Source organism: Patiria miniata, unplaced genomic scaffold (genome assembly GCF_015706575.1).
Source record: "Patiria miniata isolate m_02_andy unplaced genomic scaffold, ASM1570657v1 HiC_scaffold_19, whole genome shotgun sequence".
NCBI lineage: Eukaryota > Metazoa > Echinodermata > Asteroidea > Valvatida > Asterinidae > Patiria > Patiria miniata.
Window position 1 is genome coordinate 15,550,739 of NW_024037057.1, and position 72,089 is coordinate 15,622,827.

Consider the following 72,089-nt stretch of genomic DNA (forward strand, 5'->3'; position numbering starts at 1 on the left):
TTACGCGTGGAATCCGTAAGAGATTTAAGATTATGGATTTCTTCGACAGTGTTATCAACTGCGTCTGCTTGAACTACATTATCTTTAACATAAATCTTAGTACTAAATCTACATTCCAGTTGGTGGAGGGTAGGCATGTATCTATCTAGGAGTGCGCAGTCTTTGCTAACTCGGTCGACGTATCTGCTGAAGGGGGTGGAGCCGGATTTCTTGTAGACCATTTTCCACGCGTTCAGGCTTTTACAAGCAGTGATCTTGTTTATAGTCTTCGATGCGCTAGTGAAAGGCATCTGAGGAAATTAAATTTGTATGGAGAAAAGGGAACCATGAAAAGTGAAGGAAATAATGTACGTTAGGCCGTAAAAACGCAGCGCGGGAAATACAAGGATTGTATGGAACGGATCACTAAAACATATACCGTAACGTGAAGTAGTTCAAAGGTTAGTAAAAGTAGTAAAGATGCCGGCATGTAAAAGCTCTTACCAGTCTTATTTTGGTAATTTGGACAAGGAACCAGAAAAATGTCTAACAAGCGAGACTCGTCAGGTACAGTTCGCTAGACCTTGGGTAGGTTTCGTCTCGAGACTGTACGACCTACCCCGTAAGAACTTTTACGTGTTGTTAAAGAAAGAGGAAAAGGTACAAGTATAAACGTACAAATTACCTTAAAATTGGTCGTGTGGTATATGGAAGAAGAAGAGAGGTCACAAGTCTGGCTCGGGTTTTTTACAGCGTCTTGCACCGTGACACCGTTTGTTTAGCGTAGCGTGTCGTGGCGTGCTAGGCTATATCGGAAGAAGGGGTTGATAAGCGACCGATAATCTAGGTGCAATATGTATTTTTTATCCTAAATTATATCAGTTTATTATAACATGACGTTATAGGTTTATATAAGTTTACAAGTTGGAGGGGGGGGGTAAATAACAATGGCTTTTATTTTATTTTATTATTTTTTATTAGTCAGTTTTTGATGTTATATCATAATTTATTCATGATTCAAGGAAACGGCGTATTTAATTAGGTTGTAAGAGTATAATTTCCATTAGAGATCAACTCACCTAACACGATAAGACGTCTGCGCATTAAGGTCGGGTAGATGGCGTTAAGACGTCACGTACAAAGGTACATGTACAAGTAGAGGAAATGCGTCTGAAGAATACGTCTTGTTCTTATAGCAGCTGGGAGCAAAGTGTGACGCGACGCGATGCGCGTTTTTTTTGAAAACGACTAAAAAACGCGCGTTTCATACGCTCGCGCAAAGAGGAATCGTTGTGCGTATCAAATGAAAGGAGTGGCATATTATCAGTGCGGGGTTGACGTAAGTAAAACGCAGCTCAGAGATTTTTATGGGTTAATAATGAATTTTTATATAGTTAAGGATCTCGCTCATAGAATTTGTACGGCCTAACGATTCATTATTACGCGCGCGTATGATACGCGTGTATCTTAGACGTTTTCAAAAAACCGTGCGTCGCGCCGGCGTCACGTCACACTTTGCTCCCAGCTACCATAAGAACAACACGTATTCTTCTGACGTTGATCGTCTGACGTATCGTGAGGTACGCCTAGGGACAGCTATAGACCTTATGTTTGTAGCAATACGAAAACAATTGAAAGACAAGTCGACAGATTTGCACTGGCGTTCTTACGTAATTCTCGAGAGTCTGCGGGGCCGTTCCCTGTAATCCTTTTCCTCTTCTCCCTGCATCTTCCATTCTTATTTAACTCTTTCTTCTTTCTTTTCACGAACGTTATCTTATTTTGTGAACATCTTATTTCTTACACGTAAATAAGATTTTAAAAATTATTAAATTATCAAATAAATTTTATGAACGAGATGCTTAACTAAAAAAAATTGTATTTAACCTATAACAATCTCTGAGCTGCGTTTTTTACTTACGTCGACCCCGCACTGATATTGTGCCACTCATTTCATTGATACGCACAACGATTCATTATTACGCGCGCGTATGATACGCGTGTATCTTAGACGTTTTCAAAAAACCGTGCGTCGCGCCGGCGTCACGTCACACTTTGCTCCCAGCTACCATAAGAACAACACGTATTCTTCTGACGTTGAAACGCAATTCCTTTACTACATGTACTTGTACCTTTGAACGTGACCTCTTAACACCATATCCTCGGCTTTAATGAGCGGACGTCTTATCGTTTTAGGTGAGTTGATCTCTAATGAAAATTATACTCTTACAACCCAATTAAATACCCCCTTCCTTGAAATTTAAATTATGATATAACATCAACACGTAAAAGTTCTTACGGGGTAGGTCGTACAGTCTCGAGACGAAACCTACCCAAGGTCTAGCGAACTGTACCTGATGAGTCTCGCTTTTTAGACAAATTTCTGGTTTCTTGTCAAATTTGCCAAAACAGACTGGTAAGAGCTTTTACATGCCGGCATTCCTTACTACTTATACTAACCTATAAACTACTTCACTTTCCGGTGTATGTTTTAATGATCCGTTCCTTACAATCCTTGAAATTTCCACGCTGCGTTTGTACGGCCTAACGTAAACTTCCTTTAGTATTCATGCTAGGCTACTAGCTGTGCCAATTTTCCTTCTAAAAAGTACCCTCCGAGCCATGCTGGTTAGTCTTCCCAACTTTGTTTTTTAACAATATCCTCCTAGCCATACTGGTTTTTTCCCCAATTTTCCTTCTAAAAAAATATCCTCCTAGCCATGCTGGTTAGTCTCCCCCAATTTTCCTTCTAAAAAATATCCTCCTAGCCATGCTGGTTAGTCTTCCCCAATTTTCCTTCTAAAAAATATCCTCCTAGCCATGCTGGTTAGTCTTCCCCAATTTTCCTTCTAAAAAATATCCTCCTAGCCATGCTGGTTAGTCTTCCCCAATTTTCCTTCAAAAAAAAATATCCTCCTAGCCATGCTGGTTAGTCTTCCCCATTTTTCTTTTTAAAAAATATCCTCCTAGCCATGCTGGTTAGTTTTCCCCAATGTTCCTTATAAAAAATATCCTCCTAGCCATGCTGATTAGTCTTCCCCAATTTCCTTTTAAAAAATTAAAACAAAATAATAAATTAAAAAAAAAAAAAAAAAAAAAAAAAAAAAAAAAAAAAATCCTTCTAATGGAAGTTATACTTATAGCTCTGATAATCATATAATACCTTCAACTAAAATAAAGAATTCAATTCCAGGCAAAAAAGATTTTCGTTCGTTCTGTCGTTTTACTTGTTGCCATCTTTGTGTCTGTAAACATTTGTATCCCCTCGTGCCGAGCTTGGCAATGATTGGATCTTTATAACTGGTCGTCAAGCTCATTTAAAGGCACTTTCCGAACGGTTTAAACCCCCTTTCTCCACGAGGATCGTCTGATCGTCTGACGTATCGTGAGGTACGCCTAGGGACAGCTATAGACCTTATGTTTGTAGCAATACGAAAACAATTGAAAGACAAGTCGACAGATTTGCACTGGCGTTCTTACGTAATTCTCGAGAGTCTGCGGGGCCGTTCCCTGTAATCCTTTTCCTCTTCTCCCTGCATCTTCCATTCTTATTTAACTCTTTCTTCTTTCTTTTCACGAACGTTATCTTATTTTGTGAACATCTTATTTCTTACACGTAAATAAGATTTTAAAAATTATTAAATTATCAAATAAATTTTATGAACGAGATGCTTAACTAAAAAAAATTGTATTTAACCTATAACAATCTCTGAGCTGCGTTTTTTACTTACGTCGACCCCGCACTGATATTGTGCCACTCATTTCATTGATACGCACAACGATTCATTATTACGCGCGCGTATGATACGCGTGTATCTTAGACGTTTTCAAAAAACCGTGCGTCGCGCCGGCGTCACGTCACACTTTGCTCCCAGCTACCATAAGAACAACACGTATTCTTCTGACGTTGAAACGCAATTCCTTTACTACATGTACTTGTACCTTTGAACGTGACCTCTTAACACCATATCCTCGGCTTTAATGAGCGGACGTCTTATCGTTTTAGGTGAGTTGATCTCTAATGAAAATTATACTCTTACAACCCAATTAAATACCCCCTTCCTTGAAATTTAAATTATGATATAACATCAACACGTAAAAGTTCTTACGGGGTAGGTCGTACAGTCTCGAGACGAAACCTACCCAAGGTCTAGCGAACTGTACCTGATGAGTCTCGCTTTTTAGACAAATTTCTGGTTTCTTGTCAAATTTGCCAAAACAGACTGGTAAGAGCTTTTACATGCCGGCATTCCTTACTACTTATACTAACCTATAAACTACTTCACTTTCCGGTGTATGTTTTAATGATCCGTTCCTTACAATCCTTGAAATTTCCACGCTGCGTTTGTACGGCCTAACGTAAACTTCCTTTAGTATTCATGCTAGGCTACTAGCTGTGCCAATTTTCCTTCTAAAAAGTACCCTCCGAGCCATGCTGGTTAGTCTTCCCAACTTTGTTTTTTAACAATATCCTCCTAGCCATACTGGTTTTTTCCCCAATTTTCCTTCTAAAAAAATATCCTCCTAGCCATGCTGGTTAGTCTCCCCCAATTTTCCTTCTAAAAAATATCCTCCTAGCCATGCTGGTTAGTCTTCCCCAATTTTCCTTCTAAAAAATATCCTCCTAGCCATGCTGGTTAGTCTTCCCCAATTTTCCTTCTAAAAAATATCCTCCTAGCCATGCTGGTTAGTCTTCCCCAATTTTCCTTCAAAAAAAAAAAATATCCTCCTAGCCATGCTGGTTAGTCTTCCCCATTTTTCTTTTTAAAAAATATCCTCCTAGCCATGCTGGTTAGTTTTCCCCAATGTTCCTTATAAAAAATATCCTCCTAGCCATGCTGATTAGTCTTCCCCAATTTCCTTTTAAAAAATTAAAACAAAATAATAAATTAAAAAAAAAAAAAAAAAAAAAAAAAAAAAATCCTTCTAATGGAAGTTATACTTATAGCTCTGATAATCATATAATACCTTCAACTAAAATAAAGAATTCAATTCCAGGCAAAAAAGATTTTCGTTCGTTCTGTCGTTTTACTTGTTGCCATCTTTGTGTCTGTAAACATTTGTATCCCCTCGTGCCGAGCTTGGCAATGATTGGATCTTTATAACTGGTCGTCAAGCTCATTTAAAGGCACTTTCCGAACGGTTTAAACCCCCTTTCTCCACGAGGATCGTCTGATCGTCTGACGTATCGTGAGGTACGCCTAGGGACAGCTATAGACCTTATGTTTGTAGCAATACGAAAACAATTGAAAGACAAGTCGACAGATTTGCACTGGCGTTCTTACGTAATTCTCGAGAGTCTGCGGGGCCGTTCCCTGTAATCCTTTTCCTCTTCTCCCTGCATCTTCCATTCTTATTTAACTCTTTCTTCTTTCTTTTCACGAACGTTATCTTATTTTGTGAACATCTTATTTCTTACACGTAAATAAGATTTTAAAAATTATTAAATTATCAAATAAATTTTATGAACGAGATGCTTAACTAAAAAAAATTGTATTTAACCTATAACAATCTCTGAGCTGCGTTTTTTACTTACGTCGACCCCGCACTGATATTGTGCCACTCATTTCATTGATACGCACAACGATTCATTATTACGCGCGCGTATGATACGCGTGTATCTTAGACGTTTTCAAAAAACCGTGCGTCGCGCCGGCGTCACGTCACACTTTGCTCCCAGCTACCATAAGAACAACACGTATTCTTCTGACGTTGAAACGCAATTCCTTTACTACATGTACTTGTACCTTTGAACGTGACCTCTTAACACCATATCCTCGGCTTTAATGAGCGGACGTCTTATCGTTTTAGGTGAGTTGATCTCTAATGAAAATTATACTCTTACAACCCAATTAAATACCCCCTTCCTTGAAATTTAAATTATGATATAACATCAACACGTAAAAGTTCTTACGGGGTAGGTCGTACAGTCTCGAGACGAAACCTACCCAAGGTCTAGCGAACTGTACCTGATGAGTCTCGCTTTTTAGACAAATTTCTGGTTTCTTGTCAAATTTGCCAAAACAGACTGGTAAGAGCTTTTACATGCCGGCATTCCTTACTACTTATACTAACCTATAAACTACTTCACTTTCCGGTGTATGTTTTAATGATCCGTTCCTTACAATCCTTGAAATTTCCACGCTGCGTTTGTACGGCCTAACGTAAACTTCCTTTAGTATTCATGCTAGGCTACTAGCTGTGCCAATTTTCCTTCTAAAAAGTACCCTCCGAGCCATGCTGGTTAGTCTTCCCAACTTTGTTTTTTAACAATATCCTCCTAGCCATACTGGTTTTTTCCCCAATTTTCCTTCTAAAAAAATATCCTCCTAGCCATGCTGGTTAGTCTCCCCCAATTTTCCTTCTAAAAAATATCCTCCTAGCCATGCTGGTTAGTCTTCCCCAATTTTCCTTCTAAAAAATATCCTCCTAGCCATGCTGGTTAGTCTTCCCCAATTTTCCTTCTAAAAAATATCCTCCTAGCCATGCTGGTTAGTCTTCCCCAATTTTCCTTCAAAAAAAAATATCCTCCTAGCCATGCTGGTTAGTCTTCCCCATTTTTCTTTTTAAAAAATATCCTCCTAGCCATGCTGGTTAGTTTTCCCCAATGTTCCTTATAAAAAATATCCTCCTAGCCATGCTGATTAGTCTTCCCCAATTTCCTTTTAAAAAATTAAAACAAAATAATAAATTAAAAAAAAAAAAAAAAAAAAAAAAAAAAAATCCTTCTAATGGAAGTTATACTTATAGCTCTGATAATCATATAATACCTTCAACTAAAATAAAGAATTCAATTCCAGGCAAAAAAGATTTTCGTTCGTTCTGTCGTTTTACTTGTTGCCATCTTTGTGTCTGTAAACATTTGTATCCCCTCGTGCCGAGCTTGGCAATGATTGGATCTTTATAACTGGTCGTCAAGCTCATTTAAAGGCACTTTCCGAACGGTTTAAACCCCCTTTCTCCACGAGGATCGTCTGATCGTCTGACGTATCGTGAGGTACGCCTAGGGACAGCTATAGACCTTATGTTTGTAGCAATACGAAAACAATTGAAAGACAAGTCGACAGATTTGCACTGGCGTTCTTACGTAATTCTCGAGAGTCTGCGGGGCCGTTCCCTGTAATCCTTTTCCTCTTCTCCCTGCATCTTCCATTCTTATTTAACTCTTTCTTCTTTCTTTTCACGAACGTTATCTTATTTTGTGAACATCTTATTTCTTACACGTAAATAAGATTTTAAAAATTATTAAATTATCAAATAAATTTTATGAACGAGATGCTTAACTAAAAAAAATTGTATTTAACCTATAACAATCTCTGAGCTGCGTTTTTTACTTACGTCGACCCCGCACTGATATTGTGCCACTCATTTCATTGATACGCACAACGATTCATTATTACGCGCGCGTATGATACGCGTGTATCTTAGACGTTTTCAAAAAACCGTGCGTCGCGCCGGCGTCACGTCACACTTTGCTCCCAGCTACCATAAGAACAACACGTATTCTTCTGACGTTGAAACGCAATTCCTTTACTACATGTACTTGTACCTTTGAACGTGACCTCTTAACACCATATCCTCGGCTTTAATGAGCGGACGTCTTATCGTTTTAGGTGAGTTGATCTCTAATGAAAATTATACTCTTACAACCCAATTAAATACCCCCTTCCTTGAAATTTAAATTATGATATAACATCAACACGTAAAAGTTCTTACGGGGTAGGTCGTACAGTCTCGAGACGAAACCTACCCAAGGTCTAGCGAACTGTACCTGATGAGTCTCGCTTTTTAGACAAATTTCTGGTTTCTTGTCAAATTTGCCAAAACAGACTGGTAAGAGCTTTTACATGCCGGCATTCCTTACTACTTATACTAACCTATAAACTACTTCACTTTCCGGTGTATGTTTTAATGATCCGTTCCTTACAATCCTTGAAATTTCCACGCTGCGTTTGTACGGCCTAACGTAAACTTCCTTTAGTATTCATGCTAGGCTACTAGCTGTGCCAATTTTCCTTCTAAAAAGTACCCTCCGAGCCATGCTGGTTAGTCTTCCCAACTTTGTTTTTTAACAATATCCTCCTAGCCATACTGGTTTTTTCCCCAATTTTCCTTCTAAAAAAATATCCTCCTAGCCATGCTGGTTAGTCTCCCCCAATTTTCCTTCTAAAAAATATCCTCCTAGCCATGCTGGTTAGTCTTCCCCAATTTTCCTTCTAAAAAATATCCTCCTAGCCATGCTGGTTAGTCTTCCCCAATTTTCCTTCTAAAAAATATCCTCCTAGCCATGCTGGTTAGTCTTCCCCAATTTTCCTTCAAAAAAAATATCCTCCTAGCCATGCTGGTTAGTCTTCCCCATTTTTCTTTTTAAAAAATATCCTCCTAGCCATGCTGGTTAGTTTTCCCCAATGTTCCTTATAAAAAATATCCTCCTAGCCATGCCCATATTGGATATTATTTTCCTTGAGCAGGATGGGGATGGGCTTAACGTGTCAGTGCACCGTGTTGTAGCCAGTGTTCGCGAAGAAAACGAACTCCGAATGACTCCGTAGATAGCAATTTGCCTTGCAATGAGCATGAGTTAAAAGAGGATGCACTGACAGATAGCCAAAATAGGGAAACCTTTGTTTTTCCAGACGGCACCAATTTTGTCATGCCTCCTGGTCTTACCCTTGTGACAAGTGTAAAATATAGCCCCCTCTATTTATTTCTTTATTTCTAGTCCTTTTTATGCATGAGTAACTGTTAATTTACATTGTAATAGAATCACTCCTGCGTTACCTTTATTATTTAAATTAAGTACGGCGCACCCAAACCTTCAGTTTCGCGCCACGGTTCACATTACACTCTGACGAAGACAACTCAACATGTCTTTTTGATGTCTTCGTCATTTTACAGGTAAATCTTTGATTTATTTATTGCCAATATTCCTAAATTGTTTAAATATATTCTATCTAGAGTGATATTCTTGTATATGCATTCATTTAACTATTCTGTATAATTTTGATTTACTTTGGTTCGTGTTTTATGACTTTGACTCACGATGTTGTTTCTCAGGAAGTGAGACGAAACACCAATATATTTCATTTGTTTAAATAGTGTTATACTGTCTAAGATTTATTTGAATAGTATAGTGCTCTCCAAGATTCCAATACTTTGAAGCTGTAGCTTGTAAATATTAATATATATGAATCACTGCTTTTTGACACATTAATGGTACAGTTATAAGTGAGATTTTCAAGATGGCGGAAACCGTCCAGACTTTTGGGCGCGAAGTCCATTTGACCATTATTCCAATATCTTATTTTGTTCTTCATTTTCAATTATTGATTCCTCATTTTCTGTAAATAATTATGTGAGATTAGCCAGGATGGCTGATAATTGTTTAAAATTAATCGTGATTTTGTCCAGTGAACTTCATTTAAGAATTGTGTAGTTATTGTTAATTAGCTTTAATCATTAGACATTACACTCTGACGAAGACAACTCAACATGTCTTATTGATGTCTTCGTCATTTTACAGAATAAACAGAAAAGGATCCAAGCCAGAGGGACCAGCCTGTGTCGTATCTACACTTTATTTAAAACCCCGGTCACACCCCTAAACACTTGGCACCAGAAGACGCTATTAAGGCAGCGGAATTAATTAAAAAGTATATCGATGTTTTCCCAGCCGGGCCCTTTGATTTGGGTTATTGTGACACCATCCCTCACAAAATACGGCTGAGCGATAATACTCCAGTGAACCTCCCTTATCGGAGAATATTACCTTCTAAGGTTGGCGAAGTGAAGACCCTGCTTCAGGATCTTCTCGATAGGGGAATATACGTCGATCATCTAGTCCTTACGCGAGTCCCATCGTTCTTGTGCGTAAGAAAAGTGGCCAACTCAGATTATGTATTGACTACAGGTGCTTAAACGCGAAGACAGCCAAAGATTAATTTCCATTGTCGAAGATAGACGAAACCCTAGAGGCTCTTGGTGGCGCTAAAGTATTTTCTTCTTTAGATATGACCCATGGCTACTTCCTAGTAGCCATGGAAGAAGATTCTATTGATGAGGCCAAAAAAAACAAATATTCGGTCTCTGGTCAGACCAAAGTTCCGAAATTGACGCGGCCACGCGGCTTTCTTTTTTTTTGTCTTCAAGCTTGGACTGTACAGACAAGGTGGGTACTATTTTGCTTTTTTGGTGTCCTCATGTACATTGGTGTCCTCCATAATTTGTCTTGGTGCTTTCGATCATTTGCCTTGGTGCAATTTCCCATTCCTTGGTGCTCTTTGGTAAAAAAAAAAATGAGGAGGTGCGGAAATAGAGAGCGCTGTTGGAGATACCGCGGAACATTTTGGAAAAAAAAAAGATCGACGCGCATGATTAAAATCGACGCGCGCGCTGACCAGAGACCGACTTTTTTCTCTCTTTTTTTTGGCCTAATACCGCGTTTAGGGTACCTTGGGGACTCTATGAATGTTTACGTCTTCCCCAGGGTCTCATCAACAGCCCAAGTACGTTTCAGAGAATAATGGACCACATTTTCGGAGATCTGAACCTGTCGGAGCTGATTCTCTATCTAGATGGCCTGTTAGTCTTCTTTGCCACATTTGTCAGCCACATTGAGAGACTTGACAAAGTTTTCAGTCGTTTAAAACAATACGATCTCAAACTAAACGGGTCAAAGTGTCAGTTATTCAGAGATTCCGTGGTTCATTTGCGTCATGTCGTAGACTCTAACGGAGTCAAGGGCGGATCCAGGGGGGGGGGGACCAAAGGGGGCCATGGCCCCCCCCCCCAAAAAAAAACGAAACCAATTTTTTTTTTTTATGTGACGTCGCAATAAAGGCAGGCAATGAGTACACCACCATCTTTTCCTCAAAAAAACATTGGTAAAAGTGGTCAGAAATTGCCTCAGATCGCACCACAGAGCATCTAGAATCCAAAAAAATTTTCGGGGCCCTTAAGCGGGCCCCGAACCCCACGCTGTAATTTTTTGACCCACTTTTTTGGGGGACCAAATATTTTTTTGGCCCCCCAAAAAAAATTGTCTTCTGGATCCGCCCTTGAACGGAGTGTCAGTAGATCCTGATAAAACCGAACGAGTGAGGTCTTGGCCTACCCCATCAACTGCAAATCTGCTGCGTTCCTTCCTTGGGTTAGCCTCGTACTGCAGGTGTTTCGTGCGCGACTTCGCCAAAATTGCAGACACGCGCTCACCGGTAAAGCACAATCAAAAGCAGGGAAGGCCACAGCCCCATTCGTTTGGACAGAAGAGGCCGACGTAGCTTTCAATGTTTTGAAAGACGTACTGTGCACGGCCCGCGTCTTGGCATATCCATGCTGTGATCGCGACTTTGTACTTGACGGACGCTTCTGCTAAGGGTTTAGGCGCGTGTCTCTGTCAGGCTGATGACAGTGGGAAACTTCACCCAGTCGCGTACGCGAGTCGAAGTCTACGCGGAGCAGAGACAAATTATGCCGATTTATCCAGTTTCAAGCTGGAATTACTCGCCTTGAAATGGGCAGTGTCAGAAAAATTCCGCGACTACCTGCTTGGTCACCACACAATCGTATGGACTGACCATAACCCTCTGTCTCACCTACAAACGGCAAAACTTGGTGCTACTGAGCAGAGATGGATAGCCCAATTAGCACCTTTCGATCTTGAGATAAAATATAGATCCGGGAAGACAAATAAGTGTGCTGACGCCCTGAGCCGCTATCCTCATATCGCCTCAGTAACCTGCGTTGAACTACAAAATAATGGACTCACCTGCGAGGGTTCACAAGTACCCATTGATGTGTCAGCTCAGAATGCGTCCGAAACGCATACCCAAAAGACAGAAGGCACATCACAGGAGACCGCCGGTTCTGCCCCTGCGGTGCTCCCCTCGTTCTCACATGAGCTTGCCTCCCTTCAGAAAGAAGATGAGTCTTTACGAGTTGTGTGGGACAGTTGGTATAAAAAATGCAAGCCTTGCCAAAATATGGGTGATGTTAAACTCACTTCCAGCTGTGAGCTGTGCTGTTTTGTGTATCCTTAAATAACCGAAGCCAAAGGCACTGGGGTAGGTTTATCTGTATAATTTATTATTTAATAATATTTATAAATCAGACCGATTACTTTGTTAGAAACTTAATTGGCACCTCACTTATTGTAATTTTTCAGGGTTTTTACTTCTACTGAAAGAAGTCTTGTCTTCTTCGGGATTGTCATTTGTCATGTCATCTGTTGAATAAAACAACGGCGAGGCCTGTCGACGAGGCGACCCTTGATATGTGGCTGACCAGCTACTACACCTACATAACATGCAGGAATTTCTACATTATTACGCTTTTCAACGAGAAAAAAACATCTCTATACTGGAATAAAAGAGTAATGAATCAGTCTTAACGGCCGTTTCAAACCTTGCAGAGTCATGACCTTGATGACGCGCAGGTCACTGGTCACGCAAAATCCAACCAATCAGAGCGTGAATTCATCAGAGTATCCCAGCGTCCTGTTTGCAGGGCGGGGGGTACGAGCGCGCGAAGTGAAAACTCAGTTTTAGTAAGTCACATGGTGGCGCTATTTTCAAGATGGCTGCAGAATGCGAAGCTTGAGAAACTCTCAAACGAGGAGAAAAAGCGGATATTTCACGAAAGAATACATCGTGTAAGTGTGCATATTAATTATTAGTTGTTGAGGGTAGTCAGTAGTACGCCGTTGTTGCTTAAGTAGGTCTACCTCTAAGCCGATTCGGCATTTCACGCTCATAAAAACTCACTCTCAAAACTAAAAACGAAGTGGCTATCGTTACGGCACTCGTTGTTTAGCGCCCTCTACGATATTTTTTTGGTACGCACGCAGGTATATAATTATTTGTTTCCACACGTTTTATCGAGCAGTGCGCCAGCTCAGCCGATAGAGGGTAGGATTTTGCACCGCGAGGTTGCGGGTTCGGATCTCAGTTTTGCACTCGAATTTTTTTCCTTTTCTAACCTGAGGCTTTGGAGGATTTTTTTTAAAAGGGAAATAAAGTCCGAATTTCATAAAGTTCAAATTCACTTTTTTCCTTCTAATTTTATATTTTATTGTCATGTTTTTTTATAAAAGTTGCCAGGTTGCAGTCTACCGTAACGATAGAAAATGGGAAATGCGTTACGGCTGCCGTAACAATAGCCACTGCGAACTAAAAAAGGTTTCGTGAAAACCTACTGACTATGACTATGAGCTCCACGTAGTGTAGCCCCATAATAATGTGGCCAGTTTACTGGACTGCCTCCGTAAACATAGGCCACACGTCCACCATCTTGGAATCTGACTCGCCGAAATTTTGAAAGTGATTTCCACATTGCGACTTCAAACCCAGTTCATTTATGCTTTAATAATACACTCACCCTCTTAATAACAAAATTAGAACCTGCTGCCAGTGTCAGTTGCCCAGCTGCTGCGTAATTTACGACATTTTCTGGATCCTTCTTGGCAACTTGGTCCAACCATGGAGCTATCTCCATGGTCCAACTGAACAATGCCCTCGCGCAGATCGTTCACCTGTCAATCACGCGTGCAGGACGCACGCCGCAGGCCCAGTGGTAGTCCGGTTCCCAGACCAAAAGATTCTGACTATTCCTAGGATCAGGAATTATGGGGCTACACGTAGTGGAGCCTCATAGGTTCAGAACCCCGCAAAATTGTTGTCGGCACAAAACACTAATTAAGTACAAAAACGTCCATCCCAACCAAGCTTTTTCCCACAGAACCGCTGCACAGTTTGCCCCTAAACTCCGAACAATACCTCATGACATGCTCACGTTATGTGCACCCAAAAAACATCGGTGGATTCTGTCTGTTTTTCGGCAAAAACGATGAAAAATATGCCCTTTCCGCACTGAGCCAACCTGACACTTAACGTGCACGCGCGCAGAATGATCGCAGTCATTTTCGGTTCGATCGCTCGGAGCGCGCCGCGGGGGGTACGTACTTGCACTTGTACGCATGCGCATACTATCGTTCCGCTCACTGATCTCTATATAAAGACTGGATAGCTAATAAAGAGCCGCACAATGTACGAATTTGACGCCATATTGGTGAGACCGGCTGGTGATCTACAAAGGACAAGTTGCCGTCTTTATAGACAGCTTGATTTATTTTGTAACGTCGCGGCTCACTTGACTTATATTTTGGCCACCACCACCTGACCACTGACCAACTGACCAAGGTTTACTACAATTTTTCTAACGTAGTGGTTACTTTTATAATGCCGCAAATCACTTTTTCGGCGTTTTTGAAATAATAATCACTACGGAAATGTGTTCCTTTTAGAAAATCATAATATGTGTACGTGACCAAAATGCGCGTCAACTGTTGATACAACGCGCGCGTATTTACGCGTAGAACGTTCGTATTATACGCGGCCATCTTCGTGAGACCGGGGGCGAATTGGTCAATATGCAAAGTCTACTGTGTGAATGTTGTATGCATATCCGCTATCCAGTCTTTATATAGAGATCAGTGGTTCCGCTCCTACACCATACCCCCCGCGGCGCGCTCCGAGCGATCGAACCGAAAATGACTGCGATCATTCTGCGCGCGTGCTCGTTTCAAGTGTTAGGTTGGCTCAGTGCGGAAAGGGCATATTTTTCATCATTTTTGCCGAAAACAGACAGAATCCACCGATGTTTGTTGGGTGCACATAACGTGAGTATGTCATGAGGTATTGTACGGAGTTTAGGGGCAAACTGTGCAGCGGTTCTGTGGGAAAAAGCTTGGTTGGGATGGACGTTTTTGTACTTAATTAGTGTTTTGTGCCGACAACAATTTTGCGGGGTTCTGAACCTATGAGGCTCCACGTTCTAGGAGTAGTGAAAACCTAGCCCGACTGCATCTGGCCTAGCCCCACTAGTGTGGCCGCGGTATGCTGCGCTGAACCTCTGGCCACACACCGTGGTCCGCGCACTACTGAGGACGTTTTCATAAAAATTGCAGGGAATTTCTTACATATGGTTGTATTCCAAGATGTCTCATCTATCACTTCTGCGATGCTTAGGTGTAATGATGTTCAATTTTCCGAGATATTCTTGAATCTTTCTGGAGCCCATATGCACTCGTGAAACGTCTGGTGATGGCAGCCATTTTGAATGTGAAGAGAGATGACCTCAAGCAGCTGTGACGTCGCGTTTATGCAAATTGCTTGTCGAGCGAGGGTGCGAGTTGCAAATGCGACGGCTGTTTCCTGTACTATGCATTTATCGTCTGGCAGTCTGGGGGCCACGTGCACTGATCTCTATTCAGGATCTACGGCACAGGAAACAGCCATCGCATTTGCAACTCGCGCCCTCGCTCGACAAGCAATTTGCGACGTCACAGCTTGAGGTCATCTCGTCACATTCAAAATGGCTGCCATCACCAGACGTTTCACGAGTGCATATGGGCTCCAGAAAGATTCAAGAATATCTCAGAAAATTGAACATCATTACACCTAAGCATCCCAGAAGTGATAGATGGGACATCGTATATATGTAAGAAATTCCCTGCAATTTTTATGAAAACGTCCTCAGTAGTGCGCGGACCACGGTGTGTGGCCAGAGGTTCAGCGCAGCATACCGCGGCCACACTAGTGGGGCTACATCTGGCCGTACAGTAGGCTACTATCGCAAGCTCTGTAGTACGGCCAGACCGCCGATGCTCCCCTACACGCTGAACTCTGATGTAGCGATTTTGCTACCGATTTTGAACAAGATTATCTTTTCATCTAGTCCGAGTAACTTGGACCAAACTTATCGCCTTTATAACATTCGGACATGGTCTGGCGATAGTAAGGTCCGCGCGCTCGGTAACAGAATCGCACTCGGGATACGGGGACCATCGAATGTACGCTGGGCATGAAGAAGAAATCGCGTCGTTCAAACATTAACACGAGTCGGAAATTTAACGTGTTCAAGATCGCGAGGGGAGCTCTCAGCATGCTCGGAATTGAACGGGAAATTTCACTTTTCTTCCGGATCATAAGTAAACTTCAGTACAACCATCTTAATCATCGATGTCTATTTGTACCTCAGGTGGCATATCTAGTAATTTGGAGGCCGTTTTGAGGGTGAAATCTGATGTTTTTTGTTGGAAAATGTTGGTTTTTGGGACAGTGACAGGATGATGTTGTCCAGCTCACACTATTAGCTTGGACTTTACTATCGCCAGACCATGTCCGAATGTTAAAAAGGCGATAAGTTTGGTCCAAGTTACATGTACTTGGACTACTTTTCATCCAGGACAGAAATTTCCAAAGTTAAGGTTCCTAGTCGTAGAGAAACTCATACCTTTTCGAAAAAACATTCTTTTATCATGTTTATCCCAAAATCTTCATCCATCCATCAGGAACCTTAACTTTGGAAATTTCTGTCCTGGATGAAAAGATAATCTCGATCAAAATCGGTAGCAAAATCGCTACATCAGAGTTCAGCGTGTAGAGGAGCATTGGCGGTCTGGCCGTACTACAGAGCTTGCGATAGGACTGTACGGCCAGATGCAGTCGGGCTAGTGAAAACCCACCTTCCAAATGGGGGCGCTCTTCAAAACTGCCCATTTTTAAACATATTGCAAATTCTATACCCATTTTCACGGCGCCTTTGTTATGTTTTTTGGGCGGGTTGGCTTTTTGGGGATTGATGTCTGAACAAAAATTCTAACCTTTTGATTTATTGACAAAATTGCTACACAAAAAATGTGCAAAAATCAGCCGGGGGGCATAGCCGAGAACCATTGGGTGGATGGTCTGGTTCGTGACGTTAAGTACTATTTAGGTCAGGGAACCAGACAGTTCCCTGAATAACGATTGCAGTTGAAAGTTATGTTACGGCTGCCGTAGCGATAGCCACTACAATGGCCTCCCACACTGAATACTACACATCATCTGGTTTTCTGACCCCACAACTCCCACTGGCACTGTCGTGACTGTCATGACTGTACATGTGGGCCTACCGGTACGGTACATGTTATGTACATGTATGATGTACTGTGGCCTGGATATGGAGTACCGAAGTAAATACGTCACGCGCACAAAATGTGTGTGAAAGATATTAGCGCGCGTGATTCAGCCGAACCAACACGTGTGCGTACGCTATTCGTTTGCACTACACTTTTGGGGTTCTAAATGAATGTGACACACCCCCCAACCCCCCAACCCCCAGTCCAGCACTACATGTAGCAAGATGCTACATACATGTTCATTATGTATAAAAATGAGACATGCATGTTACACATTACAGCTGTTGAGGGCAATGTACTTGTATAGTTTAACCAGTACACCTACATGTACAATGTACATGTACATTGTTCATTGAAACATGTACATGTATGTACATGTACATTATACACATGTATTTGGGTCATTCTATAAATTTGGGGTCCACTTTTTTCCTGTCCCTGTTACATCTGACATCTATGATTTTATAATTCTGATGCACTCCTTAATGCAGTCATCCTCCAAGAGTGATTATGAATAGCAAACTACCTACCCAACAAATAAACAATCATTTGAAGTCATTCTTAATGATGCTTGAATGGCAAATTACAAAGTACCAAGGTAACAGGGACGGGAAAAATGTCACACTTTGGACCCCAAATTTATAGAATGACCCATAAGTAAAGTGTGTTTTTTCTGAGATTATTAGAATCATCATAACCATCACAGAATCTTCCTAGATTGTTGCTGATACATGTAGTTATCACAAACTAACACTTAAAAACAAATTGCGAAATTTGAAGCGTGTACATGTACTTACAATGTGCGTTCGTAATTAAAGGTCCAACGTCATTTTGTTAAGTTGTTTTGCTTCATGTGCAATTTTGGTTTTATTTTATAAAATTTTATAAAATGGAGGCCATTTTTTTTTTTTTTTTCCCATGCACAGAAATACATTTACACTGTGAAGAAGTAACAATGGCTGCCAAACCAGAAGGATTTATTTCCGAGAGAATGTCTTCATCCCCGCCTTCCACCTTCCAGCTACAGACCAGTACCATCAGAAACAGCGCCCCTTTCAAGACAAAGAGCGCAGATGTATTCGGCTCACTGGATACCATGGAGAGGGATTACAACTCCACAGTCGGCAAGAGAGAGATAGATGTGGGCGGAGCCAAGGCTGATGATGAGAAGGAGGCTGAGGAGGGATGTATCAAGAGAGGGTGCATCTTTAAAAAACCTCAGGGCTCCTTAGTTCACAAAGCTTTAGCAGACGCTGTAACTCAAACAGCTGATTCTTCATCTTCTGAAGTACATGGAGTTGACAAAGCATCAAGTCCTTATCTGAGATCTCCCGGCAAACATGCATCTGTAAAACATGGTGCAACAACATCAGGGCAGCTGGGCTCTACAGCTGACAGAAGGGACAACACATCCTTTCGCAGACCAGACCGCGGAGCCTGGAGAAATGTTGGACGGAGAGGGAGGGGTACTTCTAATCCAAGGGGGAGGCATCATCCAGCAGACCATGTGCTGAACCCCAATAAGTACACTAAATATTCACTGGAAGAGACCAACATGTGCGGCAACTCTGCTAACAGAAGCGTTGCCCTTGGGTTCCTGAGTGAACTCAGGAAGAGAAAGCAGCAAGGTGACAACCAAACAGTCCAAGAGTCTGGTACCACAGAGCAGCTTGTCTTCCAAAAGCCCAGGGAAACCAGGACCCTTGACCAGGCTGAACAGCCATCCAAGAAGTCATACGGAAGTGTCTACAAAATGCCCAAGTATGAAGTGGGAAAAGCCTCAGCGCCAAAAAACAAAAAACCAAAGATTTCTTCGTTTTGGGAGACAGCGGGCATGAACATGGAAGATGAACTTGGAAATCCACGTGCGCGTCCCGTAATCAATTTGGATCATTTTGAAAACGAACAATCAATGGACAAAGAGGATGATAGGGCACAAAGTGTTAGCCAATCTGATTTACGTACATCATGTAGTAATCCACCTGGTCCTGTGGATACTGACAAACCAGAGCAGAGTGAAGCCGCTCAACATGAAGGGGGGACTTTTAAGAGCAAAAAAGGCAAAGGGAAGCGGCATTTCCGAGGTAGACAAGAAGACACTTAGACACGGTCCAATTTCTTCAAGTGTATTTTAATTGGAATTTTCATCGACGAAGAAAACTGTAGTGCATTTGTACAGTGTTGTACTCGGTACTCATACTCATCTCAAGAACAACTTGAGTCCTTTTTTTGGTGTAGTGTACTCATACTCGTACTTGAACTCGGATTTCAAAGTACTCGTTCTCGAAATGACGGTACTCATACTCGGTCAGCAAAGTACTCGTACTCAACAGGTCAGAATTGTACTCGATCATCAAAGTACTCGTACTCGAATAGCAGTACTTGAATTGAACAAAAATATTATAGCTTGACTAACCACGGTCTTATTGATTCTTTCAGTATTAATTGGTTGATTGACTTGCGGAGAAATCAAAGTTTCCTAATTTTCTTCTATGCACGTCCGTACAAACACATTTACCAGCTGCAATGTACATGTACATGTAGCCGTGAGTGGGTCTGTATATCGGTCTGACTGGGCCTGGGCCAATTACGCACAATGAACCATTTGCCGTATGACCGTATTCAGAAATAAAAGCACAAGTACCTGTAGTCGGAATAAAAAAACTTGTACTTGTACTTGGAAGTACCAGTACTTGTACTCTTAGACCTGTACTTGTTCTCGTAAGTACTCGAACTCGGTAACCTAAGTGCTCGGCAGTACTCGGTACTCTGGGGAAAAAAGTACTCGACTACAACACTGTTTGTACACAGTAATAAATTTAAAATAGAAATTGGCTTCAGTGGGATTTGAACAAAGGTATAAACCTAGTTCAAGTTTATTTCTTTGTTTTAAGTTTATCACTTTTAACGTCAAGTGCTTTGGTTAAACTATAGACCTATCTGCAGTATCTCAGCTGTGTGATTGAAATTGATGCCTACATGTACACACATACATGTACTGTACATGTTTATTTGATTAAAGAGGTTGTGGAATGCTGAAAATCATTTTGTTTTTTATATTTTTTTATTGTAGAGTAGACCCATATGTATATCGAAATGACAAAGTCCCATTCTTTTGTAATGTGCGTTTATAGGTTTATAAAACCGAAATTCATCGAGTAATTTGTTGGTCGGCGAGCGCATAATTGAAATCAACAGTAGTTGGGTTCTTTGTAAACTGAGAAAAATCGTGACGTAATAAACAGGACTCATTTATACTACGCTGCATCGGGAGTCCTGTTTATTACGTCGCGATTTACTATGTTTTGTTTGCTGCCCCCAACGACGACTTTTACACAAATTGCACGTCAAATCAATTACTCCCGTTTGGAAGACCGTATCTTCATGCAACTTTCAGGGTTTACTTTCCTCATAATGATCCAAGTATGTGCTAAAAATCATCGTGATTTGTTCATTACTTTCATTGAAATTGAAAAAATAGGCCTGGCTACGTGCATCATTGAAAGTTGTAACACTGACGTTTGCAATAGCAGTCAATCTTTTCAAGCCTCACGAATATTAAAAAAGTTTCCTATCCATTATGGTGTGCAGTAAACATTTTGAGAAAAGCCGCTTTCATGAGTTATTAATTGATAATATCAACCCATTTGCCGGCTTCCATTGGTCGATACCGAGACCCACACCAAAACACGCTGAGTGATGCTATGAATATGCTAATCTACAGTACCGATCAGAGTAAACAATTCCTGGTATACGGTAAATACGTTCTTCGTCAAAGTGTTTCAGCTCTGCCCACTACGGAAGACAGATTAGCGGGGATTAAAAAACCACAAACGATCCTGCAGTCAAGCGGCAAGTCGATATCGTTTTATTGCTGCAGTACACGTTGTTGTGTTTACCATTGAACCACAGGCAGATCTCGTGGCGGTAGTTCGTTTTTATGAGGTCGGCGAACGCTTCTTATCTGCGCTTAATCCTTAGCAAACACTGCGAGATAATAACATTGTTACCTGGAGTAATTCTGCACTCATACATGTACCAACAGGCCGCTACACTACAGTATGAGTATGATGAGTGGATACCGGTTTTCAGAACATTTCACGAAAACGTTCTACAGTATAGACTGTATAGTACGTACGTATCCAAAGAGCGGTCTAAAAAACGACCTATATAGTATCATGCCCGGGGGGGGGGGGGAATCAGGCTTCTTTCTTTGAGAGGCCGCCTGGGTATTTTGGGGGGGGGGAATACGAAAATGTTAGGAAAAAAACATTTCCAGAGGCGAAATACAAATAAAGAAGAACTCAATCTTCTGCTAGTGTTGTCAAATATAGTGTCACTGTCACTTCAAAAATGTCACTTCAAGAAAGACATTTTCCAGGCCTGAGGAAGATCGTTTATTTGTATTTTGTACGTAACGTTCAAGCTCAGATTATCTTTAAAAAAATTATTAAACGAAATAGAAGCCGCATCTTAGGCCAAAAGAAAGTTCTGCTTCCGGTTCCCTACCTGCCCTATTTTTATATGGGAAAATGAGAACAAAACACCCGATACCATCAATGTCTACCTTGTGCCGCATACGTCTCCATAATGATCCTACCAAAAAAAATGTCAAAAAAAATTAAAAATACATTCCCTACCTACCATACCTACCATATTTTTGAACGCCATGAAAAAATAATCGGAAGCAGAACTTTTTTGTTTGTTGCCTTCACAAATGTCCCCAAAGCGTCAGCATTCGAGAAAATAGTCACACCCTCTCTCACATGCAAGATTTTCTGGCTACGCAACCGGCAGTCTGGGACATCACAGGGGAGCCTCCCTAGCAACAGTATCTCTAGGCAACCAGGTTGGAATGTGACAGTTTTGCTGCACCTGCGGCTCAGCCTAGCAAGGAATTCCAGCCATTGGCCATCAATATCCATTTGAGTGTGGAAGGCGTGTCATATTCATGAAAGCATAAATGGTCCGTGAAGAAAGCAACCAATGGCGTATTTATTTGCCGGGACCGGCTCATTTAATTGGCTGAGACTGTTCATCAGACACCGTCCTCAAAGTTCGGCGGCGCCTTTTAAATGATGCCAAATAGATCTTTGTAACAACAACGAATATGTGTTGTATCAATTTGAACAATGCGGCTATCAATCATTCTGCGGGGAAGGGTTTTTTTGGTTATATTTTATCTGGGCATTTTTTCAAAGGCCATGAAAACTTTGGAAAAAAAAATGAGGGAAACTGAAATTTCACCCAGGCCGGTTTTGTGAATATGCACATGGCAAAATAACGAGTCGGATAGGGATATTCCAAGTCCCAAAATGAGTCATTAAATGCAGAGAGACCTCCATGTCTTTTTTGATATTATTCTTCGTATAAAAAAACCCATAACATTGCCTACATTATTTTGTGTAGATGTTACTCTTGAATATATTTTTCACGTTCAGTATTAATAAAAGTTCAAGGGCTGTTCAGTGTTGATAATCTTGATTTTATTCCTTTAAAAATAATAAAAACTAAGCATAATTCGTATAAAATTTTCCCCAGGAATTCACAGGAGATTGAACTGACAGTTCAGAATTTAATGGGCTAAGATGTGGTGAAATCGTTTCATTTAAAAAAAAAAAAGAGAATCAGACAAATTGTATTAAATTAACTCCTTAAATGTATTCGGCGTCTCTCTCTCTGAGGTCGGGTGAATAAATGGGCATGGCCTATTATTTTTGGGTCCGCTCATAAGTCCGACGCCTCATAAGTCCGACAACGGAATAACGAGGCGTTTAATTTGTCGGACTTATGAGGCGTCGGACTTATGAGGCGTCGGACCTATGAAGCGGAATAAATACATTTTAGGCCTCATAAGTCCGACGCCTCAAAAGTCCGAAATTTCGGACTTATGAGGCGTCGGACCTATGAGGCGTCGGACTTATGATACGGCCCCATTATTTTGTGGTCTTTTTATTTGACGAAATAGAAGCCACATCTTAGGCCCAAAACAGAGTTCTGCTTCCGGTTTCTCGACTTACCCTATTTTGACGGCCCCTACCTACCCTATTTTTTTATGGGAAAAAAATGAAGGAAAAAACACCCTAGAACCATTAATTCCTACCTTTTACCCTTGATTACGCGCAGACGCCTCCAAAGGCCCTCCATAATAAAAATGGCAAAAAAAAATAAATTCCCTACCGATCAACCTTATTTTTGAATGGCATATAAATCGGAAGCAGGACTTTTTTGGGGTTGTTGCCTTTACAAATGTCCCCAAAGCGTCAGCATTCGAGAAAATAGTCACACCCGCTCTCTCCCATGCAAGATTTTCTGGCTACGCAACCGGCAGTCTGGGACATCACAGGGGAGCCTCCCTAGCAACAGTATCTCTAGGCAACCAGGTTGGCGCGTGACATGACAGTGGGCATGCTGCACCTGCGGCTCAGCCTAGCAAGGAATTCCAGCCATTGGCCATCAATATCCGTTTGAGTGCGGAAGGCGCGTCATATTCATGAAAGCATAAATAGTCCGTGGAGAAAGCAACCAATGGCGTATTTATTTGCCGGGACCAGCTCATTTAATTGGCTGAGACTGTTCATGGGACACCGTCCTCAAAGTTCGGCGGCGCCTTTAGCTGATGCCAAACTGATCCTTTGTATATAACGAGCAACAGATGTGTTGTATCAATTTGATCAATGCGGCCATCAATCATTCTGCTGGGAAGGTTTTTTAAAGATTTTATTTGGGCATTTTTTTCAAAGACCATAAAAACTTCAAACAGAAAATGAGGTAAACTGAAATTTCACACGGGCCCCTTTTGTGAATATGCACATGAAAAAATAACGAGTCGGGTAGGGATATTCCAAGTCCCAAAAATAATTCATTAAATGCAGGGCCCTCCATGTGTTTATTTCGGGGCAAGACTTTCTTCTTCATTTAAACCCCCCATCGCCTCCCCCCCCCCCCCCCCAATGCGATATTGTGTGGCTTGGCCGAAATCGGTCAACCGTAGCGCCTAAGGCGCTTCGCTAAACAATGCATGTGACTTGGGTAGGCAGAAATCATCGTTGAAATTTTCCATGGAGATCGTTCAAATTGTAGCACTAGCGTTTGCAACAACATATTAAGCTGAAATTCGGAATATACTTAGATGGTATAAGTGTTCAACTGCTCGCGAGATAACAATTTTGAGAAATTCCTAGAAAAGATATAAATACAGAAATTTGGGGAAGTTTTCGAACGATTTCTTCCTGACTTGAAGGACAGCTCAGCTATACCAGTAACCAGTATTGACGTTTCGGCATCGATGACGGCGACTTTTTTTACTGACACGAAGCTAAGAATTTCTTCTTCCGATGTAATTTAACTTTTCAATCATACTGTGCATATTTTCTGAGAAACACAACGTTCAAAAGGCCATGTTTTTTTGTGGTGCATGCTTTTCACTGCTATAGCGTCTAAGTACGTAATCGGAGTAGCTTTGCTTAACAACGGCAGACGTTTGCCTTAGCAACCACATGACTGGATTGAGCCTGAAAATACGGCACTTTGTATTTGAGCCAAATAAAAAATGCGGGCTAGTAATGCTCCCGGGCTAGTTAAAAGTCTGTTTCAGTATCCCGGCTGGCTAGTGAACAAAAAAGTTAAGGTCGAACCCTGGTTTGCCATGAAAATTGCATATTTACTGAAGCCCTTTTTATGGACATCGTTCGCTGGCCTTGCGTTGCTGTCAGTTGTGTGGACGGGAAAATATAGCAGCTACGCGTGACACGGCAACTGACTGGCAACGTAAGCCCGCGGCGAGGATATGCCGCCGAATATACCGTACGGACGGAGAATGACGAACGCCTTGACCAAGGCTTCTTCAGTTCACGGGGTCAAGAAAATCAGAAATGATTGGTTGGCACTGGATGCGGTGGTCCGGTTTCAGGCATCGCGGCACAGAGTCACAGGTTATGGTTACAATTGAAAAATTGGCTATGGCTACAACAGTGTATTAAAATTCCCATAGACACTAGTGCTAAATGCCCATACTTCTTAATTCTTTTTAAAAATACTCAGAACTCTCACAGGTATTTAAGCTGCACAGAAAAATGACGATCAATATGTCATTTTTTATTTTATTTTCAATTTTTAGTAGGTTGACAATTGACTTTTCGAGAAACTCTCACCCAAAGAAGACGATCCCTATTTTTCCCAAATCGGAAAAGTAGCCATCTTGAAAAATAATCCCTCCACAACAGGAAAAAAATAGCGCCACTTTCGAGCTCAAATGGATCCAAAATGCTCAGAATTGGAAGGCCCAAGTCTGAGCCAGAGGGTCATTGCCATATTTCTTCAATTCCCCAATGTTATGGCTCTTTGAACTCTGTAACATATAATAATTTGAGGGTATACCTTTTATTCATGAGCTCGGCGAATGGGTTTAGGCCTATTTACAGGTGTGCATCCCTATGGGCCTTATTCACGAGTCGGCCATATTGGATTGAGAGTGAGGTAAACTCTTCATTTTTGGAACTTGTGTAGAGAAATGGAAGCAATGACGTTACAAATTAATACCAGTCTGCTCTGATGAATAATTTTAAATTTGTGATTAAAATACTCTAACGTTTTTTAAGTCACATTTAACAATAGTGAGGCTACAAAGAATATATAGTTTGGCACCATTAAAAAGGTGAGATCATCAACCATAGAGCACGTCACCCTGTGAATGTCCATAAATTCCACGATTGGAAACCGTCAGAGATTATTGCCACTAGTTGCAATAACTTTACAGCTGGTCGCTATACATTAGATATGCTGCTATAAATCCCCCCCCCCCCCCCAAAAAAAAGAAACCGTCACGGAAAGAAAAATTATTTTCAAATGTTAACAGTGCGAACATCTATTTCAACTTAGCCCGCATCATTATTTTAGGGTGTAAGAATTTAGAGAAATGTATGTGTAAATTATTTTAGAGGATTATTTTGTTAATTTAATATTGTTGTGATGAACACACAATAATTTTTACACAAGCCTATCCTGGCCACAGATACGTCGGTTGCACTCTCACTCCGCCTTACATAATGGCTATTGCAAAGTTACATATATTATTGTTTTGGTCGGGGCGGTGAGAATGACATGAGTATAACCTATAGCATACATGTCACGGGTATACACAAGCGTATAATGGGAGACCAATCAATATCCACACAATCCATTGTGCTACTCGATCTATTTAAAGCTACAACTGATAAACAAAGTGATTCAGATCAAAACTGTCCTGATCAAAGTTCGCATCTGGGTCACAGGAAATCTGGTGTGGTGTTGCATTTCTATTTCATTTCTGTGTTGCAAAACCTCAGTACGCGAACTGCTATATCATAAGGTGGGTTTGTCTCTTGACAATACAAGTGCAGATTTTGGTGCATTGGACAATGGAAGATTGGTCATCCGTTTTGTTTGTCTTGATTACGGTGTTCATACTGGTTATAACGTTTTGGCTTCTGGACCGTATGTTTATTGACATTACGGGCAAATATGTCCTAATTACTGGATGCGACAGCGGTTTCGGAAATTTACTCGCTCGCCGTCTTGACAACCGTCGAGGATGTCACGTGATTGCTGCTTGCTTAACTGAAGCTGGAATGAGAGACCTTGGTAGTGTTACGTCATCAATGGTCACCACCATCCTTATGGACATTGGAAGCAACGAAAGTATTCTCAGTGCACATGATCATGTTTTGAGTATTATACCTAGGGGAAAAGGTAAAACAAATTTGATATCAATATGCACTTTCCCTAAACAAAAAGTATATTAAATCTGTATTGTAAATTTCCCGAATTAGCACTGTTTTGCTATTAAAAAAATGCTCCATTAGTGCTATTATGTAATGTTAACGAATATTTCAGAAGCACTGGATTGTATTTTTAAAAAAAATAATATTAATAATAAACGGTGCTTATCAATCGCATTTAAAACAAAGTACCGATGCGCTGAACAATATAATTATGTAGTAAGACAAAGTTTACAAAGAGTTTCGCTTGAAAAGGTGTTTTAAAAGCTGATTTAAATGGTTAATTTCACGCAGTATTTGTCTGATCAAAACAAGCTATATAGTCTATTCTGTTTCCTGACGACGGGCAATGTACAACATGTATGGACTGTCTAAAACGTAAAGTCTCTCCGGTTCGTTTCAAAACCTCACTACTTCAAAATGGAGATTCGACTGCGCAAACTCACAAGAAAGATTTGTTATTTGGTGCAACCATTAAATTTGAACTTATTACTGTCTTCACCAAGGAATCATTCAAACCTTATCAGGTATACTTGAGCTTCCTTAAAACAGGCATTTTGTCACATTACTTTACCACATTTGACCATATTTTACCGTATTTTTTTTACCGTATTTGTTTCTAACAGGTCTATGGGGATTAGTCAACAACGCCGGGATCATATCTGCGATGGGTCTCCCCCACTGGCACTCAAGACAGGAAGTCAGTCACGTGATGGAGGTCAACCTCCTTGGCACTATTGACGTCACCAATACTTTCTTCCCGTTGGTCAGGGAGGCCAAGGGACGCGTGGTCAATGTGTCCAGCGGGTTGGCGCTGTTTCCTACCGCCGGGAGCTATTACGCTGTGTCCAAGGCCGGTGTTGAGGCCTATTCGGATTTTATAAGGTGACTTGTTTTCCATTAGGTTAGGCCCGGCGCACACATTTCCGATTTTACCGGTTCACCGGATCATCGGGCAATCGTGCAGAGATGTGCTCTAAAAATTCGGACGGATCCCACCGAACTAGACTGGGCGACCGGCTGAAATCAAACATATTGGTTTTGTTCGCATCCGATTTCCCTGGATCAGATGTCAGCGGAAAGGTGGGCCGCGGCAGAATTGTGTTTTCACCGGACGCGATATTCATGTTAACCAATCAGATTCACGAAGGAAGTCACATGATTCGAAGCTGATGACGGTCATTTTGTCATCTCGTGACTGGTCATCATATGACCGATTATAGAATGCGATTATAGAATGGAATCAGGCATATGTGCCGGTAACCTTGCGGTCTAACCGCAACGGTAAAAAAATTAACAATTCCGGTGATGGGGTGATTCGGTCAACCGGTAAAATCGGAAAGGTGTGCGCTGGACTTTATACCGACTTCCGTTTAGGGTTAACTGTAGAAAGTGGATGAAGTAAGAGGCTGAATGTTGTTGTATTCAGGGAACGTGTGATGGTGCTAGCCCGTAGTTCAGCGGTTGTTTTTTGTACATGTTGTGTACGTTTGAAATTTTCACATGAGCTACACGCCTGAAAACGTGTTTGTTCGTTCTTAAGACCGCACAATTTTCGCGCCACTAGTGCACCGTGCAGATGTTGACAGGTCAAATTGCCGGCCGGATCAGATCCACCTTTTGCGTTCCCATCTGATCGTGATCCGCCAATTGCCGGATCTGATCCACCAATTGGGGGATCTGTATCCTGGTCCAGAGGTGGATCAGAAAAGGTGGATCTGATCCTGATCCACCTTATAACGGTTAGCGTTCCCACTACACACAATTGCCGGATCTCGGCAATTTGGCAAAAGGTGGATCAGATCCCCCAATTGGTGGATCAAGTGGGAACGGGGTCTTATAAAAGTATATGTGTTTAGATAAGATTTTTAAAAACTGCGACATGTCACAGTTTGATTTATAGCTGAAGACACGCTCGGCGTTAACATAGTCATGTACTTGTCACTGATAAATTTAAGTACATTTATTATAGGCCAACAAATAAGGACTATGAATGTTCAACAATATAATTATGTGGCTTGACAGAAATTCGACACCACACCGAGCCCTGCAAATTCGAAAGCCACCGCGCACTGAGGCTGTCAGAGTCTTTTTTGAAACAGATATTCCAGGCGGTACGGGCATCACGCATCTTAGTAGACAAGAGTTTGGCAGAGTCTTTCATTCTTGTGCTTAGGATTCGTAGTTAGTGTGAGTTACTTTTGTAATTCATTGTTGGCCAGACTATTTTTTTTCTCTTGATATATTTGTACACAGGACATCCATGCAACTTTCTGGTGTTTCAGTGCACATTATAGAGCCTGGTTCGTGTAAAACGTCATTCTTGAACCTGCAAACAACCAAAGACTCACTGAGAAGGCTCTGGAACAGGCTTCCCTTGGAGGAGCGCCAGGATTTTGGGGGCGAGATGGCCTATAAAACACGTAAGTTTGTATTACTACTACTATTACTATAATAGGGCGACAGATTTTGCGAACTCCGTCCACAATAGGGCGATACACCTTATTGAGGCGACATTATAACTGTCGCCCTTTTATGAAAACGACCCTTAGGACAAGGAATTTTGCTGTGGCAAACCATCTAGATCGATTCCTCATGGTCCAATTAGTATAAATACTAAATTTCGTGGAAAAAAAGATAAGGTAAACTTGGGTTAGGTGACAGTTTAGGTTTGTGCACAAGTCTATGGGAAAGTCACCCTATTGCAGCCAAAAGAGTAAATATTGTACTGTTTTTTTCCTCCCAACTCGAAAACTGACCATTATTTTGTTGCTCTTATCTACTCATTCAATCGTCCGAGCTACGCTACCTGTGCACTTTGAAGAATCCTTGGTTTCATTACTGGAATAATGAAAGCGATATAAACTAAATATCTAAGCAAACAGATGTGGTCGGGAAAAAATGTAGCATTATATTAATCATAGTTGTGCAACATGACCCAAATATGCCACAGAATTGTGCACTTTGTGATGAAAGCATAAAAATTCGCAGTATTTATGTTATGAAGATTGTTTAATATGGAGGCATTTCATATTCCTCTTGTGACATTTTAGAGGTCAATGACCTTTTGCATACTCTTGCTACAACAATTCTTCCATAAGTCACTTATTTCTTATTACCCAGGTCTACGTCATAAGTCTTCATACAATGAAAACAATGATCAGGTGCTGGAAGAATTCATATCTGACCTCTGTTGACCTTTGGGAGTGCAATGACCTTTGTAAATCTTATTTATTTCTATTTATAAGAGTTACTCTTTCAACCCCAATTTGTTCAAGTTTAAATGTTAGGTGTTCATGCCAAGAAAATATTTGTATATATAGGGATTGAATAGCTGACCTCTGGTGATCTTCAAGAAGTTATTACCTTTGTAAACCACATATTTAAATATCTACGAAATTTATTCTTGGAAATGCCACTTTTTCATGACCCTATATTCTACAAGTTGACTATTTGTGCCATGAAAAGGATTTTCAGATAGGGGACATCATATCTGACGGCTGGTACCCTTAGAGAAGTCAGTGAACTTTGTATACCTTATTTGTCGCAGGTTATCATGTTTATTCGTCAAAATGTCATTTTTGGGGGCTGACCCCTGACCTCTACTTCCCAATTTTCTTGGCAGACGCAACATGACGCGACTTGAATAGAGGTCTGTGGGATTTTTTCGTTGCAATGGACTGTACAAATTTCAAACAGTATTCACTCTTGGGTACTTATAGCACTCCTTTGTACCCGGACGGACTTGGATAACCACATTTTTAACTGTTTTACTAAGCCCTCTGGTCACTGTTAGAGTGTGATGATTGTTCAATGTACCTCTTAAATTCTGTTGCGCCTGCATCTGCCATTGAAGTTTATAAATATCTATAAATAGGGAATACAAGGTTCATTGCCATCTTGAAGGATACCAAAGCTAAAATATAAAACGCCTTACCTATGAACATTCTCTTTACAGCATGAGCACTTAACATGTTAGTTTTTTTAAATAATAAATTGTATAAATAGCTATAAATAGGGTGTGTAAAGGTAATTGACCACTGGAAGGTCACAAGAGGTCAAATGCTGGTCATTATTAAAATTGTATGAAGACCTTTGAGGTAGACTATGGATCATAGGAAAGTGGTATTTTTCAAGAACAATAAGTAAACTTAGAGTACGTCAAGGTCACTGACCTCTCAAATGTCACCAGGGGTAAAATATGAATTGCCTCTATATCTGAGAATGTTTTTTATGGCATGAAAACCTCACATGTGAAGTTTCATGTTTTTATCACAAAGTGAACAATTCTGTCACGATGCCGCTGCACTATCAAAAAACTTAAGAATGCAATTTCCTCCTCATATTCGTATTAATTGGTGTTAAGGGTTGAATCTGTAAAAGTATTTTGTGAAACATAATCGCGATACACTTTAATATGTTCTATGGGGCTCGGCACTTTCCCTGGTCAAAACACATGGAACACTTTCTCGTGACAAAATGACACTTCCTCGACCTTTTTTTCCGGGTCATGTTGACCCAGTCAGCGCAATTTTTAACCCGGAAAACATGTCAGGCCCCATAAGACCCTGATCCGGGTCAAATCTGACCCGGAACCTTATGAGAGTGTATGTGGCATTGATATAATATCAAGGGTTTATCTTTAAGACGAAAAATGTAGTGTGTAACAGAGGGTTTGGTTTTTGCCTTTGAAATAGTTGAGCTGACCTTGGCGCAAGCTCTGGCAATGGCGTCTCCGAAGTTGCACCTCGTGACGGATGCCATGGAGCATGCGCTGCGTGCCAGGTTTCCATGGCGACGGTACTTACCTGGATTGGAAGCGAAGCTCTTCTACAAAGTCTTCTCGCTCCTGCCTGCCTTTTTCACGGATTTTGTATTTGGCTTGGCGACCAGTTTTCTTTCGAAACAAAACTTGAAAAAGGTCGCTGATTCCACCATTTGATTTAAATATAAGCCTTGTAATTTGACCAGTTGTAAAAAGGAATGATCGATGAGAAATAGAACGTAGATGTAAAATTCGAAAGTATTATCATAGTTTGTTTCCGGTTCTAATAACATTTCAAGGTTAATATAAATGTAACATATTTGCATAGGAGACAGGTAGAAAAACCCTCTTGTTCTCCTGACGCGTTTGTATTGGTAAAATATAACGTTCGTTTCTAATATTAGACCCAGATACTCCATTAAGGGCGAACCATATTCAGGAAGGTAATGCTAAAGGTCATTTAAAACTGTACTCTGAAATTCGAAAGCATAAGTTTCAAATTTTATTTTTTTATTTATTTTATTTCTTTCTGGTAATGAAACCAAGGATCCCTCAAAAGTGCCCTAGGCCCTGTAGCCCGAAAGCCTGAAGAAACCTGTAGAGAGAAGAGAATGAGAAGAAATTACAGTTTTAGAGGTGGGAGGAAAAGCCCAGAGGAATATTCTGAGGAAAACCCACGGAATCAGGTAGGGACTGAAAACCCAATCCACATATTGGACCGGGCGGGATTCGAACCCGGGTCACAGCGATGGAAGGCAAGGAAAGTACCACTACGCCAACCTGACTCCCCTAATATTTGGGAAGCAACCTTTCACAGTGGCGTAGCACGGTCATCTTTATTGGGGGGTACAATTTTTGAAAAGGGCACTTGCACATCCGTGGTGAAAAGTAGACCGGTTTTTTTCTCCGGACACTTGGGGTCCGTAAAATCAAAAAGCGGGGGGTGGGGGGGGGGAGAGAAAGGGGGCTGGTACCATCTGTCGATGGGGGCGCTGTTCAAAACCGACGGTTATGCACACAAACGGCCAATATATGGTGCTTTTCAGGGCGATACATGTGCGCAATTCAGTAACAGGCACCCAAAACGGCAGATGACACAAAAAGGGCACCACCTTTTTTTTTTGTTAAAGGGCACTTGTTCAGAAAAAAAGGGCACTCCTTAAAAAAGGGCACTCTTTACACATTATTGGGGGGGGGTAAGTACGTTGAAAAAAAGGGCATTTTAATGGAAAAAGGCAGTCTTTACAAAATATTGGGGGGTTAAATACCCCCCTCACCCCCCCCCCCCCCCCTCACCCCCCCCCCCCCCCCCCCCGCTGGCTACGCCTATGTTCCAATATCATTATCATCACTCTGTCATCTTTTGTTATTCCCATTTGTCACAACTGAGTACAATGTGCAAGATTTATAATAAACGATTTATTTCGAAAGTTGTTATCAACCATCGAATTTCACATAGCGAATATATTTGTCTATGAAAGACAAATAAATGATGAATCCAACAAATTGATGGTTAATTCGAATCATGCCACAAGATAGTTTAATCACTTGTATAAAATAAACTAAAATAGTTCAATGTACAGTTATTTGAAAGATTCATAATTGAAAAATAAGCGTTTGTTTGGTTGTTTGTTTTCTGTCTTAAGCATGAAATTTCCTTCATCGTTTATTCAAACGCAAATCACACGCTTAAGACCCCCTTCTTAATTGTCTAAGCCTGTATGCTTGTTGGTATTAAACAAATATTTGATACACAGAGATGCTTCAAAATCGTATATAGCCTGTTTTTATGCAAAGTTGCAGTCCGCATTTGCACTTTCAACTGTCATTGCTCTCTGTCAAAAAACAAACAAAACAAAAACCAAAGAACAAAAGGCCCATAGTGGTGAAAAGTTAGATATTTATAGCTGCCAGGTCAAAGGGTATCCCTCAAAATAGTCACAAAGTGCAATATTACAAGTTCGTTCCCTATGGTAGGCCTATAGAAACCATAACTACAAGAGGAATCGTTGCCCTTCCATCACTGTATTTCTCTAGCTCTCACCACTGACACAGACCGAATGAAGTGTAGTGAATTTGTCACCGTTAAGTGTACCAAGTTACTGCAGTGTTGTAGATTGATTTTCAACTATCAAATATCTAAATATTAAAATTACTAAATTGCAATTTATAATAATACCACACTCTGATCATTAATGGAGAACTGTTGCTTAGGATACGCGGTGACCAGAGTGGTGCGCAACAGGTCAAAGTTATCGAGTAGCTTTACATCCATGCTTGCTGATATTATACTTTCCTCCAAACTCAATCATTTCATATACATATCGTTTTCATCATTCTGACTTGCAACAAACAGAAGGCTTGTTGGTGCTCGTATGCGCTGCGGCTGCAGTATTTGCATGTCGGGTACTAGACCGCATCCGTGTCGACATCGGAGGCAAGCATGTCTCCATCACAGGCTGTGAATCTGGATTCGGCAACCTGTTCGCCCGCAACCTGGATCGACGCTGGGGTACGTGATCGAAGCTTGCCTTACAGAAGAGGGTGCGGTCAAGCTTAAACGTGTGACGTCATCGAGGTATACCACATTGCAATTTAGCTCCATAAATGTGGCCAATTTACTGGACTACGATCCGTTAATAAAGGCCACACTTGGAACATGGACTCGAAAATGTAGAACTTTGTCAAATTTGGATGTATTTTGATGTTCACTTTTGGACTATATTTGTAGTTTATTTACACTTAGAAGCATACTCACCCTCTTTATAGCCGTAGAAAAGTTTTTTAAACGTCTGTTTTTCGTGCAGTGATTCCATGGAAACTACTGATTTATTTACTTAAATGGCTAACAAAACCTACGGAGAAAGTGCACAACCCCAGTTTTGGTGCAAATGTCGAAGTCTCATCTTGTCAATCGATTTCACCAATATCGTTACTTTTAATTTTCGTAATGTTTTCTGTCGCTCGAGGGCGCTTTTGTAATGTACCATGCAGAGCCGTTTACAGAGAGAGTTGCAACAACTTCAGACTGTTGAACCATAATGGCCGTTCATTATCTGTACAATGCAGCGTGCAACTATTGTGTACGAATTCCATATGTGCACTGATGCATAATCCGCCATTTTGGTTCCAAACAGTGTGACCCTTATATGTGTCGCAACTCTCTCTATATACGGCTCTGGTACCATGACTCGACAATCTTGTTTTTCTGTATATTTTTTTCTGTTTATTTCTTTTTCTATAAAATGTGTATATTGTTATAATCATTGGATCGAACACGTCGCAAAAAAAATGATGCACAAATCAAGGTTAATGCATTTGTCAAGGAACTTACCATGTCAACCATATCAATCAAAGCAATGTACAACACTACTTAGTTCGGAATTCATTTCAGTATTTGAAATTTGATATTGACATAGGTTTGTATAATTCCAAATGTGAGTATCGTTTATTTGATATTGGATCAAATGTTTGATCATCGAATATGAACTTTTCATATTCCAATACACTTTGCGAATGTCAGTGCTTTCATCTTCAGAAATACTTTGAACATCAACGTGAGCGCAGTCGTCTTCCCATTGTTTTGTACAAACGTGTTTTCGTATTTCCGTAGACACTCCGGCGAAAATAATTTAGTTTGATGTTTTATAATTGATAGTCGATAGCCTCTGATGCCATTTGCCACCACCCGATGATTGTTTTTTTTTTAGGAAAATTGTTTTTGGCCGAAAAACTGACATAATTATATGGGAATTGGTTTTGGAAAAGTTTTGAAACATTTAAATTTATAATGAGGCCTACATGTTGCGACACGATTATTCGGATAAACATCGCTTCCGGGACGGGAAGCGTTCCACTATGTTTTACATTGTTCACTTGATCTTTGCATCAGTAACTGGCTAACCCGATCCCAGTCCTATCGTTCTCTTGACATCAGTCCATGTGGTCTGAATTGGGCCTTTTTGGGGTGATAATTACAGACGAAAGAATAAATCCAGACTAAACTCTGACTAATAATGTGACGTGGACAACCTTTACTTGGTTGACCTTCGATAGAGTTAGTATAGATACACGAGAATCGATATTGATTTTTAGACAAAACCCTGTCCATCACGTCTAAACCACACGCTGTACGCTTTTGTATCAAGTCCACTGTTTTTATTATTTATTTTTTTAACTCGGACAGATGTTCAGAACAGCGAACGCTAAATAACCGCGGTATCATTATGCAAAAATTGATACCCCACCATGAAAAGTCACAAGCGCAACAAAACGTACCTTTTTTTTAATATGATGGCGCAGTTTCCAGTTATTGAAGCACTATGAATAACTCTTGAGCGAGGAAGGAAACCAAATGTTGAGTAATCGGCAAAGCCGTGAAAAGAAAAGTGACCTGCACATGTAATTATTAGGTACAACAAAATTGTTAAAATTCTGTCAACTTTGGACTTTTTATATCTTTTGTTCGAAAGGTATATATATGGAGCAATTATAAACGTTATGTTTAAAACCGGTCACGGGTCTTGGTCGCCGATAATAGCTCTTGCCTTCGGATCGGACCGTTGTCGATAGCCAGGCCCCTACCCGGTTTTAAACCACACATTTATAACTGCTCAATCATACTATCCCCACACATATTCTTTCTTTATTAAGCGCCTATACGGATTACGTTACCAGGCCAGTCTTCATGTTTTTTGTTCGATATCTAGATCTGCTCTTAAGTCTATTGCCAAGAAAACACCACCACCCCACCAAAAAGAAAATGAAGAACCTGCCTCGTATGTACAAAACCAAATGGTTTTACTTTTTTTCGCCAAGCTTCAACTGGGAATTAGCTTTTAACTGACATTTTGTCAGTTTATCTCTCTTCTCGGAAATCAGACATTTAAAATTATTATTATCGTTATGAACTATTTTCAATTAGGCCTATGAACTATTTTCTGTTAATGAAACCAAAGATTCCTCAAAGTCCTATAAAGTCACTGTAGCTCGCAAGCCTGAAGAAACCTACAGAAATGTGACAATGAGAATAAAGTGCAGTTTAAGATGGGGGAAGAAAACCCCAGAAGAATATTCTGAAAACCCAGGAATAAGGTAGGGGCTGAAAGCCCAATCCACATGTGACCGGGGCAGGAACGGAACCTGGGTATTATAACAGCTGTGGAAGACAAGGAACGAACCGCTGCGCAAGCCTGACTTCCCTATTGAGAAATGTTCCTTCACTCACACATCGTAAGTTGTTCATTTCGAAATGATCGAAATGAGACTCCATTCCCTTGCGTGACATACTGTTCACGTTGATAGAACATGGATGTACATGTATGTGATTATGCCCCCACGTACGTTTAACCCCCGTCCTCCCTCCTTCCCCCGCCCCTCTGCATACTTATCTTGCATTAATGAAGCTGGCGTATCGTGTAGCCTGCTACAAGTGAATATTGGATTTATAACAGACAGACGTGCTTTGTTAATAGTGTAGGCTTTCATTACGTGTATGTCGATTGATGTGATACACATGAGTGGTTTTAATTCACAGATCAACAAAAGCGCCCGGTCCTTGAACTGTTACAGCGAGTCTACCATTGTGATTGTATACCACATGTACATGTACATGTGTGCATGCATAGCTCTGCGTACTCTGCACAAAATGTCTCCATGGATGGAATAACCAATCATTCCATGGGAATGATCATGAGATTATACAAACTTAGCAATGCAGCCATATTGGAGCTGTGTAGTTCTCACTTTTTCATGATGGATCTTTTTTTTTGCGTCAGGGGATGTAAACTACGCCGTCGCCCTCGCCCATTTTTGAAAAACCGGTGCTTTAAACAGAAAACAAAATCACGCAACCACACTCGCTTATGTGGACCGATATAGAAATGGTATCGCATACGAAACTTATATGTGGTGACAATTTCACAAGAAGTACATAACACATATCGATTTTTTTAACTGAGATGTGCATTGGCGATAGTGTGACCGATGAATAACACAAAAATTGTAATTTTTAGCGATTTTTGTTCCAGAGCTGCATACCGCACGTTATCCCGCATGCGTATTAACGGTCCCTATTATCTGTATCTGTAGCGTACTGCAAGCAAACTCCACTATGGGATATACGGTTGCAGGCGCGTGGTGGCAGACTAGACGTCTTACCATGGCACAACTGACATTGCCGTGGTTAGGATTTGAATTTTACTTGAAGTTTTACGCATCAATGATGTAATCTTAGGGCTCTGTCACACTTCTGCGTATCCTAATTCCTTATGAGTTGCGCATTGACATTTTTTTCATACGCAGTCGTACGCACAATACGCACCTCATGTGCATCTCTATCGTTTTGTGTAGGTTTTATGTACGCAGATATACGCATGGTACGGCCCACTACGCAGGATAGTTTTGGGCATGCACAAAACTATGCTGCGTACGCTGTTACGCAGGTCATAAGTTATAAATACGCAGCGCATCGGTCCCGCATCGGTCGAGTGCGTTACGAGTACGCTATGTGTTCTTGACGCACCCCGTCAGCATATGAGCCGCCTGTATTGGACGTATACATAGCGTACTTGCAGCGCAGATGCAACGCACGCTGGACGGCGAGCGGCGGAAATGCGGCGAGAATACGCTCAGAAGTGCGTCAAGCATAGGGTCGGCATAAGTCGGGTGCGTCCGGAATACGCTAGGCATGCGCACTGCATACTGACGTATTCGCAGCCCGAAAAATAATGTTGTGTACTGCATACGGAACTCATACGCATCTCATACGCAATGGATGCGCTGAATTCGTTACTTGTACGCTAGATGTGCGTGGCACATATAAGTCAAAGTGATCAAAACATTTCGACGTTAATTGAGCATACGGCTGCGTATTGAAAATGTTTGATAAGGATCTCATAAGGAATTAGGATACGCAAAGGTGTGACAGGGGCTTAATGATCGTTGCATGTCTGAGGGCTTGCGAAAGAACCAGACTCATACTGACTTCCTGCCTAGTGTTTGTTTATGTTTACAGTTTTTGCTAGTGTATTTGTCCAATAACTGAAAACAATAAACTCCATGAAGGCTGCTGAATGATCTATAGAGAGGTTCTTGTTTATTTGGTTTCATATATTTATTTATTTATTTATTTAATTATTTATTTATTTATTTATTTATTTATTTATTTATTTATTTATTTATTTATTTATTTATTTATTTATTTATTTATTTATTTATTTATTTATTCATTAAATTTCTTTACCCAAGGTATGCCCAAACAGTTTAAAACTGGTTTCCGTTGGGGGCCCTGCATACATTTCAAACTATTCAATGTTGTTAAGTTAAGTTAAACTAATAAGTGCATTGGTGAAACATACGACGAACATTGATATATGCGAATTTAGGTTTTCCCGGCCAATTTCGGAAAAATAGCATTCGAATTCATTTTGATAGTGGCCAATTTGATGCGAAGTAGCGCCCAAATGTCATTCCCGTGGTTCGTATCAGATTTCAGGCGTTCAAATTCGTTTTAAGAATTGACATTTTCATGTTAAACACATCCTAAATTGAAGTCATGTCATTCGGTTTTAGTGATCATTCAATTTAGCAGTCGGTTTGGTCAAGGGTATGATTTGCATGAGATTCTTGTTTTCGTTTTCATTTCCGCGCATTCTATTAAGCACTTTTTGCATTCAAAATAAAAGAAAACGAAGGTATAAGATGCGAGTCTTTTCATTTCTTACACCTTTTAATAATTTCTGCTTCTTGTCGTCGTCCATTTTTGTGTGTTTCTGGCCCCTCCTCTTGGCCGGGTTTCCTGTCTGCCATCTGAGATACGTTGTTACAATAATGACCTGGCAGTTGATCTGTTTATGCCAAGATTGTCTGCAAGTTCAAGATAGTCTTGGGCATTGCCATCGAAAGCTTCGATCAAACGACCACGGTCTACATTTGACATTCTCTTGTAACGCCCATGAGCTGCAGGCATATTGATATTTCTAGTGCTTCAATCTAACAGTTTGCATGGTGATCAGAGTAGTGGCAGAGTCTGTGGGAGACAGGTTTTATCCATATTCCCAAATTGGAACAAAAGCACATCATCTTATTCTAACAAACAACGGAACGACATGGACCTATTTCGAATTCCTTTGCTTACTTTCCACATATGCTTGCTTAATGGTGAATTCATATGACCAAACTTGCACAGCTGGATGCTCCGGCGAATTTGGATGCCCGTTTTTGCAATTTTAATTTGTAAGCCCTATTGTTAAAATTGCATGATTAAAATGTGAAATCGCATGCTTCTAATGTAAAATTGATTGGTGTTTTTAGGCAATTGAATGTTGATCTCAACGTGCATTCAATTTCGTGCGAAAATGAGTGATTGGTCGCCAATTTGGCTCCAAATCTGCTAACTTGGCCAGGAAAACCTATACAAGTGTTTCAGAAATATTACAGATATAAAGATATATTTACAACACAAGTTAAACATTCAAGAATAAGACATTATGAGTAATTGATCACAGGATGGGCGAAAACCCCGCAAAATTCCTTTTATGTAAAACAAGCACGGGGAAATTCACGTTCCGGCTCCAAATTTATACCGTGGCAACCGATACTTCGTAGAACAGCGCATTTCGAACCATCGTTTTATTGGCAGAAATATCACAAACTATATCGAGCCTGCACCCGATTTCATCAAACTCTTCGTAACTTACGATGCATCGCAGCGCTGCGACGCGTCGTATCTTTACGACGCGTCGCAGCTGCGACGCGTCCTGCGATCCATTTCACAAAACGCGTCGTAAGTGCGACGCGTCGTACGTGTATTTATAGCACAACTCGGTGACTGTTTTATGTATTTAGTCAGCGTACAGTAAATAGTCGTCTGATATTCAACAAAGAGTCGTCGGATCTCAGCTCAAAATTTGTTAAAACGTAAAACAAAATGGCGGTCGTGCGATGCAATTTTGAAGGAAAACAAGCTCTCAGTGGACTGTATAGCTACTTTGAAATTTCAACTGCAATATTCCAGTCTAATTCATAATTATTCACGAATTTTCTATTTACAACTTTACACATTGCCTCGGTATTATAATCTCGTTTATGTAATGTTTTGGCATTAAACTGGCTAAGAAAGGGACTCTTCTTATTTTGCGATGACCACTCTTCTTACTTGCGACGTGTTTTAAGCCGTTGTCAAGGAACTTACGACGCGTTCAACACATCGCAACTTTCGTGAAATGCATCATACGACGCGTCGCGAGTTGCGATGTGTTACACGTCGTAACTCGAGTTGCGACGCGTCGCAGCGCGTCTTGAAATCGGGTGCGGCAGAGCGTTTAGCGATTTTGTGTGCACGATAAGTGGCAGAATTTCGCCATCGAGCCAAGGTAAAGAGACACCTCGAATACGTTTAGTTTCATTGGCGCATGGAAGTTAATAACACTCATCAATTTAGGAGTGCCTAATCGACCACCGTCTGACCACGCTTCGTCCAAATCAGTACAGTTTGGGACATGTTACCATGGTGCATTAAGGAGGTTTTCTTCAAGAGCAGAATTGTCTTAAAACATCGGACATTATTTTAACTGCCATTTATTATTAGCGTTTTGCAACAATGTAGACCATAAATAAGATAGTGGTCACAAATTAGACCTGGTAAGACACCACAGTCTTTATGAGCTCTAGGTGGGAACTGAAAGTGAGATTGATTGTAGTTTGAGTGGATTAAGTAGCACGGGTTTGGTTGTGTACGAGTTGCGTAATTTGAAACAAATTGAAACAAGATGGAACTGATGAGATTTTCTATGTACAAGGTCCGTTGAAAATACATTGCGCCTGAATGTCCTAGTTTCTTTCCGTTTACGGACACTGACGATGCTTTATTAATATCAATCAAAAGTGACGAGGCTTCTTGTGTGTTATGGGGAGACCAGAAAAGAGTACTTGAATAGTTTCACACTCGGAAGATTATAAATACAGTGCCCGCAAGCCTCAACTAAGACCGATATAGAGTTTATCAATTGTCCGAAGACAATCTCATACGGAAACACGTACTAAGCACTGTACGAAGCACTGTACTGTTTTCACTTCACAATGTTACTTTTCCTATCGAATTACGGCACACCTCAGAGACGTTTAGCTCTGGGTTGCATAATTCGAGGAGTTGGAAACGTAAATGTATTACCGCGAGAAATATTACCAGTGACGTAAACTTGCATTATTCAACCTCAAAAGAGAATCAGGAGGGGGAGAAAATACGTAGTTGTCGTACTGCTTCATAACCGTTCCCCATATATCACGCAGAACAAAATTATACGCTCGCTGGTGTCCCACATACGATGCGATTCCATTTAATATTGAATTGAGCACATCCACCCCATTCCAGCGGACCGGATACTCCTCAAAGTGGTCTCCGTACACCATCCGCACTCCCAGTTTCTTCATGACCATGCCAATGTACACATCATCCCAAGGTAAGTATCTGACATGCGCGGATTCGCTGAATATGCGTCCTGGCAGGTCACCTGACATGACGTAAGCAGGGCCATTCAAATATGGTGGGAACGTGCTTTCCGGATACATCTCGACTGGGGTGAACCACTTTGTAGAGATTTTCTTCCTACGAATGCGTTGTGGTAGAGTTGGGCCTTTGAGGCGCCCTATTGCGAAGTTTCTTCGAGGTGTCGTTTCTAGCAGTCGCACTAGTCTAAAGACATTGACAAACATGTCACTGTCCAGATTCATGACGTAAGTGGCACGTGGACACATCTGCCCAGCCCACTTCAATCCCATCAATACCTTGTGTGTCATGTTGTGGTACGAGTCAGCGAAGTTTTCCTGGATAATGTCACCGTAGAGAGCGCTCTCCTCCCAAATTATTTTTCTTGTGTATATCTTTCGAGGGGCCTGGCCGACCAGAAAGCGGGTAATGAGAACTTTGTCGCGATAGGCCTTAACCGAGCCCCATGTATCTCTAATCCATCGACGGTCTCGGACCTCCTCTGGTCGGCAGGCTACCAAGATAAGCAAGAAAACCTTCCCGTCGGGCGCGTGTTGGCTGCAATTACCCGAGTTATTGATAAAAGTGAACGGATGCGGGTTAATGACCCGATCACTGAACATTGGGTTTTCCTTTTGCAGTTGTAGCCTTCTCGCTGTTTGCTCGTTGTCCTCATCAGCAAGAATATGTTTGGCAGGTTTCACTTCGTGTTTATTTTCCAAATGTGATTTGTTCAAGAGAAGCTCAGGCTTTACTTGCGACCCATTACCAAAGACTGCAGGAATGACGTCTGATTTTGAAGTTCCGTTTTTCGAATTTTTAAATTTGTTTGCGTACCTATTCAATTCAACATTATTGGATTTTCTCGTGTGATTTGCATTTTGAGCGTCTGAATTCGGTCTCATCGCGGCTGATGAACTCGAAGCTGTTCTTATCGGCGTGTTCACATTACGTAGGCGAACATCTTCTTCCCCACGATCTAATGTATCGCTGTCAGACTTTAGAACATTTTTATCGTCAGTCCTGCCGATGAAGTTAACGATGATGAAACAAATGCACAGGACACCAAATGCCAGGCAGAGTGTCCTGTTGCGTCTTGTGTACAGCCTCATTTTCCCGCTCCTTAGTCACTGTAAGAACCGAAACGAAACGGATAAAAGAAGTGGCATTAGTCGGATATTTGCATTAATATATGCTCTTCGCGGTCTCAATACAAGACTTTCAAGCCTGTTAGCATTTGACTTTTTGATGGTGAAACTTACGGAGACTGTTGTCGAGCTAACCAAATTAAGTCCGTGTGGACAGCAGGTGAATTTCCCAAATGGTCAAGTGTCGATCGTCGATTGTAAGTTTTACGCTGGGAATTGATCGGGTATATACAACAAATTTGGCGCTTTTTCACAATCGCGTTCTGTGTAAGGCTAAAAAGTCAATCACAGGGCGCCCTCGTAAAATTCTTAAATAGAACAGTGCTGGGAAGTTTATGTAACTACCTTTCGTGGGTCGAAATTAATCAAACTGCGGACGCACGAACGAAAACTTACATTGCAATTCCACAATCACTCGTAGTGGCATTTTACAAATTAAACCAAATAGTTGGAAAACAAGGTTGACCTTCATAAAGGGTGAAGTTGACCTTCATTGAGGGTGAAGTTAACGACTTTTAGATATGGAGTATATCTTTCCTGGTATGCGTCCCCTAATGTCAGTTAGGCTGATGCAATATTTATTTCCTCGCCCCATCCTTTTGATCTAATTTGACTTACAAAATCGATTTTTGTTTTCAGAGTCTATACCCAGAAACATCCTTTAAGCAAAAAATCAGGGCAGCCGTGCTCCCTTAGGCTAGGCCTGTATGAGAACCTTTTTGCCGAACAACTTGACAATAGCAGTGGACACCATCTACCGAATACTGTGCAATACCTGTGGCAAGACATGCCCCATGTATGACAAAATCATGGTTAATTATAACTGATCAAAAATGCTCATAAAATATAGCATTGATAAGACACATTTACTAATCACGTAGGCCCAGCAGCGTATCCAGCTTTTGATGTTTGGGGGGGGGGGGGCAGCTGCACATCTGCGCCGAAATGTAGACATTTTTTTTTTCCGGACACTTGCCCTCCGTAAAATCAAAAAGGAGGGGGGGCTGGTACCAATCTTCCAAATGGGGGCACCCCCTGCCCCCCCCCCCCCCCCCCCCCCCCCCCCCCCCCCCCGCTGGATACGCCACTGCGTAGGCCACAACACATTTAAACTAGGGGAATCTGTCAATACGGTGATGCGCGTAAGCAGTTAAAGCGTATGTTGTAGACCAGCGCATATTTGAATCTCTTTGAGTTTTTTTATCGCAAAAACCATATATCTACTTACCGTATATTTGATCGTGTACCCGCATTTGCTTCAATAAACCATTCAGAAGGGTATGTTACGTTTCGATGATTTAAGTTGCGAAGTTCGGAACTGCTTGCAAAAGATGGTCCACAAAATCCAAAGTAACAGATCGAGAAGACGATCCGAACCAAACCCAGTCAGAGATATAGTAATGTCTGTTCATCGGGGTTCACCTGACGTAAACCAGAGAAAAACAAATAATCGATGGTAAAAAAAAATCTTTACATTCGTATCAGGGTCATGCACGTACAATGTCGACTGAATTCGATCGCTATTTGAAACGATACTGCTACAATCGCACGTCTGCCAAGTTCAAAACAAAACGCTGTTGTCGTGAAAAGTGTATGCGTCTGAAACACATGTTCCGTACAGGGAAATATGGCATTGATCTCGTAACCTTGAGCTATTTACATGTGAAAGAACGATCCATAATAAAACGGCTGTTTACTGCCATCTGCTTTTGCTCGTGCAACATGAAAAATAGTAATGCTCACATAATGCATAATGTACCCAGTATGCAACCTGGATGACATGTACTTATTTGTTTTGGCACTTCTGGAAACATCAGGAATTCATAATGATGTACATATATAAAAAAGGAAATTTGTATCCAATTCTATGGAGCTTTTTTATTATCCAATGAAATCGTCTTCTATCACAATTCACAGTGCTCGATACATCTCTGTAGAGCTATAAACATGCAATAAATTCAGAATATTCTCTTTCTGAACAGACTGTTTCGTACCATAAGGCACTCATCAGCAGAATGACGAAAAATAGAATACAAGTAGCATCTTACCTTATTTCGAATCAAGCGCGCGCACGCGTTACGCGCGTTACGTCATTGAAGTTAGTACGCGTTTACGTCACTGAAGTAAGAACACATCTGTCTCGATGCCTGCACTTGGAGACGATTTCGCTTCTCTTATTCAGTGTACCTAGATCTGGCCTACATGATCTAGGTACACTGAATAAGAGAAGCGAAATCGTCTCCAAGTGCAGGCATCGAGACAGATGTGTTCTTACTTCAGTGACGTAAACGCGTACTAACTTCAATGACGTAACGCGCGTAACGCGTGCGCGCGCTTGATTCGAAATAAGGTAAGATGCTACTTGTATTCTATTTTTCGTCATTCTGCTGATGAGTGCCTTATGGTACGAAACAGTCTGTTCAGAAAGAGAATATTCTGAATTTATTGCATGAGCTTTTTTATTATGTATATTTATGAGCGCACCATTACAAATTCATTACGTTTGCCGTAGTGACAGCATATCCCGTGTTACGTCGCGTCATTTCACCCCACAACACTGCATTTGCATCAGAAGGTTTACCAGTTTGGTTGAAAATATTGTACGAGTTTCCCATGTGAATTCCGAGAAATGTGAGACCTTCTTACATCAAGTTTAGAGGTTTATTGGTTCTGCTTATCCATGACCCAAGACACAGACCTTGGGATTTTGTTTAATTTCGTTTAACAGTTGCAGCAGAGGAGCAATTGTAACAGTTATAAATGTATTGAACAATTGGTAACAAATAAATAATTGGTAACAAACATACTGGAAACATCATCAGCATAAGCTGAGGTTTCAATGCCTGGCATTTTGAAACTAAATGGAAGTAAATTTCATCTTAACCATTCTCGCAGTCTGCACCTTGAATTACCTGACAGTGGCATGGTATTCTTTCCCACCACAATGTAATTTGAGCCAGCCGGCCCTCACACCCCAACATAAGTGGTTCTTGGCCAAAGAATAAATTAAGCCAGAGAAAGGACATCTTTGTCTAGTTTCTTTTTTGAGGAGCAGTCGAGGAGCCGCATACTTTAAGAAGACTTTACAAATCTTAATGTAGTGAGACGTCTTTTACGAGGCACCGTACAATTGGCACACAGCCCAGAAAAATGTATACAAACGCGCACTCAGTGCCGTGAACGCGCGAATATCAGCCTTTTTCTGCATGCACACCAAAGTGTGAGTATCGTGCATAGATTTGTGCTTGAAAACCAACATTTTATTTTCAAATGAGCGAAATTTGTATTTTCTTTACTTTACATTCTAATGTCACAATGCAAGTTCTCTGCTACCGCTGGGATAGGTGTTAGTTTATTTCATGTTGACGAAAGGAGTGATTTTGGGGTGAATTAGTATTCGTTATCTCAAAGTTTTAATCACCGTATTCATCGTGTAAGTCACATGTTGATTTATTGCAATACGACTGCTTCATGTCAAGTGCAATTTGGAGGCCTAGTTCACTACACAGCCGTACACTGGCCATGACATTAATATAATATAATAGCTTGACATACGAATTGATCTTGTTCTTCAAAGCCAACGGCCTTCATAACTTTGAAGACATAACTATGGCCAACATTATTGAAAAAAAAGTATTGAAGTTGAACACCGCAGAGAAGCATAATGAAAATGAGCATACATATAATAATATATTTAGTCACATATGGAGCGACCCGCAACAGTGAAGCTTTGATCAGGATAAACAATATTACTGATAACATGTTCAGTCCATCTGTCATGATTGTAGCAAAACAAAATAATTATAGTCTGTATTAATTGATCAAAGGAAACAGAAAGCCTGTTCGAAAATGATAGCCAATCGCCTGTTTTGGCAATGAGAGTGATGCTCCCCCCCCCCCTACTTGATACCAGTAGACGCCCAAAAGAAACAGATCGGTTTGATATAATGTCGTCCTTGATATGTAATGTTCAGGAATGTTTGATAGCATTCACTAGTCAGCTCATTGAGGCCAGGCGACTTATTGTTGATTAACTGCTTAAATGAGTATCCATCTCATCATTGTTAAACACTTATCACATTTCACTTGCACTATTAAACGTGTGAAAGATTTTTAGTAATTTAGTTATGTAATTTATATAACATAAAGTTAATATAGGTTTTCTTGGCCAATTTCCTAAAATGTTCATTCACTTCTAAAAATCAGTCATTCATTTTCGTCTAAATTTGAGAATCGCTCGGAACACGCGTTTCATTTTCGCTACCGGAACATTGATTCCATTTCAGTTCAAAGTGATTGAGCAGCACCTTTCGTTTATGCAATGCATTCATATTCGTTTAGACTTCCTTTTCGCTTTTAGAGGGCGATTTCAAATATTGGCCACTCTATTCACTTTTAGTTTGGTTTTATGTGATGCAATCTGCTATTTAGAATGAAAAAACGTACTTTTGATTGCACATTCACGAAATTGTATTCCTGAACTATGCGCGAAAAGGTATGCTTGTCAAGTTAATGAATGCACATGTAACGTAATTGGCCGTCTGTTTCCCAAAACCGAGTTCACTGACAATGACAACGTTTGAACTTTCGTTGAATTGAGATGGGATTAAAGACGTGCATTCAAATTCAGACGAAATTGAACGACTGAATTTCAGAAGTAAAAAAACATTTCAGGAAATTGGCCGGGAAAACCTATATTTTAAGCTATTTATAGTTTCAAGGTTTTCATCGTCTTATATGCTGATTGCTTTTTTACGGCTTGATTTTATTGCTTTTACACCAGTAAAAGAATTGCGTGTCTGGTTTAACTTATTTGACTAATCAAATAAGAATCTGATCTTAACCAAGCATTCTTAATTATTCAGGTCAGTCGAGCCTCAAAAGAAATATTTTTATAATAAAGATGGGAATGTGCGATTCTATTTCACTGAGATAGTCAGAAATGCTTGCTACCAGAAAAAGAGACGAGTTCTTAAAAAAAATTTGGCTCTGGAAGTTTTGATTGCAGTAGTCTGTTGGAAACGTGACCGTATGCAGTTCCTCGAAACGCCGAACGTAATAGTCGAACCTTAACACATCTGGAGTATTGTGCCAGGTTAAAGTGCTTCAAGCAGTTCAATGAACTTTCAGCATGATCAAAATATTCGGGCCAAGTTCACTCCGCTCCCCATGGATGGGAGAGAGGGTATTGTGAGCATGCGCATTCCTAAAATTATTGCCCCAACTTCGAATTAAATTGATCTAAGCATGGTAAGGACACGGCGTTTAGAACAATGGAGCCCCGTCGAGCCAAAGGGTGGTGCTGTACCGAACTCAATAAGCCATTTCTCCCGACCAAAGAGACTGTTACTATATCACGTGATTCGGGGCAAGCTTACGCTACCAACCTCCAGCTCCGGAATAGTCTAATGTCTTTGTGCACTTCTCACCCATTGTGAACATTGCGTCTCTTGCGTAATTATGCAAGAGCTTTTCATGTGATTAGCAACAGTGTGTTTCGACTGGAGAACTTCAACGTTAAATGTTTCAAGCATTCTGAGCCAGTCAGTGTACCAACCGTTTTTAAATTTAAATCCCAAAGGGCATAGGTCACTCGTAAATGGCTTATTTTCTGAGCCAAAAGGTTCTGAACGCCGAGCACTCCGAACTAAAAAAAAGTCAAATTATTCGAGTTCCGCACGGCAGAAGCATAGCGTCTAGAACAGGCCTAACACTCATTCAAAGCAACTCTTTGCTTTGCACAGGACTGGGAGCTTGCAGTTCTGTGTAATTTGGATGTAATTTGGACCCTAAAAGCGCTCTATTTTGCAATGGAGTGTAGGCATCGTTTTTCAAAATGGCGATGGGCTTCAGGAGTTTTTTCAGGGGTGATCATCTTTGGATGGAAATTTCTCCTAAAAGTCATCAGTTGACCCCCCCCCCCCCAAAAAAAAAAAAATTGAAAAGAAAATGAAAGGTGATGAAATGGGCTTTCATTTGATGTGTGTCTCACACCTTGGAAAGTTGTGAGTATTTTTCCCGAATTTCTGAAGTGGGAGCATTTACCATTGGGGTATATGGAAGTTTATTTACTGGTCTGCTACCTTGTACCGTGCAGCACCATGCATGTCACATGTTGTCCTGATAGAGGGCGTTCTGTTCCCAAACCGCGAACCTGCTTGACCACTCGTTCGACGAACCGCAAGCAAAAACGGCTTTTTTGGCATGTGCGTAAAGGACGTCATCCTCGGTGAATCGTAACTCGGTGAACCTCTATTGCATGACCAAAAACAGGAGCGCCGCCACCGTGAGATTTCTTTTAAACCTGTATTACCTTGCACACCATTGAACCACTAAATTGGAGGGTAAAATGGAACCACCAGATATAAAGTGTGCAGCGAAACACTCAATGCGTTGTTCTTTTTGAGGAATAGGTTGGAGAAATAAGAGGGGTTGGTTTGGTTACCTCAGTCTGGTGAATGTAGGGAAGGCCAGGACTATAGAGCCCGAGTACAGATCAAGCCTGTTCTAAGGTTATAATTATGTGGTGCACCGGTTTTGAACTTCTGGATTGAAACCAGGTCGGGGACTGGGTTCATCACGACTTTGTTTGTGGAAAAGTTTGCTTCAATTCGTGATTCATCACAGGCCTTGAATTGTGACACCCACTGAACGAATTCCATTCAACGAATATTCGACGATAACAAAGATATGAATTCACCACTACAGTCAAGGTTGCGTGTACGTACATCACGTACCTGGGTTTACGTTCTGCTCTGGGGAACGCAGACAAAATGGCCCATTCATATGCAGAAAACTGGGGCCCTTTAGGGGAACTGACTCTTTTTAAAAACAGACTCCAGTTGGTGATAAGACTTTCAAAATATACCGTGAAGTATAGGTTTAGTTTTGGACTAGCTACACAGATAGGGAAGGTTGTTAATGATAACCAGCTTGAAAAACTATCGTCGGCTATATTGGAGCATAAGAGTCACACCTACTGCATGCCTGTTTCCATGGGCGTCGCCTGGATTTTTCCGAGGGGCAAAGCAAATTTTCCCCCAAAACTTTTTCATTATGTTCTCAATTTATCATTTTTTTTCAGAGCGTGAGCAGGGGAGCATTTGCTTTCCCCCACCCCCCCCCCCATCAAATTAACAGCAATATGGCTTCGTACCTCTTTTCCCTTTTTTGTTTTCGAGTGACGGGGGCAGTTTCGATAATATCCCAAAGGCAATACTTCATTCCCATGACTGGCCTTCAGTGTTTGTACCATGCAACCGTGACAGCCAGTCGGCCCAGAAAAAAAAAACCCTATCCTTTTTATTTCAGCAGAGTGTGTGATTCAGTGGGGGTTGCCCTTAACTTTTTTTTTTGACTGGCCAGCCGGACCAGTTGGCTAGAATTTTGACTGGTCCGCCAGGTTTTTGACTGGTCCGTCTTATACAGCGTGTACCCACCAGTTAATCAGTTTCACATAAGTCATAACTAGACTATAGTCAACACCCATGTCATCATGTCACCTGAGCAATAGAGGTCTATTTTCTTCCTCCATGATCTAAGGCCGCAAAAAAATATATAGTTCTGCCTCAGATTACATGCCTTTTAAAAATAGGGTCGGTCGGATTTTTGGGGGGTTTTTTTGGCCAATTTTTTTTTATGCAGCTTGAATGGGGTATTCAATTAGGCCTCAGTATGCGAAGTTTTAGCCTGATTTATTTTCATTGCACTACGAAGCTATGTTACACAAAATGATGGCCACAAAAAGTGAATAAAACTTGCCTTAATTAGGCCCCAAAAAAGTTCTGCTTCCGATTACATGCCTTTCAAAAATAGGGTCGGTCGGTCGGAAATTCTTCTCTTTTTTTGCCAATTTTCTTATGCAGATTGAATGGGGTATTCAATTATATGCGAAGTTTAAGCCTGAACTATTTTCATTGCACTACGAAAGCTATACACGAAATGGCAACAAAAAGTGAATCAAACCTACCTTTAATTATTGTCAATATATTTACGTTCGATAATTTCAAAAAATAATGGAAAATTCAGGTCGTTCGCACCATATGCACAACACTAGTCAAGACGCGGGGAGGAGCTGGCCAAAACTCCGAAGTGTGTGATGCGTGCGTGTGTGGCGAGCGGCCCACCATGGGCCGACATACCCGTTTTTACGGTCCAAAATTTTGGGAAACACACGGCATGTATCACTCCAAATACGAGTAGTGCGATACAAAATGAACTCTTGAACACAGAAAATACATACACAGACAAGCTAGATCAATTCTGTAAATTAACTTGCAAAAATGTTCTTTCTCCATCGGTGTTTTCTTGGCATTTTTACGATGTCGAATCCGACCAGTTGACAGAGCACGTGCCTGGCGCCTGCACAATGCATAGCCATGCTAGCGTTATCGATCGCATAGCCGTGCACAGACTAGTTACCGCATTTTCATCATGATGATGATGTCTTCTAAATTGGCGCGGCGGGAATCAGTCATCGCCGCATTGAGCTGGGTTTACGCACATGATTATAGTCACCGTGACATCGATTTGCGAAGTCATATCGCGAAGCGAATTTGTAAAAATAACGGAGGTTTCTTTCGAAAAAATAGCGAATGTAAGTAAGAAACCAAATAAATACAACAAGCATTTTTTGACGCAGATTCTTTCGGCTGGCCAGCCGGACCACTTGGCAAGGTGTTTCAGCTGGTCCGCCGGCAATTCAACTGGCATTTGACCAGCGGACCATCGCTAAGGTCAAACCCACTGATATGTCTTTCTTATCTATTCAAGCATGTCAACCAAATCCCAGCAAGCGCACGTCATTTAACAAAATCGTAACTCAACTTGCATTTTGTATTAAGCTGTCACTGGATAAGTCTACGTTCAGCGTTGGAGGCATATGTCAAAGAACGCTAAGAGACTTGAAGAAACAAAGAGTTTAAAAGGGTAAGTTTACTTTACAGTTGATCACTATTATAGTATTGGGTAAATTACTGTAAATGTACCCTGAGTGAGACACGTCATCATCGAAAATTAACTAAAATTATCCTTGATATTTTTCTTTTCTTCACTTCTTCTGAGCAATCCTATTTATTTGCTCATCTCTATTTCCTTTGTATACACAAATCTGCAAACTAAATGAATGACATGTTGGCATATTGTAAACCCTCAACTCCATGACAATTATCTGGAAAACTACCTACTGAGTTAATGACAGAATCCTGGCCCCAACTGAATCTAGTTGTGGTTTACCGAGTATCCGCCTGGAATGTATTGTTTGGAAGAAAACTAACGTTGAGTGTGGTTTTAAAATAGGGTATTCTACGTGCGTTAGCAACATAATCTATTTACGAGACCCACCCCTCACATACATGTGAATACGTTAACTCAGTTTTCTCAAAATGTCAAGTATCAACTGAGCAGAAACTTTATCAGGTTGGTTGCTCTACACTTGAGCGTTTGAGCATTGCATCAAAGTAAGATGATTGTACGTACATTTTAAACAAAATCACAGGTCGGCTTACACATTATTTATCTCTGACGTGGGCCAATGGTAAACCACCAGCATTAATTTTTCGCTCGTATACTGATAAGCAAGTGTCAATTTCTATTGATGAATTAATATCAAATGCTCAATTTCATTGGCGGAATGTAGCCTAGTGGTTAGGGTTTAAGTTTGGTGGATGAATTTCTTTCGCCCTCATGCGCATGGACGTCAGCATTTTTTTCTTCGGTTTTTATTCTGAGCCGCCTAAAAACCATATTAGGCCAGAAAATATGGCCTATGACGATTTGAGGGGCTCTTATAACTAACAAAATAATTTAAAAATCCTGGACATATTGACAGAAAATTACCCAAACATTTGGACCCTGCACATGATTAATGTACCACTCTCACTTCTTACCGTCAGGCACAATGATGCGCATGCGTGAATATTTAAGAATATATCTAAATGAATGGGTGAACTGTCTAAGGTAAACTGCCTCAGGTTTTTAAGCAAGCTGGTGTAGTGTAAATGCTTCGGACTCATAGTAGGATTGCGAAGGCCGAAGTGAAGGTAGCTGGCAAATACAGGTGTGTTCCACCGGGTAGCACACCTCGCAGAACAAAGGTCTTTTTGTGTTTGAAAAGCAAAACATGTACACGGGACATTTTAGGGGAATAAGGGATCGTCTCAAAAGTCGGAACGGGAACGTTCCGTTGGACCGCTCCATCGGACCGTTCCAGCGTCTGTGTGCCCGTGGGAACGTTGAGCGTTCTACTGGACCGTTCAACCGCCGTTCAAGTGGAACGGTCCTTTGGACCGTTCCGCTAGGCACATGTGCCCGTCGGAAAATTTCCGCTGGGAACCCGAACGGTCCAGATGGGATATCCGTAATATGGTATCATGCACCCATCTTAAAATGGCTTCTTTCGTTTGTGATGACGATGAGGTAAGTTGTTGAAATAGAAATGTAAGTGGAGGGAAACAACCATCACGTCCTTCTATCCTGTAGTTACAAGCATCCATGTCCTTCCCGGACAAGCCTGTCAGTTGGTTCATTAAGTCCTCACAAATGAGCCATCTGCAATATTAATAAAAAATGGTCAAAAACTTTCTACGGGGTCTTACAATAAAACTTATGTCCTCTAAATCAAGCTATACATTTCCCTTCAAAATAAATGTTATACAAACCTTGAAAATGTATACCACTGTTTAGTATCTTACTCAAGCAAAATATATCGTGATTTATCAATTTTGTAAAAGAAAACCAAAACTCTCAGCATTCGTCCTTAATCTTTAAATAAAAACATCAATAAGTTGAAATCGAATACACTCATGTATTAATTAATGACGCCATCAAAATCTCATCTTAGAAACACGTCTCTCACGTGCAATACAAAAGTATATGCATAGGGGAAAAGTCATAAAAATCACTGAACGAACCATAAAACTCAAAAATCAGTTGTACTAAAGATCACTGAATAACTGAATAATAATCACGATATGCAAGGCTTCCTTTGGCCAACAACAACAACAACAAAATCACAGTATTTTCCATCGCAATTTTGGCGACTTCGCAGTGCAATCGCTATCAGCTCTGAGCTTCTGTCTTACTTGAATTTTCCCGGCAATCACGACCCACCCGTGTAACGTCTTACAACCAATCTCTGTCTTCGTTTACACACATCTCTTAGCAACACACAATAAGAACTATTTAACTCTTGGTACGTGCACATACCATGACACCTAACAGAAAGAAATAATTAACATAAACACCAAAACGTTCACCGGCTCATGTTTATTCATTCTATTCAACGGATACAAGTCTACTGACAAGTTTAATTTAACAGAAAAGACATCAGAGCTTACAATGGCAGCAAGCAAGGAAAACTGCAACACACCAGAGTACAAAGGGCTTTGAACAAAAAGGAAAGAAGATGAAAACAGACATCCGTAATCATAACACAGAGCGTGTAAGAAATGAACTGGAGAACAACAGAAGTGTGGCTCAAAACTAAACTTCTCTTGCTCATCTTCGTTTCGATCATTTGGCGTCAAAAACCTTGGCAAAAGTGACATTTCCTACTCTGCAAATAATTAGGCGAAACTCGAATTCAGCATCAAATCTGAACAGGGTCTTTCTAGATTGTATGTGTTAAAGCGCGCCATCTAATCCTGTTGGTCGCTGACGTCTTTCACCGAATTAAGACTTTTCATCTTAAGCAAACGGTGTAGGGGCTAGTCTTGACGCAAGACGTTCTTAGCGAGCTCATTCACGAGAGACGGTCAGTCTTTTGTGGTTGCAGACCAGTAAATAGGCCCCAAATTGCCTACGTCGGCCAAATCACGATTTGCATGCCCTCAAAATCTTCAGTATTTGAGAGTATTGTGGGCCATGAGCTTGAGGGTTTGTAACAAAATATGGGTGGAAGCCGTGCACAGGACTGGGAGCTTGCTGTTCTGTGTAATTTGGATGTAATATTGGACTCTAAAAGCGCTCTATTTTGCAATGGAGTGTGGGCATCGTTTTTCAAAATGGCGATGGGCTTCAGGACTATTTTTAGGGGTGATCATCTTCGGATGGAAATTTCTCCTAAAAGTCATCAGTTGACCCCAAAAAAATTGAAAAGAAAATGACAGGTGATGAAATAAGCTTTCATTTGATGTGTGTCTCGAACACCTTGGAGAGTTGTGAGTATTTTTCCCGAATTTCTGAAGTGGGAGCATTTACCATTGGGGTATATGGAAGTTTACTTACTGGTCTGCTACCTTGCACACCATTGAACCACTAAATTGGAGGGTAAAATGGACCCACCAGATATATAGAGTGCAGCGAAATACTCAATGCGTTGTTCTTTTTGCGCAATATCCAGCTTTTTGAGCCGAAAAGAAGAGCAAACAGCAGATAAGCAGAAAACATAATTTGGTTTTTGTTCATGTATTTATGACTCGCCATTGAAGAGCTCCTTAGCCCTTACCGGGAAGACGAGATTCTCGCAAAGCTATTAGGTTTCCTGAAGGGAATCAATGACGACAGGTTATGATAGCAGTCAGCCTAGCCCTTGGAGTATATGATGCAGCATTAAAGTTAGAGAGAAAAAGAGGTGCCCGCTGTGCTGGGGACTTTATTGGGAGGAGGAATAGGTTGGAGAAATAAGAGGAGTTGGTTTGGTTACCTCAGTCTGGTGAATGTAGGGAAGGCCAGGACTATAGAGCCTGAGTACATATCAAGCCTGTTCTAAGGTTATAATTATGTGGTGCACCGGTTTTGAACTTCTGGATTGAAACCAGGTGGGGGACTGGTCGCCGATATTGGCCTAAGCCGTCTATCACTGTGTTTGGAAATGACCTTCTTTTGTTATTTTCTACAAAAAAGACAGCATGCTATATATAATGAATAATTCCACAGGGAGTTTAGTGTCATTAAGCTTACTTTCTTTAAAAAAGTAAGTTTTTTACCACAATTTGGTTAGTTACTTTTTCGATAGCTGAAATTGGTCTACTGTACATTTAATGCTGCTGCGCCTCGATGGGTTACTGCAGAAGAAGGGGGATGAATGCTAGCAGTTTCAATTCTATCCCCAAAGGCAAAACTATAGATCCCCATTCTGACATTCAATGTATTTTCCAAGCAAACCGTGGAAACCAATAATCCCAGAATTATTGGCTGGCAATACAGAAGTGCAAGTGTAAATTCAATTATGGTAAGCGGTCTTCACTTAAATTATCGTGATTATTAAAGGGAATTTACAACATTTGCTTTTGCTGCAATTGTTTAGAAATAAATGGATTTGGAGGATAAGTATGTTATAGAAAATATTGTAAAACTTGTTTCACGTTTTGGGCTTGTAGATGCTGGAAAAACCAAGAGAACTTATCATGTTCTTGTAGTCTGGTTCCCTGACCCCACTTAAGATGAAACGGAGCAATTAATACACTCAGTTGGGGAATTGTAAGGTCAGGAATCAGTCTCGCAGGCTTGTACCCCTTTACATACAGGTGTGTAATCAATTGCAAAGAAAATGTAATAAATAGAGCAGTTTTTGCAAAAAGCCAGTTTTCGCCAACACAGGTCGGCCGGCCAATTTTGGAAAAAATACAATTTTTTCTTGAGATTTGAAGGTTTGCATGGTGGTAAGATACTAAGACAAGATAAGTTTGCGGTAGCACCATGTGAATAAATCTCTTTTGTGAGTATGTGTTTTTCTGAAAAGAACTGGAAGGACTCAACGTTTCGAGCAGTATGCTCTGCCCGTCGTCAGGGGAAACGTTGAGTCCCTCAGTATGTGTGGTTCTTTTCAGAACCACACATACTCACAAAAATGGTGCTACCGCAAACAATTTTTCTTGAAAATGTCAGCACACCAGGAGCCACGATTTTACAGGATGCTTTAGACTGTCATTCCCAAACAATCCAGTAAGGTATTTCGTGATAATTTAGCATTTCGTTTTCTGATTTTTGCAAATGTTGTATCTTCCCTTTAAACTTATAAATATATATATTTGGGCTGACACTAGATTTCGCAATCTCCAGCTTTGGAAGACACATGTTATAGAACACTTATTGAAGGGGACGGTAAAATGTGACTTAAAGAAACTGACATCTCGGGCAAAGGAAATGTGTGGGTTCGGACTATCGAATCTTCGGATCAATATACCTCCGGACTATCGAACCATTGGACCATCGAGCAGACCACAATTTTTTACATTGATGCACAGTGGTTTAAAACCATGTATGTCCCAGACATCATCGATTTTCCTGAATCATCATCAGAAATCCTTTTTTTTTTCAGGTCGAAATTGCAGTTCTGGTACGACGTACGTTCATTGCACTATTTTGAGAAATTAAAAGTAAGCCTTACCCATGTTTTTATTCAATTTACACAAATGGGACTTATCGATTTACTGGAGAATGCCCATTTTCGAAGAAATGTAAAGTAGTTTTTAATCTTTTCCCTCGAAATTTGGGGAAAAAATTAATGATTGTACGACACAGGTGAAGTAATATACGTTTTATTCAGACGATTTGTAATTTTCTCGGCTGTTTGGTTTTGAAGAGAAGAGGGCGATCATGGAACCTAAGTATTTTTTTAATTCCAGTATTTATCAAAACAAAATAATCAGAAGTACTTTGTAACTTCCTCTATTAAGTAGTGAGTAAAGTTTATGTTGGGATAAAGAAGATTTTATAAAAGTTAACCGTTTCACGGTGTAAGGTGTTATTTGCTCATGCGATCGCAATATCTGCCTGACCGACTGAGAAACTCATCAAGTCACACTTTTTTGTTTGTTACTGGGCCGCGTTTTGTAAATTTGTTTCCATACACTGTTTAAAAAAACTCCCCCCCCAAAAAAAAAAAAAAAGTTCCCCCCCCCAAAAAAAAAAAAAAATTCAAAAAAAAAAAATTGCCCAAATAAAAAAAATAGACTGCGCGGCCTTTATGAAACCATGGACCAAGAAACGGCACTTACGCTATGGCCTGAAATCGTTCTTGTACGTTATGGACATGAAGTACGGCAATGCCCGCGTACCAAACCTTCGTTTCGTAAAGTTAAAAAACAAAAAAATTACCAAAAAAAAGATTGTTGGTTTGCTTCTGTAAATTCTACGAGAAGGTTTCTTCGGTCATTTCGGTTCTTGTATCCAAAGTTTCCCACTGATATTTCTTTTTCCTCTCCCTTACTCCTTGTGCATTGAAGTCTCCCATGACAATCTTGAGATGCGCCTTTTCATCCTCTATAAGCTTATTTCCTCATAGAGCTCTTCCACTTCATCCTTATCATGTGTACTGGTTGGTGCATACAGCTGTATTCTTTAAAGACTGTATCTTTCTGAAATTCGTACAGTTATCTAGGCTATTCTATCGCCTGAGCGTCTGTAGTTTATGACATTGTTCTTGATGTTTTCCGTCCTTTTATAGTAGAACATTGACCTACTTACATGGAAGCTCTGTTAGTTCCTTGCCCAGACGCAGATCCAAATGGGGGGGGGGGGGGCTAGGGTTAGCTCAATCAAAGATGTTTTTCCATAAAAATACATTAAACAAAATAACGTGAACCCCCCCCCCCTCCCTCCCCTGCTCTGACACCTCACAAAATGACACTGGTAATAATATCCGCCTGTGCACCCAATTCGAATAGGGCCAGCTGGTTAATTGTGGTATTTGTACACTATTCTTTAATATAGTGTTAATGATGGACGGATTTGAGCAGCGCCCCAATTGAAAGTATGGTACGAGCCCCCCAGCCCCCCCCCCAGCCCCCCCCCCCCCCCCCCCAAATAAACCCCCAAAAACCCAACCCCTATTGATTTTCCGGAGGACAGGTATCCGGAATTCCAGGATTTGCCCTGTTGCCCCTCCTTTTCACTTCGCTCAGTCCAACTATATCCCATTTGATAGTTACATCTGATTCATTTTGAGATGACTAATCACGAGCTTTGTGAATGACATTATGTACATTTAATGGCTCATATACGTGTTCCTTCGCGATATGCATCTCGTGCGTGTCTACATCGTAGTAAACGATATCAGTCGCGTGCTGACCAATGGGAATTCGGCTTTCGCGAGGGTGGCTATGTGGTCTTTATCGTGCAATATCACTCGTTGAGCTTAAAGCCATCAGAGCACACGTTGATGACCAACCGCCTCTGTGAAGGCTACATTTTAAGTCGCTATTTAATGTTAGACGTTTAGATTATATTGTGACGTGTCGTGCCAGCTCTCCTGCGTCAGGCTGGTTGGGTTGGTAGCGTGCCGTCCCGATGGTGTCCTATCCCTGCAGTGGGGGCCACAGCACCAGGCTATCCCCTCTTCTGGGTTGGTTGGATCAGCCAGTGGACTGGTAGTCAGGGCAATGGAGCAGGGGAATGGAACTGGGAACTGGGAATCGGAATGTGGAGTCGGAAGTGGGTGGAGTCGGAAGGTCAGTGGAGTCGGAAGGTCAGTGGAGTCGGAATGTCGGCGGAGTCGGAATGTGGGTGGAGTCGGAATGTCGGCGGAGTCGGAATGTGGGTGGAATCAGCGGAGTCGGAATGTGGGTGGAGCAACTTATCTTCCTGACTAGTAATTGGTAAACAGACTAGTAATTGGTAAACAGAAACAGTAATCAAGTACGGTGGTCATGCCTTTAATCATCATCATCCGTCATGTCATTCCACTCAATCAAGAACCCTGGCAATTATTCTAATCATAAGAGAATCAAGCAATCAAGACTAAATCCTAGCCCTGCAACCCCTTTTATAGACTTCAAGCCCTGGCCATAATCTGTGTACATCTTCTCTTTGCCATACAACAGTGCATAAACCCAATCGACCAATCAGAAACACGGATTCCTTATATGCAAAGTGTGGGTGATTCACAGTGTGTTAGTGTATTTAAAACATACAGTTGGTGACTTAATTCCTATTCCGTCACAATATCCTGCCCATGCTCCCAAAAAGAGGTGCCTTGAAGCCTGCATGCTCGAACAGCTCTACCTACTCCAGAGTCCAGTCGATTCCCAAATTAACAATTTGATAATTACCTCCTTCACTTTGTTGCCTAAGTTTTGCGTTGGTTAGTTCGAGGGCTGAGGAACAAGTTTTGTGCATGATTTCATGGGTTCATCACGACTTCGTTTGTGGAAAAGGTTGCTTCAATTCGTGAGATCATCACAGGCCTTCAATTGTGACACCCACTGAACAAATTCCATTCAACGAACATTCGAGGATAACAAAGATATGAATTCACCACTACATGTTCGAAATGAGCCAATTAAGACGAATATGAAGCGCATCAGGAAGAAATTTACTGACACAAAATTAACTACCCCCATAGCAGAGACATTTTGGAAAAACAAATTCCCCACTCATAACTTTGTTTGGGATGTAATATGGAAGAGGCTCAACTATTGCTGTCCAGACAGTAAGTCATTTTCAATCAATTGGAAAATCATTCATAACTGTTACCCCACGCGAGTCTGGCTTTGCAAAAGGAAGAAGAGTGATTCAGAAAATTGCACATTTTGTCATGATAGTATTGATTACATTGAACACTTTTTTTGGTCGTGTAAAATGGTAAAACCCCTTTGGAACGAAATCGAAAAGATTGCTGCATCTAAGTTTGGCAAATCGATCAGTCTGTCCGTGGAAAATATTCTTTTCGGGGTCGGGGAAACATACAATAGTTATCGGTTTCTGAATACTTTAATTAATATAGGTAAACAAACAGTGTGTCGTTTTAAATTTGGCCAGTATTCCAAACTTATCATCCTTTTTGAGCAGGAACTCCAGCTTCGTCATGTCGAGTAAACTGTTTTGTTAGAAGTTTTTGTTGTGTGTAATTCAGTAGTACCTATAGAGCAGACGATTAAATGTGCATGTACATAATAATTCACCACTACAGTCAAGGTTGCGTGTACGTACGTCACGTGCGTGGGTTTACGTTCTGCTCCGGGGAACGCAGACGAAATGGCCCATTCATATGCAGAAAACTGGGGCCCTTTAGGGGAACTGAACTCTTTTTAAAAACAGACTCCGGTTGGTGATAAGACTTTCAATATATACTGTGAAGTATAGGTTAAGTTTTGGAGTAGCTACACAGATAGGGAAGGTTGTTAATGATAACCAGCTTGAAAAACTATCGTCGGCTATATTGGAGCACAAGAGTCACACCTACTGCATGCCTGTTTCCATGGGCGTCGCCTGGATTTTTCCAGGGGGGGGGGGGCAAAGCAAATTTTCCCCCAAAACTTTTTCATTATATTCTCAATTTATCATTTTTTCAGAGCGTGAGCAGGGGAGCATTTGCTTTCCCCCTCCCCCATCAAATAAACAGCAATATGGCTTCGTACCTCTTTTCCCTTTTTTTTCATTTTGCCCTCCTTTTTTGTTTTCGAGTGGCGGGGGCAGTTTCGATAATATCCCAAAGGCAATACTTCATTCCCACGACTGGCCTTCAGTGTTTGTACCATGCAACCGTGACAGCCAGTCGGCCCAGAAAGAAAAATACCCAACATTTCCTTTGTATTTCAGCAGAGCGTGTGAATGTCTATCCTATCTATTCAAATATGTCAACCAAATCCCAGTAAGCGCACGTCATTTTTATAAAAATCGTAACTCAACTTCCATTTTGTATTAAGCTGTCTCTGGATAAATCTACGTTCAGCGTTGGAGGCATATGCCAAAGAACGCTAAGAGACTTGAAGAAACAAAGAGTTTAAAAGGGTAAGTTTACTTTACAGTTGATCACTATTATAGTATTGGGTAAATCACTGTAAATGTACCCTGAGGGAGACACGTCATCATCGAAAATTAACTAAAATTATCCTTGATATTTTTCTTTTCTTCACTTCTTCTGAGCAATCCTATTTATTTGCTCATCTCTATTTCCTTTTTATACACAAATCTGAAAACTAAACGAATGACATGTTGGCATATTGTAAACCCTCAACTCCATGACAATTATCTGGAAAACTACCTACTGAGTTAATGACAGAATCCTGGCCCCAACTGACTCTAGTTGTGGTTTACCGAGTATCCGCCTGGAATGTATTGTTTGGAAGAAAACTAACGTTGAGTGTGGTTTTAAAATAGGGTATTCTACGTGCGTAATCAATATAATCTGTTTACGAGACCCACCCCTCACATACATGTGAATACGTTAACTCAGTTTTCTCAAAATGTCAAGTATCAACTGAGCAGAAACTTTACCTGGTTGGTTGCTCTACACTTGAGCGTTTGAGCATTGCATCAAAGTAAGATGATTGTACGTACATTTTAAACAAAATCACAGGTTGGCTTACACATTATTTATCTCTGACGTGGGCCAATGGTAAACCACCAGCATTAATTTTTCGCTCGTATACTGATAAGCAAGTGTCAATTTCTATTGATGAATTAATATCAAATCCTCAATTTCATTGGCGGAGTGTAGCCCAGTGGTTAGGGTTTAAGTTTGGTGGATGAATTTCTTTCGCCCTCATGCGCATGGACGAAAGCATTTCTTTTGTTTTCAGTTTTTATTCTGAGCCACCTAAAAACCATATTAGGCCAGAAAATATGGCCTATGACGATTTGAGGGGCTCTTATTATTAAAAAAAAAAATCCTGGACATATTGACAGAAAATTACCCAAACATTTGGACCCTGCACATGATTAATGTACCACTCTCACTTCTTACCGTCAGGCACAATGATGCGCATGTGTGAATATTTAAGAATATATCTATATGAATGGGTAAATTGTCTTAAGGGGCCATTCAGAATTTTCAATGCTTTAAAATTTCGATCTTTTTTCCAAATTGTGGGTGGGTGAGTCAAGCTAAATAATTGAAAATCGAAATTCACTTTCCATGGAAAAAAAGATAAAAAAACAAAGAAAAATAGATCTTTTGACTTGCCTGAACTACGCGCAAGCGTTCCGATATTGCGATGCGTGTTTCTTGTCCAACTTCGTCCCCTGTATGTACTGTCAGTGGCGTAGCCAGGGGGGGGGGCCGCTGGGGGGGGGGGGGGGGCTGGAACATTTCATGGGGGCGTCATGTAGATCAATGATAATTTTTTTTAGAAACTCAAAATCTCAGTGGGGGAGGCGACTGGGGGGAGACAAGGTTTCATGGGGGGGGGGGCTGTCACCCCCACGCCCCCCCCCCCCGTGGCTACGCCACTGCAGGTCATACAGTTAAAGTTTATGTAAACTTGTATGAAAAGTCAAAGAAAAGTAACTCCCATGATCTATTCGACACCAAGTTTGTGTTAACTTGCCGGTAACGCCCTAAAAAATTATCCAGACAAATATGTTTATTTTGTAACATTTTATGTTCGTCTGTCGGTCTTCTATGCTGTATGTTATGTTTACTTTTAGGTTCCTTCAATGGTACTATGTTTAATTAACCTGTTCATTTGTTTAATTAAACTAATAACGCACATATAGTTGCCAAATATGGCACTAACAAGTTTAAGGTCGGCAATTTCGTCTTTAAAAATCTGGGTACGTCGGGTTACCGTACACACAATTGTCCTAGAAACAACAGTACCAAAGTACAGAAAGTCGTACGCAAGAGCTCCCCAGCAAGAATCGCTGACGCCATTATGATTCCAAAATTTCTCACTGTGTCACACAGTGAAATAACTAAACAGCGTGGTTGTATTGTGAACAAATAAAAACATTCAAGTCGCGTTCCTGCACACTTTCTGCGAGTCGACATAGATATCCTTGAACCACTGCCCCTGCTTTGCAACACAAGTGCACATGAATGATCGATTCGACTTTATTCAAAGAAATTTCTATGTACATGTACAGTCACCAGACTCTATTCAGTAAAGTCCCCGTCAAAACGAAAGTAAACAATCCACGTGCATAACATGTACACGGGACATTTTAGGGGAATAAGGGAGCGTCTCAAAAGTCGGAACGGGAACGTTCCGTTGGACCGTTCCATCGGACCGTTCCAGCGTCTGTGTGCCCGTACCGTCGGAACGGCGAGCGTTCTGCTGGACCGTTCCACCGCCGTTCAAGTGGAACCTCTGGGAACGCGAACTGTCCAGATGGGATATCCGTAATTGGGTATCATGCACCCATCTTAAAATGGCCTCTTTTGTTTGTGGTGACGATGAGGTAAGTTGTTGAAGTAGAAAAGTAAGGAATAATGTTATAAATTTGCAATGAAAAAGAGTTTACAGTAATTTGTGGTTCGATACAATAAAACACGAGACCCAAAAAGGAAAAAAAAGGGAGGGGGAGGGGGGGGGGCTCGTGCCATATTTTCAACGGGGAGCGCTGATAAAATCCTACAATCATGTACACTATATTATTGTACCGTACAAATGCCCAAGCTTTTGTTTTAAAGGGTTGGTTACTACATAATCAGTTGTAACATACCATCAACGCAAATTTTAATGCATAAAATACATAAGTCAAAGCTCCAAATGGTGCTCAAAGTTAAACAGAAGGATGGACTTTACCACCCCCTCTAGCAATGCCATGGCTACAACAGTGTGTGTAAAATACAAAACGATCTGAACACACTATTAGAAGTGAATAGGGACATCTCCCACTTTATAAACTCTGAGCATGATTTTTAGCTGAGGACGACATAACATAAATTGAAAGTGCGCTCATATTTAGAGTCATGCATAAACCTGCAAAGCAGCAAACATGTGTCAATAACTTGAGCACTTCAGTAAGCAATATTTGTTAAAGCTGATGAACGTATTAATCTAGAACAACGCCGAGGGTTTTAAAACAGTTTCCGTTCAAATTTACCGAATATTATATTCAAATTCGTCCGTAGAAAATCTCGAAAACTAATGCGTTTTCGGCCTCTCCTCACACGGACTAGTAGTGCTCAAGTTGCCATTTGTATTGTATTTTTATAGACATATCTGGTTCTGTTTTAACTTGTGACAGTTATGAACATGTTTAAAGTGCATGAAGATGCACTTGCCCTTCAGAATGAAAGGCTTGTACAAAACTATTCAGTGCTTTTCAAAATGTTTCTGCTTTTGAGTTCTGCTTTTGTTTCTGTTCGGACTCTGGACGTTCATAAATTCCGAGACAAAGTTTGATAACCTTGGAGGGGGGTATTGTTGGCATACCCGCAGATAGTAATATATTGGTAGTAAAGAGTGTAATGGAGCAAAATGTGGCAACTACTACCCCATAGGCTGAACTGAAATGTTTCATGATACTAATGTAAAAACGGGAAAAAGCCCTACCCATTCACAGCGAGCCATGTGGCGGTGGTGAAGTTGATCTCCCAAATATTCTCGTGGATTGTTTTGGAGATAATAATGGTGACGATGTGTTTGAAGTGGAAGTTAGTTTTGGGGGAGAAATGTCTCGATAATGCAAGGTCTTGTGATGTTTTGGAGGGGAGTTGTGATGTAGCTTTTTGCTCTCAGTCTATTTCAGAGAAAGAAACATCTCGTATTATTCAAGACCAATTTGTTGCTCTTAAAGGAAGAGTGTGTTGACGAACCTCATTTTGATGTTACTACCTATACCACTTAATGTGCTGGTGTACTTGTTGATGTTCACATAGTAAATTGCACGATAAATTCGTTTGTGATGACAAACTCTTTTCCAATCCTTCATAATGGTCCAGATTGTTATGACACATATGAGGTTTCAACTTTGAAGATGACCAAGTTGTTGTAGACCATATTCAGTCAGTGTTTGTTGCCTTCCTTGCCGAGTAGGGCTTGAGAAGAGCTATCCCGGGTGGCCTAATGCCATAACTTAAAATGTAAAGTTAGTGACTAGCCTGACTGTGGGTTGCCAGCGCTTTGTCAGTGCTATTGTTGTGTTGTCGTGTCATCACTTAATGTCGGTGAATTGTTTGTACTTGTTGGGCAATTACACTCTAAAAACACCCGTGTCAGATCTGACCCGGAATCCCGGTCAAATGTGGTCAATTTAAATTATTCGGGTCGAAATCAGCCCATTCTGGGTAGGATTCTACCAATTCTGGGTTGAAACTGACCCGGAATCCGGGTCCCAGGGTACCAGACCTGGGCCCGGATGCAAAGTTTCTTTTCCCAAAATCAAAGTCAAAACGCCATAGCGTACACCCAAATGCGAATGTAGTTTGGGAGAAAAAAAGGTTCGCAGCTGGGATCGGATTGACCCGGACAACTGGGTTGATACTGACCCGGAATCTTGACCCAGGGGCCAGACCTGGGCCTGGGTTGGATTGACCCGGACTGCCTGGTTGGATTGACCAGGAGTCCCAGGTTGGATTGAGCCTTTGAAAGTTGATGTAGCATTAATGGCTTCGTCCATCCCAATTTCAAGCTTATTTCAAGACGTTGGAGAGCTTGTAATCAAGGCAAGAAGAGAAAGAAACACATATTGATATTTAGAAATATATATTTTGATTCCATGTCATTAACAAAATGCATTGCTGGGTTTTTTTAATACTAGAAATGTGAACCTTACTTTCAGTGTTGTTCCTTAGAAGGAAGTACAAATGAAACAACTACAGTGCGTTCAAAAATATGCATACAACAACAAAATTCAATTAAACATCCACAACATCTAAGAGGATAACCTTGAAATCCTGTTCAATCTGTTCAGAACAAAAATAAAATAATACAGGGAAAATACAGGGATATAATTATAATTTTCAATTCACTGATTTTACTAACACAAAAATGTCAACGAACTCATAGACAGAATGGAACACAAAGGAAAAAATAATATCAAAAATTCAGAATAAAATCAGAAATAATTTATTGACGAAAAATAAAACTGTGAGACCAAAACAAATACAAAAAAGTAAACAAAGGTGTTTAATCATTGAACAAAATACATCCTTATAAAACAACCAAATTAACTGAGCAGATATAAAATTCCAAAGTAACAAAGTTACATGAAGCAGGCCCATTATAACAAAAATACTTACTTGAAATTGTATACATGTTGCAACAGAACATATTAATTCCAATTCATTCCAACAAATGCTTAGGCAAAACGAATTGGACGCAGTACATTAAGATGATTGTGTTCACAACATTTATTTAGCGTTGATCAATCAAATATACTACAGACACCTACGGATGTAGTTGTGCAGACTTTTACAGCCAAGCGCATACTTTTCTCTCTTTTTTTTGACAGCCACTGATGATTCCATGTCGGTTGTGCGCCTCAAGATGAATTTAAAGGTGGTGTTGCTGTTACTTCTTGCTCTAACATCATATGCTGAGAGCCAAGGTAAGATCAAGAATGTAAAACAATCAAGCATAAGTTATCGTTTGACACAAACTATGAGCATCAAAGTACTAATCAATAGGTACAAGGGCCCCACGTTCAGTTTTCTAAGGCTAAGCCTCGACGATAAACACAAATAGCCGGTTTCAAAGATAACTGAGCTCGAAACGTAATACGATTTCATAAAGTAACATTTGGATTTCACGCTTGTAGAACTGAAAGTGATGCAATTGTTCGAATTGTATTATTAGTTGGCCAAATAATCATTTAATTTCCTTCATAATCATCATTTCTGTCTAAATAACGTCATCATCTGAAATGGCAAAGGAATTTGTCAGTGAGTAAAAGTGTAAATTGAAAACAGTTCCGAGTGTTTTTTAAATAGAAAAAAAATAGAACTAGAAATGTGTTTGTGGACAAACACAAGCTGTTTCGGATATTTTGAAATACACTGTACACGTGATGATCACACTTGATGATGTCACTTCAAATTTCATCTATAACACAGCACATTATACGTACATATCAAGTGACGTACAGCCAAATCGAACATTATAAAAAGGTACAGATCTTTAATAGAAAAATGCCCTCTAATGAACGTCACATGGCATTTGATGAGGGCATCACTTGAATTTTCATCTACCGGTAGAACACATCCCGGATCATTTCCAAAGATGTGTCAAGTGACACATTTTTTTTTTACATTTCTGTGCATCCGCCCCCTCCCCCATGCGTTCTTCTTATTGTTTGCAATTGTATTTCAGAAGATATTAGGCTTTCAAAATCCGACTTTGATATGACGTGCATGACACATGACGACGTCCTCATGACGAATATCATCGTGGACCATCATGTGCTGGTGGCCTAAGTGTCTGCCAAGTCTCTTAAGGCAATCAGACATATGAAAGTGCCAAAGTGTAATTATAACATCTACCTGGCTGCAAAATGCGCTCAGAAATCGATGTTCGCGGCGCATTTGTGAAATATGTGTATGGGATCATTGCAGTTTATTAGCAGAGACCAAAAAATAATCCACAATCCCGCGCTGAACACTTATTTGATATTGCATTTTAATTATCAGGATAATAGGGCGCCCTCTAATGGCAGGGGTTGGGAAACTGTGGACATGTCATTTACAATGGAAGAATCGCTATTGCTAGTCATAGAGGAGTCTTGCCAAGGGTGGGATTTGAGAAAAGGGAATGTTAGATGTCGTCCAGTGTCCAAAACAGTGCTGTTAAGTGTTAACATATAGTCAATTTCTGGTGTAAACTACTTCATGTAATGTGGGTGATCTGAGATGTAAAATAAAAAAATATATAAAGAGCAACTGAGACAATTATGAGGGTAAGACATTGAACTACATTTTTATTTTAAAAGCCAGTACAACCTCAAGAATACTGAAATTAATGGGCAATGACAAATTGATTGATAAATGAAATACAGGACTGTCTTTGGTCAAACGTTTATCAATTTGTAACAGTTAATAATTTCCTTTATATGCATGGTAGATTTTGTTTTTACAGGCAAATGTTGCCAACTGCTTATAGAACGCTAACCCCCACTTCCCCCAGGGAACAATTTAAATTACTTTTAAAATAGATTAGAAATTTTAGTAAATGTTCTTAGCTGTATACAGGTATGCATAGTATCTTTAAAACATATGTCATTGTGTGTATGAGTGACACCGAAGTAAATTGACGAGGTGACACCAGGATGTTTTACCCTTCGTTTTTATTACTCAGCCCGTAAAATAGGCAGGTGAAACTGAATCATAAATTACAAATGAGTACATTTAATTACATGGAAACATTAAGGAAAACACCAAAGGTCACAAAGTACAACGTTTAAACACAGGGACAATTATACAATATGTTTACAATAAATAAAACAATCAGTTCGAGCACAGTGTTCATACAGTTCCAGTTCTTAATGAGGTTTACAGTTATAAGCGATTCGATTAAAATACAACTCACAAATCGTATGCGGGGCTAACACCCGTCGCTACACACAATGGATGGGTATCAGATATCTATGCAGGTTCATTCATTCATTCATTCATTCATAAATGGTTTATTAAATCAGCTTTCTCGCCGCCTATAGCGGAATTGTGTGAAGCTGTAACAATATATATAAATAATGCATTAATTTAAAAATATTAAAAAGTAATCAACAAATTATACTATTAAGAAATGATAAAGCTAAATTTAAGGACCCCAAAATTGATAAAATAGCAAATCAACAATTACATGTTTAACACATTAAGATGCAGTAAGAAATTGGGTGAGTGGAAGCGGTTGGGGAAAAGGACATACGGTGGGAAGGGAAAGGCTACATTATTCGGGAAGGGAATAAGAATCCACAGTAAAATTTGGAGTATAATTTTGTATATTAGGATGAGGAAGTTTAAAAATCCAAATTATCCTTTAACATTTAAAAAATCTCAGACACAGTGTACAATGAATACAAATCTCAAAACATGAGCTGCTGTCAAACGTTACCATTTCCCAATGCACAATTAAGTCATGGAATTAATCAATCGGATTAAGTACGGGATTGCGCTGTTTCTGAATCTATTTGCTTTGCATCTTGGTTCAGACACTAGTTTGGACCGGCGTAACACTTTACTCGTTTGAGGTTGTGTGATAAGATGCGCCATGTTCTCATTACCCACCAAGTTTCTAGCAATTCCAAGGCAAGTGATCTACGACGGTCAGCAGAAGTGGCAGCAAGTCATTGTTTGCAAGTCCAAGTCAAGTCACAAGTCATTAGGTCCAGTCGCAAGTCAAGTCACAAGTCATTAGGTCCAGTCGCAAGTCAAGTCACAAGTCATTAGGTCCAGTCGCAAGTCAAGTCACAAGCCATTTGGTCTAAAAACAAGTCAAGACACAAGTATCTTTGTCCAAGAATACGTCAAGTTGCTCATTATTTTGTCCAGCTGTAATAAGCTAAAAGAATTAACCTGGCGTGAACTTACGAGTTATTTTGAACATGCCTCCTTAATTCCCCTTTTTCAATGTGTTGCAATTACTATTCTTGTAGTTTATCACATATCCGTCGGATATTAGCCCTTTGTATACTTTAATAAATTTACTTAACATTGTAGAACTAAATGCTGAGATGACCGTGAAAAAAGACTTCCTCACTCGATTACATGTAGTATACTAACACTTTATTGTTCAATTTTCATGTATACTAAACGCCTACCAATGGGTTAAGCTATCCGGTATTTTACATGCAATTGACAAAGGCCTGCTTTCTTTTCATGAAAGGTTCCTTTCAAAGTTTGTTCAACCAATACATTAAGCAAGAGACAATTGGTCATTGAAAACTGTAGTTTGTTGTGACAGTCTTATTGAAAACTTTTGAAACTAGTGGGAACTATTCATTTTACTGGATTCAGTCACTGGGGTCTATTTTCTGGAATGAAACAGCTAATTAAAAGTATAATAGCTTAATTAAAGTGTATTGGGTCGCTCGAGTAGCGTCTGACTTGGGTTGGTAACAAGTCATTTTTTGCAATCCCAAGTCAAGTCACAAGTCATTGTTTGCAAGTCCAAGTCAAGTCACAAGTCAAAGCTGGTATTTACAAGTCAAGTCACAAGTCACAAAAATAGCGACTCGAGTCCGACTCGAGTCCAAGTCACATGACTCGAGTCAGCAACTCTGACGGTCAGTCAATGTTTCTAATTTAACTGAATCATGTGCACTAATGTAATCATTGTATTCTGCACCTACAGTTAATTTGAGGACACGCTTTTTTATTTTTTCCAGTTGGTTTTGTTGGTGATTTGAAATTGCACCATTCCAGACAGGAACTGCATATTCAAGTAGGGGGCGGAGGTACCCTTTATAGACAGTCATTAAATCTTCAATTGGCAGACCGTGAGGCACGCAACATGTGAAAACGGCCATTGGCGCGTTGAAGTGTTTGATTAATATGAGTGTCCCATTTAAGGTCTTCCTGGATGTGTATCCCTAGCAGTTTGACAGTTTGTGATTGTTCAAAGACGTCATCATTGATGTAAATAACAGGCGATGCTGGGGGCTCCTTCATGAAGTTGATTTCCATAGTGGTGCATTTTGTAGGGTTCAGAGACATATTGCTGTTTTGTGACCACTGAACTAGGCTATTAACGGTCTCTTGAAGACTAGGTTGTTCATGGGCGAGGCGAGTTTCAACCAAGCTCAAATCGTCTACGTATTTCCAGTGGTGTATTTGGTCACTGGAATTTTGACAGGCATCGTTGATGACAGCAGAGAACACAATAGGGCCTAGTCGTGTCCCCTGAGGAACTCCTGCATGCATGGATCTCCAATCAGATGTGATACCCCTATAGCGCACACATTGTTTGCGGTTTGTGAGAAAGTTTGCAATCCATTGAACCAATGATGGATCCACATTTAGGCTGATCAGTTTCTGTATTGCAATGTTCGTCAATTCGGTCGAATGCCTTGCTGTAGTCAATTAAAACAAGTGTGGATGTTTCTTTTCTGGTTTCAGCATGTTTGTACAGAGTATACAATACATCAATCAAACAGTGTGTAGTTGAGAGTCCTTTCTATTTTCAAACTGTTGATGATCCGATGCAAGGTTTCAACTCCTCGACAGTCCACTTAGCAACAAAGCCCTCGAGAATTTTGGCAAAGTGATCAGTGAGAGCTATTGGTCTCAACTTGTCAACCACTGCAGGAGAGCTTTGGGGATTGGGACCAGTGTGGCCACTGCTTGAAAAAAATTTCAAGATCTTGAAAAATTGAGACCCAACTTGAAAACTTGAAAACAAAAAATGAAAAAGCAAGAAATCTTGAAAATGTTCAACTAAAATTACAAAACCAT

At 40.6% G+C, this 72,089-nt stretch overlaps 3 protein-coding genes across 4 annotated transcripts; 2 read left to right on the forward strand and 1 right to left on the reverse strand.

Moving 5' to 3' along the window:
• The first annotated feature begins 12,508 nt into the window (after positions 1-12,508).
• LOC119725895 lies at positions 12,509-19,875 on the forward strand. Its single transcript, XM_038197490.1, has 2 exons — positions 12,509-12,628; positions 17,863-19,875. The coding sequence occupies exon 2, from the start codon at positions 17,892-17,894 to the stop codon at positions 19,038-19,040; it is 1,149 nt and encodes a 382-aa protein (XP_038053418.1). The 5' UTR covers positions 12,509-12,628; positions 17,863-17,891; the 3' UTR covers positions 19,041-19,875.
• Positions 19,876-25,759: 5,884 nt separating this feature from the next.
• On the forward strand, positions 25,760-35,621 carry LOC119725896 (retinol dehydrogenase 7-like). Of its 2 annotated transcripts, none has more exons than XM_038197492.1 (4): positions 25,760-26,665; positions 27,321-27,579; positions 28,951-29,117; positions 33,816-35,621. In XM_038197492.1, exons 1-4 carry the CDS (start codon positions 26,335-26,337, stop codon positions 33,977-33,979), a joined length of 921 nt encoding a protein of 306 aa, XP_038053420.1. In that variant the 5' UTR covers positions 25,760-26,334; the 3' UTR covers positions 33,980-35,621. The 2 variants fall into 2 exon arrangements, with proteins under 2 accessions (XP_038053420.1, XP_038053419.1); XM_038197491.1 differs by lacking the exon at positions 33,816-35,621 and adding an exon at positions 31,392-32,029.
• Positions 35,622-41,136: 5,515 nt separating this feature from the next.
• Positions 41,137-43,057, reverse strand: LOC119725482 (N-acetyllactosaminide beta-1,3-N-acetylglucosaminyltransferase 2-like). Its single transcript, XM_038196890.1, has one exon. The coding sequence runs from the start codon at positions 43,055-43,057 to the stop codon at positions 41,642-41,644; it is 1,416 nt and encodes a 471-aa protein (XP_038052818.1). The 3' UTR covers positions 41,137-41,641.
• Positions 43,058-72,089: the final 29,032 nt, after the last annotated feature.

What these genes read in the sequence shown, in the direction of transcription:
- LOC119725895 (XM_038197490.1), top strand. Translation starts at nt 17,892, where the DNA reads ATGGCTGCCAAACCAGAAGGATTTATTTCCGAGAGAATGTCTTCATCC.
- LOC119725896 (XM_038197491.1), top strand. Translation starts at nt 26,335, where the DNA reads ATGGAAGATTGGTCATCCGTTTTGTTTGTCTTGATTACGGTGTTCATA. An exon ending in TATTATACCTAGGGGAAAAG is followed by an intron (nt 26,666 to 27,320) that starts GTAAAACAAATT and finishes TGTTTCTAACAG; the next exon opens with GTCTATGGGGATTAGTCAAC. An exon ending in CGAGATGGCCTATAAAACAC is followed by an intron (nt 29,118 to 31,391) that starts GTAAGTTTGTAT and finishes CCTTTGAAATAG; the next exon opens with TTGAGCTGACCTTGGCGCAA.
- LOC119725482 (XM_038196890.1), bottom strand. Translation starts at nt 43,057, where the DNA reads ATGAGGCTGTACACAAGACGCAACAGGACACTCTGCCTGGCATTTGGT.